The sequence below is a fragment of the Capricornis sumatraensis genome, chromosome 9, assembly GCF_032405125.1.
Source record: "Capricornis sumatraensis isolate serow.1 chromosome 9, serow.2, whole genome shotgun sequence".
NCBI lineage: Eukaryota > Metazoa > Chordata > Mammalia > Artiodactyla > Bovidae > Capricornis > Capricornis sumatraensis.
The window spans coordinates 44,246,232-44,317,973 of NC_091077.1; the positions used below are offsets into that span (position 1 = coordinate 44,246,232).

Here is a 71,742-nt window from a genome sequence, read left to right on the forward strand (position 1 = left end):
CCTCATGCATTCCAAGAGTTGACTCATTGGAAAAGACTGATGCTGGGAGGAATTGGGAGCAGAAGGAAAAGGGGACGACAGAGGATGAGATGGCTGGATGGCGTCATCAACTCGATGGATCTGAGTTTGAGTGAACTCCGGGAGTTGGTGATGGACAGGGAGGCTTATTCAGTGTCAGCGGCCCTTAAAAAAATCAGAGTAAATACTTATAACAAGGTGCTGTGCTTAGTCAGTCGTGTCCGACTTGTAACAAGACATCACAACAAATCAGTGGAGACATGGAGATTCAGACTCCTTGTTTTCTGAGCTATCTTTCAGCAATTCATCAGAAATGCTGAATACTTAGAATTGCTTCCTGATTGCCAGGTGGCTTCCCCTCCACACCTTGAAGCCACTTTCAGAAGCTTCTCTCTTCCAGATGCCCAAGCAAGTAAGGGGCCCTGAAGATTCAGTCCAGTTCAGTTCAGTCGCTCAGTCGTGTCCGACTCTTTGCGACCCCATGAATCACAGCACGCCAGGCCTCCCTGTTCATCATCTCCCGGAGTTCACTCAGACTCAAGTCCATCGAGTTAGTGATGCCATCCAGCCATCTCATCCTCGATCGTCCCCTTCTCCTCCTGCCCCCAATCCTTCCCAGCATCAGAGTCTTTTCCAATGAGTCAACTCTTTGCATGAGGTGGCTACCTTCAATTTCATCCTGCCACTTACCAGGAGCATATCATCTATTTCTGTGTGTCAGGAATCGAGTTCAAGACTTGTGGTTAGAATGGGTTGGGGGCTGAAAGTCTTACGTGCTGTAGGCCCCTCAATCTGACCTAACTGCAAGAGTGGTTCAGAAAAGGGTGCGACAAGGCTGACGAACAAAAAACAAGGTGGAGTCCTGGCCTCCGGTGCAGAGGGCACTGTCTTTGACAGAGCTCGATCGAACACTCTGCTGAGGGTCGCGTTTCAAAGGAGGCCTCCTTCGCCCAGTAACCTTCCCCAAGCAGAGTAGATGAGAAGTCCCTCTGGACTTTGAAAATCATTTTGCGATCCCACTTCCCTACACAAGGTGGGGCGTAGGAGGTGCCACAACCAGAACTTCCTTTGAGATAAATAAAAAAGACGGAAGTAGGCCAGAAGCACTTCCTCAGTTTTTGCCTCAAAACTGCTCTCCCTCCTACTTTCTACTGGAAAGGAGGTGCTCCACTGCTCTTTACCGCTGCAGGGAGTGCTGCGGCGCGTTCTGTGCGCAGGCTCAGTGACCAGCTCCGCCTCCCAACTATCTTTCGGCTTCTCTGTCGCTCCTCTGTATCTTGGGCCTGGGCTTGACGCACTCTTGTACGTAACTGGGGGGCGGAGCCTCAGGAAGAAAGGCAGCTGAGACAGGGTCTCGCGAGAACATTCCCTCTCAGTTCTCGCGCTGCAGCTTTACTCTCGTCGCAACGAGATCTTTCGAGATCTTCTCCGCCCCCGCTACCGGCGCCCACTGTGCGGCCGCTGAGCCGGAGCCGGCCTGAGCAGTGCCCTCAGCGCTGCCCTCTTTCCGAGACCCTAGGCGCTCGCGCGGATCTTCGCACGTCCCCCACTATCCCAGGTCCCCCTGTCCCACGCGGCCAGCTTTCTGCGCGCCAGCCCCGCCGGGGTCCGTGTCTTCTCTTGCCGGCCGGACCTGGGCTGGAGCCTGAGCTGTAGCCGGCGCCATGTCGGTGGTGGGCATAGACCTGGGGTTCCAGAGCTGCTACGTCGCTGTAGCCCGCGCCGGCGGCATCGAAACGATCGCTAATGAGTACAGCGACCGCTGCACGCCGTGAGTGTGGGCCAGGCTAGCCGCGTGCACTGGGGGTGGGGAGGTAGCGCTTGTCCGGGCTGTGACCCTCGCGGTTTGGGGAACGCGGACCGGCCAGTCACCTCCGTTCCGAGCCGAGGCTCCGGTTGGTAGGGAACCCCATTGGGTTTTAGGTCATTAGGGGCTGCGACCCTTCTTGTGGGTCTGCGCTAAGGGCGACGCCTTTTTTCTGTGACCGGCCGGCCGAACAAGGGCTGTGAGTGGTTCCTTGGACTATTGGAGGCCATGGGTAGGAACTGGAGGGAAGGCAGGCTTGGGATGTGGGATGGACCGAGACCCTCTTTGAGAAGGCACATTGTAGGCGCCGAGTGTACTAACGTTTCTTCAGGCCAGCACAGAGTTCGGGGCTTTGCACACAGCAAGCGCTTAATAAAAGTTTAATTGAACCGCTTCTGGCATCTGCCGGCAGGCGTAAGACCATGCAGCGGCCAGAGTCCCACGTGAGTGGGGGTGGGGTGGCGCCCGGAAGAGAGGGAGTCGGAGCACCGGAGATCTCAAGATTGGCTTGGCACGGAAAGATTCAGAAAAAGATATAATAAAATCGATGCCTTTTGGATACCTTTGCATTCACTTTGGTTTTTCACGTCGCTTCAGTAGTGTATTGAACTGTGTTTTGTCATTTTCTGCTATCCTGTGCGCATCCACCCCAACAGCGTTCCACTTTTACGGTAATATACATTCCAGCCAGGGTGTTGGTCCCAATTGTTAATGAATGACACAGGGGCTCACTTTGACTTTTAGAAGAACCTATAGTAAGTTATGGGACCAATAAAGAGACAGCACTAAAAAAAATAATGACTCACCCACGTTTTTCCTTGCATAGGGTAAGTAAGAATCTGCTTGTATACTTAGAGGTACCTTTCAATCATTGTCTTCCTTTTGGACAAAATCTTTTAAGAAGTTTCGTATTATTTGTTTGGTTCTCATTGTGTCTCATTAAGGGCCTCTGTTCTAAGGCTCCTTTTTTGCCCTGGTTTTTGTTAAGCTTCAGCGATAGATTTCTGGCCAACTCGATTGCTCCGTTTACCAAACTGACAATATTTTCCTTAAACGTATCAGATTTCTACCTCTTATTTTAGACTTAACCCAAGTGCTTCCCCGAAAACCCATCCCAGATTCAAAATCTCAGTTTGATGTTCCTTTCTCAATTTTGTAGTTTTTAACAGCATTAATGAGATATAATTCACATACAGTACAGTTAATTAACTCTTTAAAAGTGTACAATTGATTTTTAGTGTAGTCACAGTTGTGCAATTATCAACACAATTTTAACAGTTTCTTTTCCCCACAAGAGAAACCCTGTACTCATTAACAGCCACAACCCAATCCCCCACCCTCCCATCTTCATAGTTTGTAATAGTGCATCTAATTTGTATTTCCAGGCAAGTGTATTGTACACTGAAGTTTTTAAAGTATTTAAGCATTAATTTCCTGTTTGTTACTGTCTTTCTGGATCCTGTTGTGCTTCATCTGTAGAGATAGTTTTCCTCAAGAAGTTAAAAGGACTAGAGCACTGAGTTAATCCTGTAACTTTTGGGTCTTTTTACCACCTAGAAGTGAGCATATTTTATTTAGCTCCAAAGGTAAGAATATCAGGTATTAGAATGAAATGTTCCTGACCTTTCTTTTTAGACTATTATGATGCCCCATCCTTCTCCTTTAGACAGATAGGAACTGTAACAGAATTACCGTGAATCTCATCATTTGGAACTGAAAGAGTTGTTTCAGGAAAGGATAGATAAACCATGTAATTGTGACAAAGAATGTCTGTTTAAAAATAGTTTTCCTTATATCTCTTGGAAACTTAGATGCCATACGTTCAAGTAATTTTTGAACTATGATCTTGATTAGCTTCGATTTCTGCCTTGGAGTCTTTGGTTAAGTAGAACATGGGGGCAGAAAGGATTTTTTTTTTTAAATTTTTGAATTATGATCTTGATTTGCTTCGATTTTAGTCTTGGAGTCTTTGGTTAAGTAGAACATGGGGTCAGAAAGGTTGATTTTTTTTTTTTTTTTAAGTAATTACCAAAGCATGGATTTATACCTCAAACATACACAGGGACTGATGTAGGTTTGCTTGAGTGTGAGAGTGGAATGAAATGGAGGATTGAGTATTATGAAAGTAACGCATTTCAGATGAGATCGGGAGCGTTCAGAGTGGTATGGCAGTAGACGTAACTCATTTCAGTATGTGGGTACGACAGGATTTGATTTCCATTTTTGAGGGGCTAGTTGAATTTTACCTGAAAGAGATCCTTGCTTTCTCAGCAAATAAGATCCTTCCATCATGGACACATGCCTGGTGGGCAGAGCCAAATGTTAAATGTATAATTACTGACTGCGGTAAGGACCCTGATGGGAAAGTATGGAAAACAGTGATGGGGGACCTAATTTAAGTGGATATGAGGGCTGGTGGAAAGCATTCTTAAAAAAGTGTCATTTAAGATGTAACCTGGAGGATGAATAGGGTTTTACCATGGAGATCTGTGGTGGGAGTGAGCAAGAGTTGTTTAGGCAAAAGAAATAGCAGGTGAGGAAGACCAGAACTTGGCACATTTGACACTACTGAGGGGATTTTGGCCATTTGAAGGAATGTTGAACTGAATCTAGAGAGAGGTTAGGCAGGGTGGATTAGATCATGGTAAGGCATTGCAAATCTTAGATTTTTATCTAGGTGCTGTGGGAGGTGATTCAATTGATACTTTAAAAATGTGATTGGCTTTTTTTGTGGAGAGTGGATTTATTTGAGAAGGGCGAGAGAAGCCTGTTGCACCCGAGGATACTTAGGAGGCTACTGCAATATTTGGTCCACGTGGGAGTTGCTGTTGCTCTCCACTGGTATGGAACCGGGAGGAAAGTGTGGGCGGCTTAGAGATAAACTGTGGAGTTCTAAATTATGAGTGTTGACATTTTATGACCATAGGCTTTGGTATAAGATGGAAAGCCTATTTTTATGTTTAGTTGGATTATTATAATAGAAAGAGTACAACCTTAAAGCTTTGGAATTGAAATGTTAACGGACTGCCAAACTTTAGAGGAGAGTTGGACTGCATTATGCAGAGTTTACAGGGTAGAGATGAGTTACCTAAGAAAAGCATTCTGTATATGAATAATTTATATTATTTTCATGGACTTAGTTCCTAATAGAACAATATATTAGGAATTTGAAGAGATGAAATTGTCAATACCTACCTTTGAGAGGGAAAGCTGAAAATAAGTATAGGTTCTGGTTAACTGGCAGATTAACTTCTGATACGTTATTTGTGCAAGAAAAGCGTTCCTCTCTAGAATAAATGTCTTTAATAAATGTTGTAGATCTGTGTAGAGCTGCAAGATGACTTGGATCTTTTGGGTTCAATGAAAAGGAAAGTTGATTTGTTAACCAAAGCTTTAGACTACTTACACTTCCCATATATAATTGTGAAGGTTATCAAAGTAGTTTAAAAAAAGACTCGAACTAAAAAGCTTGTATACAGAATTGGTGGGCATAGTCTACAGAAACTTTGTCATCAGGTTCTAAATTGGATTTCCGATATAACTTTTTTCCTGACTTAACAAAATACTTGTTTGCCACAACAACAACAAAATAAAGTACTAAGTAAAATTGTTTCTTACCTAATTATTTGCTGTTATATACATATATATCATTTCATGACTTTTCTAGATTTATACAAATATACATATAAATATATGTATATATTCATATTTGTAAATATACAGATATACCCGTATAAACAAATAAGATCATACAGTATTTTGTAACTATTTCACTTATGTTTTAGACATCTTTCAGAGTCAGTAAATACGAAGTCACCTCAAGTATATGAGTCCATATTATGACTTGAACATGCTTTACTCAAATGTTGGGGTGGTTTCTAAATTTTTGCAATTAGAAATAATCTTCAACAAATAGTCTTTTATATTTATGTTTGCATGTTAATACTTTTATTTTTGTTGGATAGATTTCCAGATGTGGTTGGACAAAGGATATATATATGCCTAGAATTTCAGTGCATATTGCCTGAATACTTTACAAAAATTTAAGAGATTAATTCACACCAGGAACATAAGTGATTTCTCTGTTTCACTGGAGTTTGTGAGGATTATGAGTTAAAATTACATAAAGTATTTAGAATACTCCCTAAGTGTTTAATACTGCTTTTATTACCTTTTTGTATTTTTTATTATTTCTCTTTATTAACAGACTACATTGGGACAGTAAGAGGAAATCTATGGAACTTTGCCTTTAGCACTTACCAGATATGTAGCTTTTAATGTTCAAATCTTATTGACTCAGGAGTTCAGTTCTTTAGAAACTGCACAGCCTGCAAGTATGAGTTCTGTTTGATACTGTTTGGGGTATTCCTAGCTCAGGGCTAAGGCAGTGATCATGGGATACACTAATTAATGTAACCATTTTCATGCCAGTTTCACCATTATCTCTTATTTAATAGTCTAAATACTCTTGTAGGTTCTCTGTAAAACTCATTTTCTTATATTGTTTAAAACATTGAATTAGAGCAACAGCTGTCTTCATATCCTGAGAACAGTTCTACACACACATATAAACATGAAGCTACCTTTTAAGGATCTGTGCTGGTTGCAGCTGTTGGTAATATCCTATTAGAATGTGCATAAATGTTTGGTCAGTGGTATCTCATACCCAGGAAGGAGAACAACATTGTTACCTAGTTTAAATGGATTATTTTTTCTAGGACTTAAAGATTAGAACAGAGATGTCTTGAACTTGATTTAAATTAACTTTTTGATGTCAACCTGTAATTTGGAATGGAGGGAAAGTAGTATCAGTCAAGTAGCAAGTGTCTTGAGTACTACTGTTCTTAGCAGCGTTGTTAGCCTTGTGTGGAATATAGGGGAAGTGTAAGATAAAGAGCCCTACTGTGGAGGGCTCTTGGAATCAGTCTAGTTGGAAGTATGAAAGCAACAGTAAATAGAATAAGGGTAGAGTATAATTACAGGTGAAGTTATTAAGTACATACCTTAATTAAGTACAAGTTGAATGGAGAGGGAGCATTAGTGGGGGATGGGTGATATGGAAAGGCAGGACTGGGACTTGCAAATAGGGTTAGAATAACGGAGCCTGGATTGGGACAGTCTCAGTGAAGGCATAGAAGTAGGGATAAATCTAGAGGGTTTTGTAAGCATTACAAAAGTATGTTTATGGATAGGATTTGGAGTTTGAGAGTCCTGATTTTGAATGCTGGACTCTAGTTATGTTTCTAGGCACATAACGACTTTATTCAATTCTTCATTTACAAAGTAGGGTCAGTAATAGTTCTTTTCTCAGAGTGTGTGGGAGAAGCAAATGTAGAATGCTTAGTGCACTGCCTGGCATAGAAAGGTTCAACAATGAAAGCTGTAGAACAAGAGAACTTGACCTGCTTGGATGAAGGGCTTCCTGCCATACGTGGGGATTCCATATAGGCTGTGTGCAAATTTTGAATATCCTGGTGAGTGGTAAGTGGTACATGTTTACTTTAAATATCTGGTTTGCTATCAAAACTCGGACAGAATTATTCAGTTACTGAAGATTTTAGAGCATGTTTGTTGAGAAACAAATTTACTGGGGGTATGTAGCTTCTGTTTTTAAAATAATTATTTATTAGGATTGGATAGAAATACTTACCTAAATGGTAGTGGTGGCCATTTATGGGGGGAGGGTTTTGGTTGTGGAGTTGCTGATAATACTTACTTTCTTCTTTACACTTTGCTAATTTTCTGCAATGAGATTGTTCTAGTGGTGGCCCCAGTATCTGATGTAATCTTTTCGGACCCTTTTCATATTTAAATATTTGTAAGCTTGTAGTTGAAAAACCTCTGCGGTTAGTGCTGTTTAACATACTGATCTCATTCAGTTGTCCTGTTGAGAAGGAAATGGTAGAATTTTTATTTCTTATGATTTAAAGATGACTGAGTGGGTTTTAGTAAATAGTTTGAGAAGGTGAAGTAGAACTTTCAGGGCAAACTATTTGGTATATTTTCATCTTGTTTTGGCCATCTGCTCAGCTTGTGGAATCTCAGTTCCTTGACTAGTGATTAAACCCAGGCCACTGCAGTGAAAGCCCTGAATCCTAACCACTAAGCCATTGGGGAACTCCTTAGTTGGTATGTTTTTTGTATAAAACTTGAAACTGTTGGAGGATTAATAATAGCTAATATTATTGATGTGCCAGTCTCTGATAATAAAGCCCTTTAAAAGTGGATCTCTGATAGCTCAGTTGGTACAGAATCGGCTTGCAATGCAGGATCTGATTCGATTAGGATCAGTTCCTGGGTCGGGAAGATCCGCTGGAGAAGGGAAAGGCTATCCACTCCAGTATTCTGGCCTGGAGAGTTCCAATGGACTGTACAGTCCATGGGGTCCCACAGAGTTGGACACGACTGAGCGACTTTCACTTTCAAAAGTGGATCAACAGATTTAGTCCTTAGAGCAACCATATGTAATCCTCCCTATTTTAGAGATGAGCAAATTGAATTTCAGAGACGTTAAATACCACAGGTCACACAGCTTGAAAGCTAGAGAAGGGATTCAGACAGACTCATATTGTCTAATTCTAGAGCCTGAGCCCTTTTTTTCCCCTTCAAACTGTACATACGTTGTACTCAGTCAAGTTGATAGAGTGGAAAAGCCAAGGATTTCTTTCTGTAGTGTAATAGTTGGCTTGTTACAGAACTTGTTTTAGAATGTAAACGTTATATAATAATATATTAGTGATTTTCTACAATATGACAAGAGTGTGAACTCTGCCAGTACTTTACAAGAGCTATGCTTTGTTTGAGGTGTGTGCTATATTATGTGGTAAAGATTGATGTTCCATTAGTAAGATTTGATTGCTTTGTAGCAGAAGTGGGGAACTGTTTGTAGCATGTGCATGCATAGACAAATAAGAGGATGAATAATTTGAACTGAGACAAACTTGTATTCGGCCTTTCAAAATCTATGAGACACTTGCAAACTATTACTGTTAAGGATATGTCGTTTTTAAGGATAGGTGAAAATGTTAACTGACTTCACACAGAACATTGCTTGGAGCAGCTCTGCACAGTAGAACATTGCGTGATGGTGGACGTGTTCTACATTTGCATTGCCCAAAGTCCAGTAAGTTGTAAGAGGTTGAAGTGATTAACTTCTACTTGAGAGGAATTGGGAATGCATCACAAACATCACAAAGTGTGTGCTGTTTCTGGGAAATGAGTGAGATTTAGAAGGACCAGGGCATTTCAGGTGGTGAGAGTGATAGAGCAAAGCAGGAAGATTGGAAGACTGCCTGACTTGTGTTGAGGCACAGTGTGCATGAGATGCAGCTGGAAAATGGGAGTGGGGTTGGAATTATGAGAGGCCTTAAGTTCTACATTAAGGAATCTGGACCCTATTTGTTGGTAATTCGTTTTGTTTGGAAGATAAGTAGAAGCAAAACAGTTACCAAGGTAGAAAATTAAACCTTATAAAAGTAAAGTTGGGGACATTAATTTTTTCATGCTTAGAGCTTGTCCTGTTTTGAGGAGATGAAGATTTGAAAACGGCTGCAGGAAACAAAGATGAATAATATGGGCTTTTAGTTTTGTTGGGATACATCTTAGAAATTCAGATCTGATGGCTTTTGGAAAGATGTATGTTTGCATGTATAGGCTAGAAGCAGTGGAGAGGGTGAGTGGAGTGGATGAGATTACAGTGGGCAGTTTCCTAAAGGGCTTTATGGGCTGTGATATGCATGTGTGTTCAGTCACTCCGTCATGTTTGACTCTTTGCGACCCTATGGACTGGAGCTCTCCAGGCTCTTTTGTCCATGGGATTCTCTAGGCAAGAATACTGGAGTGGGTTGCTGTGCCCTCCTCCAGGGGATCTTCATGACCCAGGGATCGAACCCATGTCTGTTATCTGCCACATTGACAGGCAGGTTCTAGCACCACTATAGGAGAGACAGGTAAGTGTAAGTACTCAGGAAATTTTTTTTTTAAGTGATAGGTCGTCTATTTGCAGGAAGGCTGATCTTGACACCTGTGCTTCTTGAAGGGCTCTCCCAGCATGTTCCTGGCCTGTAGAGCTTAGAGTTCTTAGGAAATCTCATGAGATCCCAGACTATACTGTATGGATACAGGGCATAGCTGCCTATAACTGCTCTGGGACTTGGAAAGGGCTGTTGAGGCACAGAGTAAGTTTATCTAAGTGAAATGGTTCTATTTAACTGTGTCAGATTTGGACCAAGGCAGTATGGCGCCAGAGCTTCATTCCTCCTCATTCCACTAAATTAGAAAAATTAGGGGTCCAGGGAGGCTAGGGAGATGAAAGCTAGCTAGTGGAGAAATGATCTATAGTCCTGACTCCTGTTGTTTTCAGATTTTATGACTTGGGATGCATTTACCTATAATACCTTTTTATGGACTCAGTTTCCTCTTCTATACGGTAGAAATAAGATAGGGTGCTTATGAGGATTAAATAAGATAGTGCACATAAGCAATTTATTACTTTAGTAATAATGTAGGAGTAGAAGGGTTTACTAACCTGAGGGGGAAATGGACTCTGGGAAGAACTTTGTCTTTTAGAATTTTTTGGGTGGCATGGGTGAATTTGATCTTAGTTTGAGAGAAATCTGCCCCTGGAAAGGGAGGCAACGTAAGAATATGAGAGTAAAGGGAACACAGGCAAGGTTCCAGAGTGAAACACAGGGAGAAGCATAGAGGCCGTGATAACAGAGGCATCAACTCCCAAGTATAACTGACTTTCTAAGCTTAAACACGGTATTTTAAAGTATTTATACCTTTAAGCAGGTATAAATTTTGCTTTCTAAAATAAGTGTCATATAGGTGAAACCAGCAGGCAGTATATGAATTGATTTGGAGGAATGTGTTCAGAAGTGGGAATGAAGTTCCTTGTCAGAAATTGTCTTTTTTTTAAAAAAAGAAAAATTGAGTCCTTGAAAACTAGTAGAAAAATAACTTTCCATATATTTACAATAAGATAAGAGTTGTTTTCAGGGCTTGTAGACTACTTTCTTGGCGAAGTTATGAGCTGTTTATAAAACACAAAGAACATTTAATTGATGTGTTAATATGACAGCATATTATTTTCTGTTGGAATTTTGAACACCAGACTTGAAGAATTAGAGGATAGTGGAGACTGGTTTAGTCCACCTTTCTCTAGTCTTTTAGACAGATGGTCATATCAGACTTGTGCTTCAACATCTCAGTGACAGAATTCCCATTATTCTAAGAAGCAGTGCATTCCGTGGACAGTTTTACTCAGTAGAAAGGTCAAAATCATAGACTTATTGTGTGCAGTTAAAAAAACAGGGCTTTTTGGCTGAGACTCAGAAATCTTGTCTGCTCTGGTTTTGGATCTAATGTTGCAGTAAGGTTTAATGCTTAAATGTTTGTTTTATCTTTTAGGGCTTGCATTTCTTTTGGACCTAAGAATCGCTCAATTGGAGCAGCAGCTAAAAGCCAGGTAGAGTTCTGTTTTTTTTCTTATTTCTGTGGTTGGTCCATCCTTCACATGCAGCAGCTCTTTCAGTGCCCATTGTGTGTGGAGCACTGGGAGCCCCTACGTGTACAACTGAGAGACAAACCTATTCTCATGTACCTGAGTGAGAAGCAAACAGCTTTTTAAAATAGCACGAACAGTGGTCTGTTTAATGCAAACTACCAGGATGTGTTTTACCTGGACACTGTTAATGCAAGGTTTTACTTGTTCCTGAGTTGTTGTTAACAATTTTTCCCCCCTGGATATTTAAAATAATCGGTAAAATCTGTCTTGTTGAATTTCCATCTTACTCATATTTAGGGTCAGTGTTGTCTCTAGATTTGACCTTGTTGATCAGGGTTCTCAAGGAAGGAAAGCATACTTGGAGAAGCACACTTACCGTTAGTTTACTTTTAAACCAGGAGCCTGACTTATTTGCTTGTTTCTCAGTAAGCAGAGCAGCAGAACTTGAAGAGTTGTATTTTTCTCAGTGCCTGAGGTTGCTATAAAGTTAAGGAGTTCCATGTTAGATCTTTCTATAGTTCAGTCTGGAGCAACATAATAGAATGATAACTGTCTTTCTGGACCAGTCTGGGCCTAAGATTTATAAGCCCCCACCAAATGGTGCTTGACCAATTGATTTTTAATTAAATTGGGTGTTTTATAAGTTGCAGAAAGTTCAAGATGTTTTAGGAGACAGCAGGTAGCAAATACAGAGCTGTTTTGGTTTTAAACTTGCTTTCATTATTGAGAATAGTTGTTATACTAAACTGGCTGCCTAGTTCTAGGTTGACATAGTTATTGTGGTGTTGAATTTCTTGGCAGCTTACTGAAGCAGAGCCTGACTTTGGAGGCTTCATATTGTTTTTACAAAAGAACTTCTGTTTGTGCCTTTGACATATTGGATTCAGAGGAGCTCTGTTGTTGTTTTTCCTTGGGACTTGTTGCACTCCTGCATTGGGAAGAAGAGTCCATAAGTCTTGAGCAGAAATTCATTTTCAGTTTTCGAATATCTTTGCCAGCATTTTTTTCATAAAGTACAGTAGTTTTTGTTAGAGATACATTAGGAAATGCAGGTGTACGAGTATAAGGCATTTAGAAGTTAGCATCCTACCATTGTCCAAAAATCACTGTTACTGTCTTAATGTGTAACCTTTTATATTATAAGCATATAAGTGTTTTTCTCCCCCACTCTAAGAAGGTGACATCATATCATAGAGATACTTGTCTCCAGACTTCTAAAATAATTTGTCCATTGTATGGATAGACTATAATTTGTTTACTCATTTCCCTGTCGTTGACCCTCTAGGCTCTTTTCCAATTTTCTGTTGTGATAAATAATACTGTGTTAGTTTATCTGCATTTGTCTTCGTGGGCTTAGTGTCATCTGTTTTTTCTTTATGGTAAGTTTCATTCACTAGAATAACTGGATTAATATATACTGTTGGATTGACTCCTGGAAAGTTTGAATCACAAACTACAGGTAATTTTTAAAAGATAAAAATTATTTAATATAAAGGTTCATTAGAAGTATGAAGGGTAATGATCTGTCTTACTGAGGAAGTAAGACAAACTGGGCCCTGGTCCTAGCCTGCCACTATGTGACCTGTATAGGTTCATCACTCCTCACTTCAGAAGGCATCATTTAGAAAGGTTTAGTGCTGGAGGAAACAAACTAGGAAGGAAAGGTTGTGGCATGAAAAGGATTCTAATTTAATCCTGAGATTTTTGAATCTCCCCCCCAATTTAATTGCTGTTGTAATAGTCTTTCTACTCTTTAACTCTGATATCCTTTCTCTTAGGTAATTTCCAATGCAAAGAACACAGTCCAAGGATTTAAAAGATTCCATGGCCGAGCATTCTCTGATCCATTTGTGGAGGCAGAAAAATCCAAACTTGCATATGATATTGTGCAGTTGGCCACTGGGTTAACAGGTATAAAGGTAAGGTTCTGAAGATAATGCCTTATGATTGAAATACAGTATTTTATGTTATCAGATCAGTGTATAGAAGTGAGTAGCCATTCCCTCCTCTAGGGGATCTTCCCAACCTAGGGGTCAAACCCAGGTCTTCCATACTGCAAGTGGATTCTTTACCAGCTGAGCCACAAGGGAAGTCCAAGAATACTAAAGCGGATAGCCTAACCCTTCGCCAGCAGATCTTCCTGATCCTGGATTCGAACTGGAGTCTCCTGCATTGCAGGTGGATTCTTTACCAACTGGGCTATCAGGGAAGCCCTTGAGAGTGTTATCAGATCAATATATCATACCATTCTAGATTTAAGTTGTAATGAAAATTGTTACAAATGCTTTGGAAAGTCTTGCTGGTGAAGACCATTTGGCAATGGTTTTTTAAATGATCTGGCTTTTATTTGGGAGCCATAGGTGGCACTGTTAATAGGGGTTGGACAGACAGGTGGTGATAATGTGAAGTTAACTTCTTGTCTTGTTTTCTAATGCAGCAGTCTTCCCAGTAGTCTTTCTGTTATGATTTTAGTGAGTGATCACTGGAAGAGCAAGAAAAGAAATCAACACTTTAAAGTTACTCCCAGATATGTAGTCATACTCTTGACAGTAGGATTGGAAAGCGGTGGTGTTTTTTTGGAGAAAAGGGAGTTTAGTCTTTGCTATCTCTGGAACATCTAGGAGAATCTCTTTGTGAAGCATGATGTGAGCTGATCATTCGAAAAAGATGAGAGGCTGAGCAGTGGGTATGGTGAACACATCTGTCTCTTGCACTCAGGTGGTAAGAGGAATCCAGAAGTATGTTTGAGCTTTCCAGACAACTGAGTTTAGAGAAAGGAGATTTGATGTGTGAGACACCCCATTTGGAGAACTAAGGATCATGGGAACAGGTTCAAGTCCAAGAGATGTTGAAAATAGTGGGAAAAAGATAGTCAGTTTTGCGGTTGTAACTGAGAACTCAGTTGAATTTGAAAGTAAAGAATTCTGATAACTGAAAAATGATCACTGGGTTTACTTAGGGTATTTTCAGCAGTAATTTTTTAAAACAGTTTTAAAGGGCCTAATGATGGATAAGAAGTGCAGAGGAGGAAAAGAAACGGAGATGAGGAAATGAGGATTACTTAATAGTTATGAAAGAAATAGGGTGCGCATTGGCAGATTTAGTCCGAAGAGCCAAGGGAGGAAGAGACTAGGGAGAACACCTGTGGATCCAAGTATGAGGCTGGAGGAATTTTGGAACACTTAAATGAGAAAAGAAGAGGTAGCCTTGAAAGAGGCTCACCGGGAGGATTATTTTCCCATCTATATTCAGTAAGGTGAGAAACTGTTCTAAACCAGAATAAATTATGGTTGGGTTTGGGAGGGAGAAGGTGAGAAGATGGTGTTCAAGTTGGAGCAGGAGCTAAAAGTATAGAGTTGACATTTTTGGTCTGAATTGTAGTTGGGAAGTATGGACATGGAATAGGACCTTACCTCAGGCAGTCTTTTCTGCATTTACAGTTTGAAACTTGTCAGAATTTCATACCTTTATGCAGGGTGTAGGTTATCTTGAAGGTGTCAACAGTTACTTATTTTGTCAGGTTTGTCCTTGATGTTGGGGCTAAGACAGTGAATGGTCAGTTCAGTCGCTCAGTCGTGTCCGACTCTCTGTGATCTCACGGACTGCAGCACGCCAGGCTTCCCTGTCCATCACCAACTCTTGGAGCTTGCTCAAACTCATGTCCATCGAGTCAACAGTGAACAGATCTGACAAAAACCGTTGCCTTAGATTGGATCCTAATTGAGGTGATGATTATAAAGTCAACACAGTGAGCAAAGTAAAATATACATAGTATGTCAGATGGTAAAATAGTTTCCACCACCAGGCCCTTTAATGGAGGGGCAGTGTGGGTTATGGGGAGCTATACACCAGTTCGCTTCTTCCCAGGTAGTTGTCTTAAGTTTTGTTGGTGGTCAGAACATACCATTTACTAGTGGTCTTCATGGACGAAGATGAAAGGAGTAGTGACCCTACAAGAGACTGACTCAGACTTGCCTGTGAATGTCCAGGAGTCTCTGGAGGAGGTGTGGGTTGGCGGTGGCCTGCTGCAGGGTTGGGGACACTGAGTGTGGCAGGCGTGGGACCTTTTGAAGGAGGTCACCATTACCTTCATTACTTCCGCCACAGTTTGGTCTCCCAGTTTGGTCAAACAACAGGGAGGGAACACAGCCCTGCTCATCAACAGAAAAGTGGATTAAAGATTTACTGAGCATGGCCCCACCCATCAGAACAAGACCCAGTTTACCCCACAGTCATTGTCTCCCATCAGAAGCTTCCCTAAGCCTCTTACCCTTACCTGTCAGAGGGCAGACAGAATGAAAACCACAATCACAGAAAACTGATCAAACCGATCCCATGGACCACAGCCTTGTCTATCTCAGTGAAACTATGAGCCATGCCGTGTAGGGCCACCCAAGACAGACGGGTCATGGTGGAGAGGTCTGACAAAACGTGGTCCACTGGAGAAGGGAATGGCAAACCACTTCAGTATTCTTGCCTTGAGAACCCCATGAAAATATGAAAAGGCAAAAAGATATGACACTGAAAGATGAACTCCCCAGGCCAGTAGGTACTCAATATGCTACTGGGAAAGAGCGGAGAAATAACTCCAGAAAGAATGAAGAGATGGAGCCAAAACAAAAACAACGCTCAGTTGTGGATGTGAATGGTGATGGAAGTTAAGTCCGATGCTGAAAAGAACAACGCTAGCAAGGTAATGCTCAAAATTCTCCAAGCTAGGCTTCAATAGTATGTGAGCTGAGAACTTCCAGATGTTCAAGCTAGGTTTTGAAAAGGCAGAGGAACCACAGATCAAATTGCCAACATCCCTTCAATCACAGAAAAAGCAAGAGAGTTCCAGAAAAACATCTACTTCTGCTTTATTGACTATGCCAAAGCCTTTTGACTGTGTGTATTACAGCATACTGTGAAAAATTCTTCAAAAGATGGGAATACCAGACTACCTACCTGCCTCCTGAGAAATCTGTGTGCAGGTCAAGAAGCAACAGTTAGAACTGGACATGGAACAATAGACTGGTTTCACATCAGGAAAGGAGTATGTCAAGACTATATTGTCATCCTGCTTATTTAACTTGTATGCAGAGTACATCATGTGAAATGCTGGGCTGGATAAAGCACAAGCTGGCATCAAGATTGCTGGGAGAAATATCAATAGCTTCAGATACGCAGATGACACCACCCTTACGGCAGAAAGTGAGGAGGAACTCAAGAGCCTCTTGGTAAAAGTGATAAGAGGAGAGTGGAAAAGTTGGCTTAAAGCTCAACATTCAGAAAACTAAGATCATGGTATCTGGTCCCATCACTTCATGGCAAATAGATGGGGAAATAGTGGAAACAGAGGCTGACTTTATTTTTCTGGGCTCCAAAATCACTGCAGATGGTGATTGCAGCGATGAAATTAAAAGACGCTTACTCCTTGGAAAGTTATGACCAACCTTGACAACATATTAAAAAGCAGAGACATCATTTTGTCAACAAAGGTCTGTCTAGTCAAGGCTATGATGTTTCCAGTGGTCATGTATGGATGTGAGAGTTGGACTATAAAGAAAGCTGAGCACAGAAGAATTGATCCTTTTGAACTGTGGTGTTGGAGAAGACTCTTGAGAGTCCCTTGGACTGCAAGGAGATCCAGCCAGTCCATCCTAAAGGAGATCAGTCCTGGGTGTTCATTGGAAGGACTGATGCTGAAACTCCAATACTTGGATGTGAAGAACTGACTCATTTGAAAAGACCCTAATGCTGGGAAAGATTGAAGGCAGGAAGAGAAGGGGACGACAGAGGATGAGATGGTTGGATGGCATCACCGACTTGATGGACATGAGTTTGAGCAAGCTTTGGGAGTTGGTGATGGATAGGGAAGCCTGGCATGCTGCAGTCCATGGGGTCTCAAACAGTCAGATATGACTGAGCTTCTGAATTGAACTGAATCTCATCTCCAGGTATCCTGGTTGGTAAGCACATTTAACAAGCTAAAAGTGACCTTTAAATTATTTTTGCTTCCAAAACTAACTCTTGATTTCCTCTTGAGATAATGTTCCACTGATGATTTAGAAATTATTCATTAGGTTTTTAGGACATGAAGAAATACAATAAGTTTAGATCCTTTTGTTTTTTATTGCAGGTGAAATACATGGAGGAGGAACGTAGTTTTACCATGGAGCAGGTGACTGCCATGCTTTTATCCAAACTGAAGGAGACAGCAGAAAGTGTTCTTAAGAAGCCTGTTGTGGACTGTGTTGTTTCGGTAAGTTTCATCCCTTTATTAGGGTCTATGAAGAAGCAGGAAGAAGAAAGCTGTTAATTGAAAATAAAATTGCTTTTTGTCTTAGGCGGTAACCATTATTTTAAAAACTTTTCAGACTGGTTCTCATATTGAATTTTTCTTTCCTCTTTAGTTTTTGCTCTTGCTTCTATTCTGTCTGTTTAAAGGCTTATCTCTGACTAAGCCCGCTTTTTCCTGGATTCCTTCCAGCACCCCGCATAGTGCCTGGCACATGGTAGCCTCTTGTTTGTTGAATTAGTTGAATACTCTCAATAAGAAATGCTTTTTCTCTATTCCTGTCTGTATCTTTGCTGTTTTTATATCCGGCACTAAAGGCAAGACAGCAGTAGACTTCATCTTGTATTTTCCACTTGCCTATTTAGATGGAAGCCTGGCTGTTTATAGCTTTGTGCTTGTAGTATGGTGGCGTCCTTAGGTACTGTTGAAATTTAGGTGGTTGAATTTGCTTTTCCAGTGAATCTCCTCATTCTGCAGTTGTTATCTGATATTTTAGCTCTTTGGCTTCTTTTGTCTTTGAAAATTTTTATTAAAATTTTTTTTTTGACATATAGCTGATTTACAGTGTATAATTTCCCTGTATAGCAGAGTGACTTTGTTATATTAAATACATTTATATATGTATAGATGTAATGTGTTAGTCACTAAGTTGTATCTGACTCATTTGTGACCCCATGGACTGTAGCCTGCCAGGCCCCTCTGTCCATGGAATTCTCTAGGCAGGAAGACTGGAGTGGGTTGCTGTTCCCTTCTCTGGGAGATCTTCCCCACTCAGAGATAGAACCCAGGTCTTTTGCATTGCAGGCAGATTCTTTCATCATCTGAACCACCAGGGAAGCCCCATATATGTGTGTGTGTATGTGCGTATATATGTATTCCTTTCCATTATGAATTGTGACAGGATATTGAACATAGTTCCCTGTGCTGTACAGTAGAACTTTGTTGTTTATTGGCCTATTTTGTCTTAATTTTGGTGCACTGATTGGCAAAGCAAGTGGGCTTATTTCACCTCATAGTTTTTGTCTGATGGCGTTCTTGTTTCTTGGCTATCTAGTAAAATTGTACTGACTTTTGTCAGGAAGAACTGGATTATGGCCCATAATCCACATTTGGAGGACACACAGAAGAAGAATGCTACTTTCTTTAAAGAACTCAAATTCAGTACAGGCACTGTGTTTCTTAGATGGTTTCTGCTTTCCCCCAAATCTGTAGTGGACTTTCAGGTTTCAGTGGACATTTCCCCCACCTACTGTCCTAACTTGGATTCTGAATTTTGCTCTGTATTCAGTTCAGTTCAGTCGCTCAGTTGTGTCCGACTCTTTGCGACCCCATGAACCACAGCACGCCAGGCCTCCCTGCCCATCACCAACTCCGGAGTCCACCCAGACCCATGTCCATTGAGTCGGTGATGCCATCCAACCATCTCATCCTCTTTTGTCCCCTTCTCCTCCTGCCCTCAATCTTTCCCAGCATTAGGGTCTTTTCCAGTGAGTCAGCTCTTCACATCAGTGGGCCAAAGTATTGGAGTTTCAGTTTCAGCATCAGTCCTTCCAATGAACACCCAGGACTGATCTCCTTTAGGATGGACTGGTTGGATCTCCTTGTAGTCCAAGGGACTCTCAAGAGTCTTCTCCAACACCGCAGTTCAAAAACATCAATCCTTCGGCACTCAGCTTTCTTTATAGTCCAGCTCTCACATCCATGCATGACCACTGGAAAAACCGCAGCCTTGACTAGATAGACCTTTGTTGGCAAAGTAATATCTCTGCTTTTGAATATGCTATCTAGGTTGGTCATAACTTTCCTTCCAAAGAGTAAGCATCTTTTAATTTCATGGCTGCAATCACCATCTGCAGTGATTTTGGAGCCCAGAAAAATAAAGTCAGCCACTGTTTTCACTGTTTGCCCATCTATCTGCCATGAAGTGATGGGACCAGATGCCATGATCTTAGTTTTCTGAATGTTGAGTTTTAAGCCAACTTTTTCACTCTCCTCTTTCACTTTCATCAAAAGGCTCTTGAGTTCCTCTTTACTTTCTGCCATAAGGGTGGTGTCATCTGCATATCTGAGGTTATTGATATTTCTCCTGGCAATCTTGATTCCAGCTTGTGCTTCCTCCAGCCCCACGTTTCTTGTGATGTACTCTGCATATAAGGTAAATAAGCAGGGTGACAAAATTTGCTCTGTATAGAGGTAAATTTTATGTAAAATGGCAAGACTGCCTGAGATGCTTTTCCAGCTTTTGGGATCAAGTTAAAAGGTGATGGATTAAGTAATGTTTTGCGGGTCCTTGAGAATTTTGGTGATTTGCTTGGAGAGTTTACAAGACTCAGAATAAAGCCATATTCATGGCTAAGATTTATCATAGTGAAAGGATGCAAAGCGGAATCAGTAAAGGGAAATGGTATGGGGAGAAGATCTGGAGGAAACCAGCTAAAAGATTCCAAGAGTCCCCATCTATTGGAGTTAGACCAGAAGTGCTTAATTCCTCCAACAACAAGTTGTAACAACACATGTGAAATACTATACACCAGCGAAGTTCTGCCTGAGGCTCAGTCCAGGATTTCTGTTGGAGGTCATTCACAAAGACATGCTATACCTTGGATGTACCAAAATGCGAGAATTCCAGAAGGAAATTTAAGTATAAAAACATAAGCTACGTAGTATAAGCAGTTTAGGCACAGTGAAGCACTGCAATGATTCAGGGAAATCTTTCTGTCGCTTTAGGGGACTACTTACTCAGCTTCTGGATTCAGGAAGGGCCGGCCTTGCCATCGGGCCTGTCTCAGGATAGTGGCTTCTGACCTCTGTGTGAGCTTTCTTCTGTGCAGCCGCTGCTCTAGATGTTGGTGCTGTTTTGTTCTATTTGTAAACTGATGATTGTTTAATATAAGCTTTATATTTTGGGAAACATGGTAATAGCCCTCGTGTTCGAATCAAATCACACATATAAAAGGGTGTATGGGAAGCTTTAACACCTCTGCTACCTAGTAAGTAGATTTTCTTTGCCAGAGATGACTAGTTTTACCGTTTTGTTACAGATCTTTTCAGAGGTTTTTATTTACCCAATCAAGTAAGTACAGGTCCTTCTTTACTTTTATTTTTCTTTTAATAAATTTTCGACGGTTTACCTTATTTGTTCCATAGCATTAGAGAGGTGCTTCGTTCCATGTAGTGGAGCAGAATGTCCCAGTTTATGCATGTACCATAATCTATTAATACTTAAGTATAGTCTCTTTTTTTGGGGGGATTTCCCTGGTGGCTCAGCTGGTAATGAATTCTCCTACAACAGAGGAAACCCTGGTTCGGTTCCTGGGTCAGGAAGATCCCCTGGAGAAGGGATAGGCTACCTACTCCAGTATTCACGGGCTTTCCTGGTGGCTCAGATGGTAAAGAATCTGCCTGCAATGCAGGGGACCTGGCTTTGATCCCTGGGTTGGGAAAATCCCTTGGAGAAGGGCATGGCAACCCACTCCAGTATTCTTGCCTAGACAGTTCCCATGGACAGAGGAGCCTGGTGGGCCAGAGTCCATGGAGTTGAAAAGTCGGATAGGACTGAGCGACTAAACACACAACACAGCACAGTCTCTTTTTGTTGGACATCTCGGTTACTTCCAGATTTTGTCTCTTTAATTGCAAAGAATACTACAGTGAGTAAAAGTTGGACAAATATATTTTGCTCTTACATGATCAGTTTGTAGGTTATAGGCTAACTTCCTAGAAGTGCAGTTGCTGGGCCTGAGGATACATGTTTTAAAATTTAACAACTATTGTTTAATTGCCCTTGAGAGAACTTGTACTAATTTATATTTAGGTCAGCAATGCATAAGAGGGCTTGTTTGACCACAGCCTCATCAGCTCAGCTTATTGGCATGTCAAATAATTCTGATCGATGAATAATGGTAGCAAAGTATGTGCGATTTTGATATTTTACTTTTTAGGTAAACTTGAATGTTTTAGAATTTATAAACCATTTTGTATTTCACTTTTTGTGAAATATTCCTATCCTTTCCTCATCTTATTTTGAATTTATGGTCTTCAGTTTTTTAGAAAACATTTTTTAAAATCCTTTTCTCCACTGCATTTTTAAAACTTAACTAAAAAAAAAATTGTTTATTTTTGGCCGTGCTAGGTCTTTGTTGCTGCACAAGCTTTTCTCTAGTTGCTGCAAGAGGGGCTGCTGTCTAGTTGTAGTGTGTGGGCTTCTCATTGTGGGTTCCTCTTCTGTGACAGAGCACGTGGGCTTCATTGGTTACAACTCCAGGGCTCTAGAGCACAGGCTGAATAGCTGTGGCCCACAGGCTTAGTTGCTCGGTGGCATGTGTGATCCTCCCGGATCAGGCATCGAACCTGCGTCTCCTGTGTTGGCAGGCAGATTCTTTATTACGGAGCTACCAGGGAAGCGTGGTCTTCATTTTGATTTGTAGTTCTTCAAATATTAGAGAGATTAGCTCATTTTGCTATTTTATAATGTGAGTTGCAAATATTTTCCCTCATTAGGTTATTAGAATTTTTTAATGAATCAAATGTTTCAGTTCTGCTCTCCCTTTTCCTTCCCTAGCAAAACATTCTCTTTATCTTAGCAAATGTTCTCATTTGGCACCTGATTGACATCAAACCAAAGACATCAGTCCAACAGACGTGGGCTGTGATCCCTTGTAAACTTAACATTTGTAGGTCTCAGTGCCTATGAGCATTAGAACACCTGCCCCTCCTTCTGATCCCTTGTGTGTGAGCTCAGTCACGCCCGACTCTAGCCTGCCAGGCCTCTCTGTCCATGGAATTTTCCAGGGAAGAATACTGGAGTGGGTTGCAGTTTCCCCCTTCAGGGGACCTTCCTGACCCAGGGATCAAACCTGCATCTCCTGTGTTGGAAGGCAAATACCTAACCACTATGCCACCTGGAAAGCCCTTCTTCTTATCCCTTTGTTGTTCAGTCACTAAGTTGTGTCTGTCTCTTTGCAAGCCCATGGACTGCAGCACACAAGGCTTCCCTGTCCTTCAGCATCTCCCCGAGCTTGCTCAAACTCATGTCCATTGAGTCAGTGACACCATCCAGCCATCTCATCCTCTGTCACTGCCTTCTGCTCCTGCCCTCAATCTTTCCGAGCATCAAGGTCTTTTCCAGTGGGTTGGCTCTTTCCACTAGGTGGCCAAAGTATTGGAGTTTCATCATCAGTCTTTCCAATGACTTTTCTTTAAGATTGACTGGTTTGATCTCCTTGCTGTCCAAGGGACTCTCAAGAGTCTTCTCTAGTACCACCATTGGAAAGCATCAATCCTTCAGCACTCAGCCTTCTTTATAGTTCAACTCTCACATCCATACATGACTACTGGAAAAACCATAGCTTTGACTGTATGGACCTTTGTTGGCAGAGTTATGTCCCTGCTTCTTATTACGCTGTCTAAGTTTGTCAGTAGCTTTTCTTCCCAAGGAGCAAGTGTCTTTTAATTTCATGATTGCAGTCACCATCTGTAGTGATTTTGGAGGCCAAGAAAATAAAATCTGCAACTATTTCTACTTTTTACCCATTTGTTTGCCATGAAGTGATAGGACTAGATGCCATGATCTTATTTTTTTGAATGTTGAGTTTTTAAGCCAGCTTTTTCATTCTCTTCTTTGACCACTCATCAAGAAGCTGTTTAGTTCCTCTTCGCTTTCTGTCGTTAAAGTGGTATCATCTGCATAACTGAGGTTGTTTATATTTCTCCTGGGAATCTTGATTCCAGGTTGTGATTCATCCAACCTGACATGTCACATAATGTACTCCGCATGTAAGTTAAATAAGCAGAGAGACAATATACAGCCTTGATGTACTTCTTTCTCAGTTTTGAACCAGTCTATTGTTCCATGTCTGGTTCTAACTATTGCTTCTTGACGTGCATACAGATTTCTCAGGAGACAGGTAAGGTGGTCTAGTATTTCCATCTCTTTTTTTTGACAGTTTGTTGTGATCCACACAGTCCAAGGCTTTAGTGTAATCAATGAAGCAGCAGTAGATGTTTTTCTGAAATTCCATTGCTTTATCTGTGATCCAACGGATACTGGCAATTTGATCTCTGGTTCCTGTGTCTTTTCTAAATCCTGGTTGTACCTCTGGAAGTTCTTGGTTCATGTATTGTTGAAGCCTAGTTTGAAGGATTTTGAGCATGACCTTGCTAGCATGTGAAATGAGCACAATTGTATGGTGGTTTAAAGATTCTTTGGCATTGCCCTTCTTTGGGATTGGAATGAAAACTGACCTTTTTCAGTCCTGTGGCCACTGCTGAGTTTTCCAAATTTGCTGGCGTATTGAGTGCAGCACTTTTAACAGCATCCTGTTGTGGAATTAGAAATAGCTTAACTGGAATTCCATCACTCCACTAGCTTTGTTCATCATAATGCTTCCTAAGGTTCACTTAACTTCATATTCCAGGCTGTCTGGCTCTAGGTGAGTGATCATGCCATCGTGGTTATCCAGGTCATTAAGACCTTTTCTGTACACTTCTGTGTATTCTTGCCACCTCCTCTTAATCTCTTCTACTTTTGTTAGGTCCTTGCCGTTTCTGTCCTTTATTGTGCCCATCTTTGCATCAAATGTTCTCTTGGTGTCTCCAGTTTTCTTGAAAAGATCTGTCTGGTCCTAAATCTGTCTTAGGTGTGCTAACAGTGCTGGCCACAAGGTGGTGGAAGAGTCATGGCACTGCAGTCTCCTGAGATTGGAAGCCAAGTAGTGCCTTGAAAGCAAGTGAAAAGTTCTTTTTTCTTAGGCGACAGGACTCCAGATAGGGTCCCAATCACGGTTACTCAACATACTGTGGCTGGGTTGGAATGACGATAAGGGCCATCCTCCCCAGTAGCACAAGGGAGGATTCACAAGCTAGTTTATACTTTTTTAAAAAGAGATCGAGTGTCAAGGAAGTCTCGTCTCAGGGGATGGGACAGAGAACTCACAGGTTGGCTCTGCTGGCCAGGGGAAACACTAATTCCAGCTTAGCAGCCTTTGTACGACGAGTCCTTTCCCAGATCCATGAAAATACTCAGAGATCATCAGACCATTTTACTTACGTGCAGTTTTCAACTGTCAGAGGAGGTCAGGACTGTCTGGCCTGGGGCTTTTACTAGGATCTGAATTCAGGACTAGCTATTCAAAGCGTGAAATAAGAGGGAATGCATTTTAAGGATCAAGGCTGCTCTTTGTATCCCTGCTGAGGGAATAATTTTAGACATGATAGGTATAGAGAAAAGTGGGCACTGGGCAGGGTACAAGCCAACTTTGAGGCCCAGGCTTCTTCAGTGGTATGGTGGAAGTGGGACCTCAGCCTGGGGTCCGGCTTATCCTCTGCAAGGCTGGTTGCCTCAGCAGGTGCAGCTCATGAGCAACTTCAGGAGAATGAAGATGTGAGACATGATCAGGTCAAATCAGAGCTCTTAAGTCTGCTCTACCAGCTTCTGGCACAATATCATCTTGAACTTGAATTGTGTATACCCAGAAAAGGCTGAGGAGAAGGCAATGGCAAGCCACACCAGTACTCTTGCCTAGAAAATCCCATGGATTGGAGGAGCCTGGTAGGCCGCAGTCCATGGGGTCGCTCCGAGTCAGACACGACTGAGCGACTTGACTTTCACTTTTCACTTTCATGCATTGGAGAAGGAAATGGCAACCCACTCCAGTGTTCTTGTCTGGAGAATCCCAGGGACGGGGTCGCACAGAGTCGGACACGACTGAAGCAACTTAGCAGCAGCAGCAGAAAAGGCTGAGCACAGCCAGCCACTTCTCTCTGTCCTGAAAGAGGTGCATGGAGATGATAGTGGGGAAGTAGGTGCCAAGCTTGTGAGCAGTGAAGAAGGGCACAAACATGTTTAGCCAGGAGAAGCTTGGAGCCTGGCTGTAATCACACAGGGCCAGTAGCGCACAAAACACCCAGCAAGTGCACAAAGGTCTCAGCTTCCAGAGCAAGAAAAGCATCATGCAGGTTGAGTGAACTAGGGTCCAGCTGAGTGTCCCACACACTGGGCTGTGCCCCGACTCCCATGGGCCTCGCTGATGCCCGGTGTTGTTGCTGCCAGGCGAGTGAGAGGTAGTGAGCCGTCCTGCTTGCTGTTGCCCTTGGCCCCAGTGCCACTGATTTCCCAGCCACATCTTGGGACCCAGCACTGGCCACCAGAGGATGCTCATCTTGACCTGCTGGTTCTTTTGGGTTTTGTGTTATATTTAGAAAATCCCTTCTTTTTTTCCCCCTTCTTTCTTTGACAGTAAAGATTCCCTTTTATTCTGATACTCATGATTTTTAAAAAACATTTACATCTTTGGTTTGAGATATATTTTGGTATTTGGTGTTTAGTAGGGATACAAGTTTACTTTATTTTCTAGATGGCTGTGCATTTGTCCCAAGACTATAGAGTAGCCCCGATAAGCTGTACTGGTTTGAAAGATTTCCTTGATCATATACAGAGTAAATAGCTGTAGCTATTTGAGGGCATTTCTGGATTTTACTGTTTTTTTGACAGGTATATTTTAAATCAGGAATCTCCATAATGGTAAATTTAAAAATTCTTTCATAGGTTCCTTGTTTCTATACTGATGCAGAAAGACGATCAGTGATGGATGCAACACAGATTGCTGGTCTCAATTGTCTGCGGTTAATGAATGAAACTACTGCAGGTGAGTGTTAACTGAAATTTTTTTTTACTTGCTCAATCTCAAAGGTTGTGAAATCTTAAAACCCTAGGGTTTCTTATTCCATATTTTACTTGGAGCCCTTACCAGTATTTTTGGGTACTCTGTCACATATGAAGAGTTTACTTGACAAGTACTTTTTCTGTATCTTCATAGCACTTCGATATGTAATTGCATGCTTTTTTGGAAAGGAAGTGCATTTATTACATGTTTGGAGCATTGCTTTGGTTTAAATATTAGGTTTTTCTCCCAACTTGTGGGCTGATAGAGTCAGAGGGCTGGGGTTTATAAAGCAAGATCTCAGGAGGCAGAATATATGGGAATGTTGAGAAATGGAACAAGGGAATATGGGGGAAAATGTTTGGGAAAGTGGGAGAAAGTGGTTTTGGAAAAAATTGCCACAGTTGCTAGAACTGGAAATTGGAAACATTAAGGAAGCCAAAGTGAAATGGATGTCAACGTATATCTCTTTGAAGTCAGTGTTATTCTTGAATAAACCATGCAGAGCTTATAAGGATTTTGAATCTTTTTTTGTAGCTGTAAATATATTTTTCCTATGTAAATGAATTTTAATTTTACTACAAAAATGATAACGTTATGTTTATTTTTGTATTATTGTGTAGTTGCTCTTGCATATGGAATCTATAAACAAGATCTTCCTGCCTTAGAAGAGAAACCAAGAAATGTAGTTTTTGTAGACATGGGGCATTCTTCTTATCAAGTTTCTGTATGTGCATTTAATAGAGGAAAACTTAAAGTAAGTATGTTTTTCCCAGGAGACTGCATTACAGATGTATGATAATTAGGAATTCATGAGAGGCAACTTAAAGTAGTTGGTTATGGAGTTGTGTTTCGGGGCTTCCCTGGTGGTCCGGTGGGTAAGAATCGTCCTGCCAATGCAGGGGATATGGGTTTGCTCTCTGGTCCAGGAATATGGCACGTGCTGCTGAGCAGTGAAGCCTGTGTGCCACAACTTTTGACCCTGTGCTCTGGAGCCCTTGGGCTGCGACTGTCGAGCCTGTGTGCCACAAGTACTGCATCTCGTATACCTGGAGCCTGTGCTCTGCAGCACGAGAAGCCCCTGTAGCTAAAGGAAGCCCGCTAGAGAGAGCGGTGATGGCCTGCCTCAGCCATAAATAAGTATATCTCAAAGAAGTTTGTTTCACTAGTGGAAACTTGGTATGAGCCATCTGAACTAGAAATTAGTTGTGTAGGGGTGGGGTGGAAGTTGGAGGCCCAAAGTAATTTTTGAGGTGTTGACAAGATAATGAAGCAAAGAGCATAGAACTTGAGGAAAAAGTCCTTAGATTCCTGAGCCTGTTTTTTTTTGTCTGTAATGTGGGGAAAATAATGCTTGCTTTGCAGGGTTACTAGGGGGAGTCTTTTAACGTATAGTCCCTTCAGATGTCTTACAGCGAGGATTAAGGGATGATAAAGGTATTCTCTTAAGGTTTTGAATGTTCTGGGAACAGGGTGGAGTGACTAGAACGTGTCTGGTCAAAAGAAACCAGCCTAGGAGTTCTACTCTAGATGTCTAGAGATGATAGAGCTCTGGAGAAAGCAGTTTTGTACACAGAGAAGTCTAGTAATGTTAATGGCAAAGAGGGACCGGAGGGTGATGCTGGTCACAGTTTAAAAAAGCTTTTTTAGTATGTATATACACTTCCTTTATTAGTCTCTTTATTAAAATAAAATTTATGTAGAGTGAAAGGTACAGATTTTAGGTGTTCAGTGAGTTAAAAAAATTTTAATTGAAGTGTAGTTGATTTATTTATTACAATGTTGTGTTAATTTCAGGTATTACAGCATAGTGATTCACTTGTACATATATTGATAAATTCTTTTTCAGATTCTTTTTTCCTTATAGGGAAAATTACAGAATTGCAGAATACTGAGTGTAGTTCCCTGTGCTATACAGTAGGTCCTTATTGGTTCTCTAGTTTATTTATAGTAGTGTTAATCCCATCTTCCTAATTTATCACTCCCCCTCACCTTCCTGTGGTTAACCTTGGTAACCATAAGTTTGTTTCCTATGTCTGTGGGTCACAGTCAGATTTGATAGTATTTGCTAGTTCCTCAGTACATAAAATCAATTTTCTAGCTTGGTGATTTTATCTAGAATGTACTTAAAAACCAAGGATAATCTGCATATTTCCTTTAATACTTTGGTTCTGTATCAGGGTTTTTGCTGCCGGCTCTAAATTGGCTTTCTGCTCCCCCAACTTGGGGGTTGGTCCAATGGAACTACCTATCCCAGAATAAATATTTGTTAGATTTGAAGGGTATTTTGAGTTTCTCTTTGTTACAGTCCTTTGTTTCTTTGAAAAATGGACTTGCTTCTGCTTTATATTCTGATTTGTTCCCTTTTTTTTTTTTTTTTAATATAAAGCAGCTCTTGGGGATGGTTGGGAAATAAGAGGATCATGATTTTTATAGATACAAATGATGGACCAAGTGTTATTCTCAGAGTTTAAGCTTTACTTTTATCCATAATAGGATTATTTCTAAATCCCAGTTTAGACTCTCACCTTTTTAGACAGCAGGTATTGGCTATAATTTAGCCTTGTCTTTGAGTCAGAGTGATGTGTGTTAGTATTTGCTTCACTATCAGCTGTCACTTGTCACTTTTCCAATTACAGTTTAAATTTTAACTATCAAAATACTTACTCTAGAATCATGCCAAATTTGGAAACATATATATATGAAGGAAAGACATTCATGATCTTACTGCAGTTTGATATATTTCATTCTAGTCATTTATGAAAACAAAATTGGAATTACACAGAACTGTACTCAGTTCTGTGTTTTTCTCTTTTCTTTCTTTCATGAGATCACTCACTAAGAAAAAGTTCCTGAGGCTATTTAACATTCTTTGAAGAAATGGTTTTGAGGATGTTGGACATTACTTACTTAGCCAGTTTTCTATTATTGAATCTGATTAGATCTAGTTTGCTTCTGCTTTCCTTTAGAAATTTAGAAAAGGATAACCCAACCTAATTGTAGTCTTCTATGTTGAATAGAAACAGATTACTGTGAGTTAAGGCTTTAGCATATTTTCTGGTGGTAAATTGCGTGGATCTAAATAAGCCTTTGGTGTTATTTGCAGTTTTGTGGTAGAGATAAGACTAGAACTGTATATGACATGTTAGTGTATTGGCTCTTGGATTATAATTATTGTTTGGAGCCAGATTGGTATAGTGGGAAAGGCATAGGTTTTGAAATTGAGATTGGGTTTCGAATTCTACTTCTACCACTTAATATCTTTGTGACCTAATAGATTGTCTGATCTGTCTAGATCTGTAAATTGAGGGTTATGATGTCTCATTTCATAGTGGTTGTAACCTTAAGTGACATATGCACGTTGTCTTGTTTCGACCTTAATGTCCCTTACCACCTTTTTATTACAGTTTACCAGTTAAATATATGTCATGATAAAATTTTAAATTGGTTAGTTTTTTAACTAATTATCATCTTTTCCCAAAGGTTCTGGCCACTGCATTTGACACAACACTGGGAGGCAGAAAATTTGATGAGGTGCTAGTAAATCATTTTTGTGAAGAGTTTGGAAAGAAATACAAGCTAGACATAAAGTCCAAAATCCGTGCATTATTACGACTGTCTCAGGAGTGTGAGAAACTCAAGAAATTGATGAGCGCAAATGCTTCAGACCTTCCTTTGAGCATCGAATGTTTTATGAATGATGTTGATGTTTCTGGAACTATGAATAGGTAACCATATTAATATTTTGCCAGTAAACTGAACTGTGGGTGTTTCTGTATATTAGCCTTAATTATCTAATTGTTGAAGTTATCATGACTGTTACAACTTCAGATTTTGTTGGTAAAAATTAGAGGCCATTCAGGATCTTGCCTTTAATGTGAAGGTTGGGTTTGATTATTCAAATAAATTCAACTAATTGGTTTGTTCTGGTTAATTGGATGTTCCAAGAAATCGGCAGTTCTTTGACATGTGCCTGTGTTAAACGTGAGTCACTAGTTTTCATAAATTCAGGACAGAGTGCTTTAATGCAGAATTATATGGAATTTGCTTTAGTCATTGATTCAGAAATTGTGTTTTTGAGTAATTCAGTATCACTTGAGACAACAGGTCTCTTTGTATAACATGATAAGGATTCTGGGTAATTTGATGTTTCAGGATTATCCTCAGAAACACCCAGAATGTTTCTGTTGCCAGGTCAGGTTGCTTGGATGTTTTTCAGGATGTGAACTCTACTTACTGGTAGAATTGAAAGAAGACTAACGGAGTGTTTGGGAAAGTGTGGCCTGAGCCATGCTCAGAATATTGAGATGGGCATCAGAATTGCTTCCAGTCTACCAGAATTAGATTACTGTGCCTAGTAACCAGATTGTAGTCACCTTTTTCTTCTACTTGAAGTGATGGTTTTCATTTTTTTTTTCATTAAACTGTAGCTTTCTTGTGTTTGTATAATGTATTAGGTGGAATCCTACACTATATGTTTGGCTTCTTTTGTGTCTGGGTTCTTTAACTTAATGTTTTTAAGTTCATCCATGTTGTATATGTTTGTACCTCGTTGCTTTCTATGGCAAGCAATATTCCATTTGTGTGGGAATATTACATTTTATTTATCCATTTGTCAGTTACTGGACATCTGTGTTTCCACCTTTTAGCTTTTGTGATGAGCGCTTTATAAAAATTCACCGCAAGTTGTTTGAGTATCTTGTTTTCAGTTCTTTTGGGTATGTAACCAGGAGTGGAATTGTTTGGTCATGTGGTAATTATATACTTAGATTTTTGTGGAATCACCAAACTATTTTCAGTGTGTCCAGTGCATCTCTAGTGGAAGTGCTCACTTCCCTCCTAAAAGCTCAGAAATACTTATTTCACGTAAGAATGAGTAAAATACTGAGTTACCATATGATTCAGCATTTCCACTCTTAGGTTTATATCCAAGAGAACTGAAAACATATTTACACAAAAATTTATACACAAATGTTCATAACAGCACTATTTATAATACCCCCCAAATGGAAACAGCCCAGATTCCCATCAACTGATAAACTAGATAAACAAAATGCAACTGATAAACAAAATATGATACGTCCATATAATAGAATATTCTTTGGCAATTAAAAAACTGTTGTATAGATGTGTAGTATAGCATGAATGAACCTTGAAAAGTTTATGCTAGAGGAAAGAAATAAGTTAAAATTACTACATTTTGTCTAATTCTATTTATATGAAATGTCCAAAATGAGTGGTTGCCTAAGGCTAGGGTTTTGGTGGAGTTGGAAGAATAATGTTAATAGTGGTAAAAATACTCTTTTAGGGTCATGATAATGTTTTAAAATTGATAGTGGTGATGCTTGCACAGTTCTGAAGCCATTGAATTGTGCACTTTAAATATGACACTTTTTGTGTCATTTCTATTGTATATGAATTTAAATTTCAGTAAAACTTTATAAAAAGGAACGACCTCTGCCACTGCCACTGCTGTCTTTCTAGAATGCTCTGTGTACTTCACTTTCTATGTTTTTATACGGACATTTTCAAATATGCAGCAAAGGTGGAAGAATTTCACAGTGAACACTCTTCGCCTCCGCTTCGGCTCTACCGATAGTGTTAACTGCTTGGTTTTTCACCTACCCATTGGTCTGTCCGTCCTTCTGCCTACCCATCAGTTTTATCTTTTGATGCATCTCAAAGCCATCTTTCTAGACACTTTTAAGTAGGCGTATTAACCAGAGTTTAATGTTTGTAGTTTCTGGTATACTTTACATAAAGACATGCTCAAGTTTTAAGTGTCATTTGGTGAGTTTTGACGGTTGCGTGCATCCTGCAAACCACTACTCCATCATTTTAGAAGTTTTCTCAGGCCTCCATCCTCCAGGGCAGCCACTGATAAGGTCTTTTATTCTGAGGGGCATAGATTACGCTTACCTTTTCTAGAAGGATGAGTGAAATCATACAATATTTTGTCTTTTGTGTGAGACTTCTTTGGTCAGCATGAGACTGAGATTCATTTAGTTCAGCAGTGCCCAGCTGTTTCAGCAACAGGGCCTGGTTTTGTGGAAGACCATTTTTCCACAGATGTTGGGGGTAGGGAAGATGGGAATGTCCTGGATGATTCAAGAGCATTACATTTATTATGCTGCTGCTGATCTGACAGGAGGTGGAGCTCAGGTAGTAATGCGTGTGATGGGGAACGACTGCAAATACAGATGAAGCTTGCCCTCCAGTCACTTCTGGTTGTGTGGCCTGGTTCCTAACAGGCCAAGGACCAGTGCTGGTCTATGGCCCGGGCTTTGGACCTCTGACTTAGCTGTTGCATATATCATCTGTTCTTGTGTATTGCTGCCTAGTATGACACTGTAGACTTAACATTTTCTCCTATTGCTGGACTCTTTTAACTCTTTCACTTTTTTGATATTAGGAGCAAAACTGTCATTTTAAACTTGATTTTGGTTGCTACACATCCTCATCAATATTGGTATTAGTGATCTTGAATTTTTGCCATTCTGGTGGGTGCATTCTATACCTCTACTGTTTTTCTTTTTTTGAGATGTAATTCGTAAAAGTTAACACATTTATAATTCAGTGGGTTTTAATGTATTCACAGAATTGTGCAACCATTACCATGACCGAGTTTTAGAATATTTTCATCACCTCATAAAGAAACTCTAGATGAACTATCATTCTGTGAAAAGACATGGGAAAATCTTAAATGTATATTTCTAATCAGTAGTAGTCAGTCTAAAAAGGCTGTATGATTCCAACTATATGACATTCTAGAAATATTTGACATTGTATATGACATTCTATATGATAATGATATGACATTCTAGAAGAGAGAAAACTGGAGACAATAAAAAGATCAGTGGTTAGAGGGTCAGTGGAAGGGAGGGATGAATAGAGTATGAAAGATTTTTAGAGTAGTGAAACTATTCAGTACAGTACGGTAATGGTGAATACTTGCACCATTTGTCAAATTATGTAGAACCTTAATTTATACTACCATGTATCCGTATTGGCTCATCAGTTGTTAGAGATGCTAATAGGGAAACTGAGTTGGGAGTAAGAGGTGTATGGGAATTCTCTACTTTCTGTTTATTTCTTTGTAAACCTAAAACCAGTCTAAAAAATAAAGCATTAATTAAAGGGAAAAATATCTCCTTACCCAGTAACTTGTCTTTCCCCATTTGTTCTTCTTGTCCTTAGCCCTAGGCAGTCATTAATCTTTGTCTCTTTGGTTTTAGTTCTGATAGTTTCATATAAATGGGGTCAGTCATATAATACGTCTTCTTTGTGATTGGCTTTATTTTACCTAGCATAATGTTTTCAAAGTTCATTGACGTTTCAGCGTGTTATCAGTCATTTTTATTATTTTCATCTCTTTTTGCTGAATACAGTTAATGGATATTAGGGTTTTTCACACTTTTTTGCCTCTTGTGAATGATATTGGTGTGACCATTCATGTGTGGAGTTTCGTGTAGTCGCATGTTTTCAGTTGTGGAGAAACACCTAGAGTGGCATCGCTGGGTCATATGGGAGCACCATGTTTGATATGTTGAGGAATTGCTAAAGTCTTCCAAAGTGGCTGTAACATTTTATATTCCTGCCAAGAATGTATATGAGGTCCAGTTTCTCTGCATCTTTGCCAGCGCTTGTTATGTCTGATTATAGGTATTTATTCTATATAAGAGTGGACTGTGACTTGACCTGTTTTTTTTTTTTTTTAATAGAGGCAAATTTCTGGAGATGTGTGATGATCTCTTAGCTAGAGTGGAGCCACCACTTCGTAGTGTTTTGGAACAGGCCAGTAAGTATTTTTGTGATTAAATTGTTCATCTTGGGCTGTTTGGAGAATGTTAACTCTCCCCACCCCCCCATCCCCAGTTCTACCAGTGTTTGTTGTATGAACTACTTCAATGCTATATTAAACTTCTTTTTACCAATATCTCCCCCCTGCAGTGCCTCCAGTAGTGTCTGGGAAAGTCTTAATAGTTTTCCCTGGAAACATAATTCAGACAGATTCAAAGATGGGTTTAATGTCTCAGGTATTTCATGGTGGTAAAAATTATCTTAAGCAATGTTGCTGTGGTAGTTTTGTAGGACTTTCTGTCAGTGAATCTCGTTGACTAAGAAGGGGGAGGATACGATAACCACATACTTAATCTCAGGGTAAAAGGTAGAAGTTTGATTTAGGAATATATTACCGTTGTTTCCCAAATTTTTGACAGACCTTTTCCTAGAGTCCACTCTCGTACTCTGATCTTGACATAAGGCTCAGATATGAAAATGGAGGGATTTTGACAGATGCATGTTCCTTTCATACTGGTACAGCCCATTTCTTTAAATAGCCCTTCTCAACAGATTGTCACTCAGCAGATTGTTGTATAAAATGTGAGCAGGAAACCAAGTGGTGTTAAGAGGTATTTTATGAATGACAGCAGAGCCTTGGGTAGTAGCCTCTTTCCTTCTGTTATGAGGAGACTGAACCTGTGTTATAATCTGAGCCAGCAGAGCCCTGAGGTCCCTCGGCTGATACTCTCAGACTGCGTCCTGAAGTCTATTTAGTCTTAGTCCACACAGGCCTGTCAGGCTGGGTCAGACAGAACTTCCTTACCACTTTGTGTCAGCCCTTTTATTTTCTTTATGGCTAGCTTAACTGTTGGTATTTTAACACTTATTTGTGTGAGTCTGTCTGAGATTGCAGGACTTAGGCACTATAGGACTTTAGATATTCTTCACCCTCACCTCTTAAATCTCAGTACTGTTGTGCCACCCTGCCCTCATTATTTTGAGCATTAAAATATAACTACTTGTTTCCAAATGGCACACACTTTTGTGTGTGTATATATGTTACTGTGGAGGGGATGAAGAGTGGTGGTGGGTTTTCTTACATATTTGTGAATTATTTTGTGGTGATACGATGTTATATTGCTCTTTTATTTCATTGTAAAACATGAATTGAAAGATTCTTTTAATCTAAATGTCTATTCTAATTGTTTTTAAATAGAGTTAAAGAAAGAAGATATTTATGCAGTGGAGATAGTTGGTGGTGCAACACGAATCCCTGCAGTGAAAGAGAAGATCAGCAAATTTTTTGGTAAAGAAATTAGTACGACACTAAATGCCGATGAAGCTGTTACTCGAGGCTGTGCATTGCAGGTGAGCTTGCTTTCTTTCACAGGTAGCCACTGACAGATCATTGAAGCAGTACAGCAGTGGTTAATGTATCCAGCTAGTCTGAGACTAGCTGCTTGATTTTAAGGTCTAAGATTCTGAAACATTTGTTTTAAAATTGGTACTAGAGGTGGCATTCATAAATGGAATTGTTTGTACTATATAACGTGTAATAAGATGAAAGAATTAACTAGAAACATAAGTAGGCCTGAAATACTACTAGAATTTGGCATATTTGTTACATGAAGTAGTGTTATACATCAGTTAAATAAAGGTTGAGATTAATGGAAAAATAATAGGGAATAGCTAGATTAATAGGTGATTTGACAAATGATAGACACTTGTAAAACCACTTATTTAGATACTGCTAAGTTATTAATGTAAGTAGATGCTCTTCTGAAGTCATTTTTCTTATAGGTCTTATAATAGTTCATAATGCCTGTTTGCCAAATGGAATTTTTAAAAATTCTTATTCTAGTGTGCAATCTTATCGCCTGCTTTCAAAGTCAGAGAATTTTCTATCACTGATGTAGTTCCATATCCAATATCTCTGAGATGGAATTCTCCAGCTGAAGAAGGGTCAAGGTAATGTTTTTTAATGATTTTTGTACTTAACAAGTTAAGTCTTGGTAAATACTCTGTTTCAGCTTACACAAATCTCTTATGTTATAGTGCATGAAGCAAAGTGATTATTTATTTTACTCATCAGAATAAGTTTGTGTCCTTACTAGTTTTGTTTCTTTGATCCTGCTGAAATAATTGGTGCCTTTTATGTGCCGTGGTGGCTCAGACGGTGAAGAGTCTGTCTGCAGTGCGAGAGACCTGTGTTCGATCCCTGGGTCAGGAAGATCCTCTGGAGAAGGAAATGGCAACCCACTCCAGTATTCTTTCCTGGAGAATCCCATGGACGAAGGAGCCTGACAGGCTACAGTCCATTGGCTGCAAAGAGTTGGACACGACTTCACTTTCACTTTTACCTTAGTGTGTCGAATTGTGTATGTGTGTTTAAAACTGATACTGTATATACATACACTTACATTTTTTGTTTTTCTTGGGAACTCTTACGAACTGGAAATGCCAGTTGAGAGGAGTAACTGGAGTTGTACAATAATTACAAAACTAGAATACCTGGGTAAAAGTGTTAGAAATGTCCTAAATTTGTTGTTTGTCTTTTTTCCTCCATTCAGTGACTGTGAAGTCTTTTCAAAAAATCATGCTGCTCCTTTCTCTAAAGTACTCACATTTTATAGAAAGGAACCTTTCACTCTTGAGGCTTATTATAGCTCTCCTCAAGATTTGCCTTATCCAGATCCTGCTATAGGTAAGTAAAGAGTTGGGAATTTAAAAAAATTGTGTACTTGGGAGAATGGGAATAGCGAAACAAGTATAATATGCTGAAATTTGAGTATTTTAAATCACATGCACAAAAAGCTTTTCAGAATGGGAACGGCAAAGTGAGTATAATATACTGAAATTTGAGTACTTTAAATCACATGCACAAAGAAACCTTTCAGTCTTATTATCAGGTTCAGAACCAGCAGGATGGTCATTATTTAATTGGATCTCCTACTGTGGACTGAAGTTCTTTTTTTTTTTTTTTTAAGATTTTTAAAATTAATTTTAATCAGTTAAAAAATGTTTTGGCTGCACCATGTGGCTTATGAGATCTTAGTTCCCTGACCAGGAATCAAACCTGTGCCCTTGGCAGTGAAAGCATGGAGTCCTGACCATTGGACCACCAAGGAATTCCCCTAGGCTGCAGTTCTTGGTTAATGCACATTATTGTTATACTTTGTGCATAATGTGATGCTGGTTACTGAAAGTATTCAGTTCTGACCCTAACATAGAGTTAGGTGTACACAGAAAAATTATTAGCAGGTTGTGATAATCAGTATCATAGGCTATGGAACCATGTTGTCTTCATTCTTCATTGGCTATGAGAAACTTAGTATCTGGAAATAATACCAGTTGAGGAGAGAGAATCTAGAGTTAATGATAGTTACAGAACTAGAGTACATGCGTAAAGTATTAGGAGTATCCTGAATGGCATTTAGAAGCTTAGAAAGTTAACCTACTGTGTTTTCCTCACTTGTAAAACAGAAATAAACATGATAATTAATAGTTTACAGAGTTTTATGAAATTAAAAACATGAGCAAAATGCTAGTATAGTAACTGAATCTAGAAATGGCAGTTTCTTAATAAGTGACAAAGAATATGGAATCTTTGGGGTTTTCAGTAGATGAAAATGTGACAGATCTGTCTTAGGAATTTACTCTGCAGTAGCATATAAAGATGAATTGGGATAAGGGACTGGAGGGAAGGACATGTTTAAAGAGTTAGGCGATAACTTGAGTTCTTAATTGGGAGAAGATGATTAAAAGTTTTGTTATATGGGAAAGAAGGAGGAGAAATCTGATGACGTATTAAGATTCTAAGAGTGCCCGCCTTGCTTATTTGAAGTATCATGCTACGACCTTTCACTGAGAAATGGACATAACCTGGCAGTATGTGCATATATTTGTGTTTGAATTCATCCTCTTAGGTTATGTGTTCTTTTTTGTCTCTCATATGTCCTTAGCTCAGTTCTCAGTTCAGAAAGTCACTCCTCAGTCTGATGGCTCCAGTTCAAAAGTGAAAGTCAAGGTTCGAGTAAATGTCCATGGCATTTTCAGTGTGTCCAGTGCATCTCTAGTGGAAGTGCACAAGTTTGAGGAAAATGAGGAACCGATGGAAACAGATCAGAATGCAAAGGAGGAAGAGGTAATCTAGACAATTTTATACCATTTTAGGCCATTTATAATGGCTCAGAGGTGACACTTGTCTAGAAATTCTAGCAAATAGGGTGACAGCTGCTGAGAGTAGGTTTGCATGCATACCTCGTCATGTGTGAACTAGAACAAAGTCTTTATACGGAATTTGTATAGAAATGGGACATAGTTGGTTTCCTCCTTGAGACCATGCACTTGTCAATTTGAGTTATTCTTGATTCTTTTGTGATTACTGGAGAATGCTGAGTCTCAGTTGATTATTTCCATAGGTAGCATAGAATTCACACTCATTTATTGGAGTCATGCACTGGGCCTTGTCCTTATTGTGTTTAAAAGTCAAGGCTTTATAATATAAACTGCGCATGTTTAGGTCTCATCCCCACAAATTTTGTTCAAGTTGGTCTAGGCTACGGCCCAGGTGTTTGTTTTAAAAACCTCCAAGGCTATTATAATATGCCGAAGGCATTGAAAGCTAGTGTGATTCAAGGTCTCTACAAACGTCTTTATTATTGGCAGGCATTGTTCTTTAATCACTTCTAACAGAATTTTCAAGGTGTCTACTTTCCCTACTGCATACAATGGTTGTACTTTTGAGGATGAAATGTCTGATTTTAAAAGCTACAATAAGAAGTTTAGACTTTTGAGAGAAATGTGTTCATGAGGAAGCAAGGACAAACTCATGCTCTCTTCAAGTTTTATTGTGTTAGATATTGCCACACTATGTACTTTGGGCAAGTACATATTGCCACACTGAGTACTGCTATGGCTTTATAATATAGTTCTGTAACCACTCTTGTTTATATGAGGGCAGGCAAATGTTATCTCCATTGTACAGATGTAACAGATCCAGAGAGGAAAACTTTTGTGTTCTAAGTATAACACATATGTCATAGCTGGAATTAGAGTCTGGTTTGTCTGATTGCTGGTAATTAGCAGGAATTTCATATCCTGTGATTTTTGCCAATGTGTCGTGAAAGTTGCTTTAGTCTTTTGCTAGTATTTCCTCGTTTCAGAATTCGATATGACCTATTTTTCAGAAGATGCAAGTGGACCAGGAGGAGCCACATGTTGAAGAGCAACAGCAGCAGACACCAGCAGAAAATAGGGTGGAGTCTGAAGAAATGGAGGTATAAATTGTATTTTACAGTGTGATTTGCTGTCTTTTTACACTCATGGTTTTGACCTGACATATTATGTCTTGGAAGGGGATTATATTAGAAATCTTCATTGCTTTGAACAGTCCATTTTTTTTGGTGTTGAAATAGAATTTATTTAGAATAGTTTTTGTTTAAAAAATTCCCCAAATTTAAAAGTGGCGTTCAGCACATATCCAGACTGCCTTAACAGCCTTTAGAAATATTAAAATTGTAAACATTAATGAACACTCTGAGTCTTCCTTAAATAATATATGACAAGTTCCAGTCTAGTACTCTTAAAGGCAAAGTTATATCAGTTCTCATAATTTTGACATGTTGTAGTTTTTATAATTTAAGAGATCAATGTAACATTCCCCTAAGGAGCTGTTTATAACACTGTGTACCAGGAAGAGAGAGAATACAGAGGTCTTTCAGTTCTGCCTTGCGTAGAGATAAAACTCAATAATAACTCCACAATACTTAAAAGCCTTTCATAAAAAAATGTAACAACTTTCTGCTTTAGTTTGCGCAAAGCCAGAAAACTGATCTCTAAATTTGAAGCTTTACGCCCCTGTGCCTCAAATTCTGAGATGCTCTTTTGATTTACACCAGTTTTACATGAGGCTGATTGTCCCATTTAAGAATGGTCTGAGTATTGTGATTTTCTTTTTTAAGATAAATACTCAACTGGAAAATCCCTGGGCAAGGCCTTACCAATCAGTATTTTAATATTGAAAACAAGCGTTTCAGTTCAGTTCAGTCGCTCAGTCATGTCTGACTCTTTGCGACCCCATAAATCACAGCACGCCAGGCCTCCCTGTTCAGTTTAACACAATATAAATTCGCTTAGGCCTTGAAGCTTTTAAGTTCCTTTCAGACCAAAAGCTCTCAGTGCAGTGGGGTGAGATTGAGAGCTGTGTGGTGGACCTTATTTCCTACCGTGATAAAACTAGATTTCTTCAGATCTTGTGGCTCTGTCCTGTCAGTGTAGTTTCAGTCTTACTACTTACTGTTGCAGTTTTCCAGCTAATTTATAACAGACTTAACTATTGACAAGTTAACCTAATACAAAAGAAATCGAAAGGAGAAAATTTCAAATCATTTGCTTGAGATTACAGGACTGTATTATTGTTGAAATGTCTGTCTCAAGCAGTGTGACTGTTAGCAGTGAGCCTTGGGGTCCTCAGGAAGTCTGTGGGAAATAAAAGACCTTGTAAACTTGGCTAAGGTTGTACAGTCCCACTCATGAGACTGTGCTGCTATCCCCTCTCTGCCTGCGTATTTGAAGTCTTAAAGCAAGATTTTGTAGTGTGTTTGGCAAGATGGTCTTTGTTTTTTTTTTTGTTTTTTTAAATTTTACTTTACAGTGCAAGATGGTCTTTGAACTTTAGTCTGGATGGCATGTGGGAGGAAAGCACTCAGAAGCCCTAGTTTGACTAGCTTAGTGATTGGTTCATGCTGATTTCTGAATGGCTGTTACTAATAGTCATCTTACCCATAACTTACTCTTTACTAGTAGTGAAACATGATTTTTTCAAATTTTGTCAACTCTTCTGAAACTTATGTTTACGTTGAAATACTGTTCTAAATAATAATATATTGAAATGAATGTGTAACATTTTTGGGTCTGTTACAACCTGTTCTTTAACTTTTGAGTTTTCATGTTTAAATTTTGTCATCAGCATTGAAAACAGCTTTTCTTACAAATTATTTATGACATTGCAGGGTATAATCTCACCTTCTAAGGTATTTCTGATTGTGGCGTTTAAAAAAGTTTGGCCGAGCCTTTAGGAGGCTCAAGGCTGGTACCCATTTTCATGTCGGTAACTTTGCAAATAATTGTAAAAAGAGAAAATAATGGACAGAGGAAGTAATGCTCACAGATGCTTTAGTGTTTTGTAGGCCTTTTTGGAGGTAAACCTGTTGCCTAGGTTGAGGGCAGCAGTGGGGAAGGGAAATACCTATTTTTCTTTGTTCTTGAAGGTGGGGGAGGAGAAGGGAATGAGGTGGGCCTGACCTTTCCCTCTCCCCCAATCAGGCCTTAGAGGTGTGGGAAGTTTCATGGAGTTATTTAGGTTCCTTTCGTGAGGTGGCTTGGGAACTGACACCTTTTATAGTATTGTTTCTAAAGGAAATAAAATGATAACATAAATTTCAGCTCTGATGTAAGATTTGGACAGGAGGTGGGGAAATGACTTTGAAATCTTGCCTTATGTCATAGAGAAGATTATATTCCAGATTATTTGAAAGTTACAGATGAAGAATTAAAAACAGCTGGAATGGGACTTCCCTGATGGTCCAGTGGTTAAAAATTTATCTGCCAGTGCAGACATGGGTTTGATCTCTGGTTCAGGAGGATTCGATATGCCACAGATCACACAGCTAAGCTTGTGCCCCACAACTACTGAGCTTGCTGCTCTGTAGTAAGAGAACCACCTCAGTGAGAAGCCTTGCACCACAGCTAGAGAAAGCCTGTGTGTAGCAGCAGTGAAGGCCCAGCCCAGCCAAAAATAAATAAATATTAAAAAAAAATCTCAAATGAATATTTTTCTAATCTGTGAATCATCAGGGACTTTGAAAATGTGAAAGCAGTGAAAGTAATCACAAAGGGAAAGATGGATGGGTTAAAAAAGCTCGTGTAGACTAATAAAAGATTAGAAAAAATCTAGAAGAGTCAATCACTGGGGTAAAAACCCACGAAGATCCCAAGAGCATGGTGAATGGAATATGACTAGGCAATTTGGAGGAGTAAATAAGCCTTATAAATGTGTAAGAAAAGGTTATTGCCCCAATGAAAATAATAGATCACGGCAAATGAATTCCTTTTTGTGGCCAGGGTACAGCCAAATGGACTCCCTTACTCCTTGTGAGAATCGAAATAGCTACGGATACTCTGGAAGTCATCTTATTGCTGTATTTCTGAGCCTTAAAAATTTCATTACCCTCTCCCTACTAATTTCTTACGCACGTTTGTATGTTTAGATAAGAGTGGAAGAAAATTAGAGAATATTTAATTGTAATGGTATGTTGATGGTGGGGTGATGGGAGTTTGTTTCTGTGTGTGTGTGTGTGTATATATATATGTATGTATATAAGTGTATATGTGTGTACAGATGAGTAGTATTAAGTATAATCACACTGTGGTACGGTCAGTCTCCAGAACTTCTTTCATCTGTCCAACCAAAATTACCTGTGAAATAATAATTCCCATTTCCTCTATTCGTTCTTCCCCCATCCTCTGGGAACCACCATTACTTTTTATCTCTATGGATTTGACTATTCATATATTTCTAACTTTCCAGATATTATAAGAGAACAAACTTAAGTTAGTAAAAAAGCAAAACCAGCCTTTGAAACGTGACCCATTTGGAAGCTGGAGTCTGTATGTGTGTACTTAATGATTTCTCTTATTTTAGACCTCTCAAGCTGGATCAAAAGACAAAAAGATGGACCAACCACCTCAAGCCAAGAAGGCAAAAGTGAAGACCAGTACTGTGGACCTGCCAATTGAGAATCAGCTCTTATGGCAGATAGACAGAGAGATGCTCAACTTATACATTGAAAATGAGGTGGTTATTTTAAGTCTGCTAGAGCAATAAGCTACAACATTAATGTGACCATAGTGTTCGAATGCTGTGTCTAGTGACCTTTATGCATTGTGTGGGGTTTGGGAACAATTGAACGTTTTGGGGTATTGGAGGACAAGTTTAATAGATCCCAAGATATATCATCAAAATTGTTTTATGGTGATACGTCTATTGCTAAAAACTCTCTTATGAAACCTTTTGACATTTCGGGGAGGTATCATTCATGTTTTTGGGTATGTGAGTTTGGTTGTTCACTAGAGATTGGGATGTTTGAGGCCAGGGTCAGGGAAGTTGATCAGTGGGAGAACTCAGAGTAGCTTTAATGTTTTGTTTATTAGTTTCTTTCCCTGTTACCAGTCAGTATGTAACTCTGCTTATGGTGAGTGATGCATTGTTTGGGACCTTGGGGCACAATTATTCAATTAATTGTTGTCTGTGAGGTTTCTTATGATAGGTACATTGGGTCTTAGAATAGTTTTATCGAACCTTTAGCATCTATACTATATGAATAATTTTTATTTTTCCTGGGTATGTAATACAAGCAGGTTATACCCACCTTGTGACAGTGAGCTAATAGTTTCTTTCAGTTCTTGTCCTAGCATTTTCCTTATTTTTACTTTTGAGTTTCAACATCTTGCTATTTATTCTGTTGCTCTGTTTCCCTAAGCATACCTACGAAACTGTCACTTGATCGTCATAATTTACTGAAGACTAATGCTTCCAGCTCTTTTCTCGGATGATTTGCAGAACTAAGGATTTTGGGAAGAAGGCTTCTCTTAACCTTTATTACTATATTGCTTAACAGTTAAGAGGAAATTGTCTCAGTTTTTTGAATGTCTGACTACTGTTCACAGGGTAAGATGATCATGCAGGATAAACTAGAGAAAGAGAGGAATGATGCTAAGAATGCAGTAGAAGAATATGTGTACGAAATGAGAGACAAGCTGAGTGGTGAATATGAGAAGTTTGTGAGTGAAGATGTAAGTATGTGCCGCAGTGTGTCTGCTCATTTTGTGTCTTCTGGGAGGATCCTTAAATGTACTTACAAGTGATGTTTTGCATCTGTAGGTATACAGTAAAATGATTAAAAATATTTTTGGGGGGCAGTTTTATATATATATATATATATATATATATAAATATAGAATTGGTGGAGTGTTTCCTAAAGGTTAGTCTTTGTGCATCACTTTTTTTCGGTGTGTCACTTTTTGATACACTTGCATGCTATTATTTACCTAGTATTTTTCTTTACGAAAAAGCTCACTTTTCTGCTGATGCTGATTTTAACTCACTTGTTAGAAAAAGATTTAGGTATAATTGACATATCATTTTAGTTGTTTCAGATGTACAGCATAGTGATTAGATGTTTCTATACGTTGTGAAATGATTTCCATCATAAGTCTAAACATCTATCACTACACATACTTAATTTTTGAACTTTTAAGATTTATTCTCTCAGTAGCTTTCAACACAGTGTTATTTACTATTAACTCACTTATTTTTAAACGTAATTTTTAATTCTGAAATTTTCAAACATATCCAAATGTCTCCTACAGTGGAGAAAACACTGTAATAAACCCCCTTGTACCTATAAAGCAAAATAAGATTGTGTCAGTCTTGTTTCCTATATCCCCATCTACCCACTACCTCATGTTTTAAAGAAAATCCAGATGTATCATTGTCTGTGACTGTTTTCTTTATTCTTGAATCGACTAATTTTTGATGGACTTAATTGCATTGTTTCCTTCATCTCTAGGACCGTAACAATTTTACCTTGAAACTAGAAGATACTGAAAATTGGTTGTATGAGGATGGAGAAGACCAGCCAAAGCAAGTTTACGTTGATAAATTGGCTGAATTAAAAGTAAGTGATTCTTGAAAGCAAAATGTTGTACTTTGCATGGAGAATACCTCAAAATTGTAATTCTCATGTTAAATGAAGGCAGGCTGAAAGTGATTGAAAAGCTATACTTTTTATCATTTAGTTTCACTATCTTTTTTTTTTTTAACTTGATAATAACAAAACAATTTTTCTGAAAATTGAGTTCAGACTTAAAATGTTTTACTGAATTGGAGCTTGAGTGTGTTCTTAATGTCAAGAAATTAAAAGACTAACAAGATGTATTCTGTCCTCTAACAGGCAGTGGCAATGTAGTTGGAGCAGGGCTGTGTATATACAGCTTCAATTCTCAATAGAGTAGAAGTGACTGGTTTTTTATGTAAAGAAGTGATAGTTACACTTTAGAGTTAAAAAGTCCAAAGAATTATTTAAAAAGTTGAGGCCTCTTGTTTGGAAAAAGATGCAAGTACACAAGAACTTTTTCCATTTCTCTGGTTACTTAGTTTCTTGTTAAACTGTTCCATTGCTGACTAACCTTTGGAATGAAATTGCTCAAGGACAGTAAGTACATGCAGTTTCCTGTCATTCTGGCAAGAATGTTGAGAGTCTCCAGTGAGCTCCTGCTCATTGAGTTTTTTAATTTACTTTTTTTTTTTTTTATGGGACCTGTCTAACACATGGAAGGAGACAGAATAATAGCTTCAACTATTATCAGCTTACGTCCAGTTTTGTTCCATTTCTGGTCCTTTCCACTTCCAGTTATTTTTAAGCAAGTCTCTTAGGTTATATTTAACCCCAGAATACATCAATGTGTATTTAAAATAAAATATAACCTTATGCTGTACCATTATCACATGTATAAAAATTCCTTAACATCACTATTAATATCACCATATGTTCAGTCAGTTTTGAGGTTCCAGTTGTTTCATAAATTATTTTTTAGCTTCTTTGACTCAGGATCCAAATAGAGCCCATACATTGTGTTGATGCTTCTCTTAAATCTGTATCCATAGTTCTCCTTCCGTCAGTTTCTCTTCCTTTACTTAGTTGATGAAAAAACTGAATCATCTGTCCTGGAGAATTTATTCCCAGTCTATATTTTACTCCTTTTCACCCCTGTGGTGTTTTATCTTATTGGCAAATTTATGGTTAGAGCTGGAGGCTTTGTAAGATACAGATTTAAACATTTTTGGCACGTGTACATCATATACAGTGTTGTATATCACTGTCAGGCATCTAATTTTTGGTTGTCTCTCCAATGTATTTTGAGAACTAGGGTTCAGGTGACAAGTTGCAGTGGCTCCACATGGAACAGTATTGATGTATATTCTAATGAAGCCTGAGGGTAATATTTCAACAGTCTGGGGAAAAATATTCAACTTCTTATATATAGAACACAGATTAAATGTATTTTAATTCATAATCATTCTTAGTATAAAAATACTGCTCTGTTAGTTTAAACTCCCCTGTGAAGAATTTGTATATTCTCTCTTCTAATAAGAATCTAGGTCAGCCTATTAAGATGCGATTCCAGGAATCTGAAGAAAGACCAAAATTATTTGACGAACTAGGGAAACAAATCCAACAGTATATGAAAGTAATCAGCTCTTTCAAAAACAAGGTATCTTTTCTTTTTTTTCCTCTTCCCTACTAATGTTTTGGTAGAGTTCTCAGACATTTTCATAGCAGTTTTTTCTGTTATTTAATAACATTGTTTTCTTTTTGGATGTTAATGACATGTATATTTTATTTAACCTTATTAAGAACCCTGGGATTTGCTGCTTCTCTTAAGTAAGGAGACTCAGTAATTGAGCAGTATTACTGTTTCCTTTTCTTGTTATGAAATGTTTCATTAGTGACTTAACTTGCTCTAGTCTGTAGGACTGTTTCAACAATACACCATGGGTGTATCATTTTCTTGAGCACTATATGATAACTCCAAAATATATCATTAAATCTACACAGTACATTTATGAAATAGGTGGTTTAATCCTTACTCAGGTTACTCTTGGGGGAGCTGGGAATTGGCCTGTGGTCTGGGTTGCTCCCAGACTTTGGTCAATAGTTCGGTTAATTCTACTTTTATACTCTAGGTTCTTGATGTATTGTCAGTGTTAGTTCAGTTCAGTTGCTCAGTCGTGTCCAACTCTTTGCGACTCCGTGAACTGCCGCACGCCAGACTTCCCTGTCCATCACCAGCTCCCGGAGCCTACCCAAACTCATGTCCATTGAGTCGGTGATGCCATCCCATCTCATCCTCTGTTGTCCCCTTCTCCTCCTGCCCTCAGTCTTTCCCAGCATCAGGGTCTTTTCCAGTGAGTCAGCTCTTTGCATCAGGTGGCCAAAGTATTGGAGTTTCAGCTTCAACATCAGTCCTTCCAGTGAACACCCAGGACTGATCTCCTTTAGGATGGACTGGTTGGATCTCCTTGCAGTCCAAGGAACTCTCAAGAGTCTTCTCCAACACCACAGTTGAAAAGCATCAATTCTTTGGCACTCAGCTTTCTTTATAGTCCAACTCTCACATCCATACATGACCACTGGAAAAACCATAGCCTTGACTAGATGGACTTTTGTTGGCAAAGTAATGTCTCTGCTTTTGAATATGCTGTCTAGATTGGTCATAACTTTCCTTCCAAGGAGTAAATGTCTTTTTAATTTCATGGCTGCAATCACCATCTGCAGTGATTTTGGAGGCCCCCCCCCCCCCAAATAAAGTCAACCACTGTTTCTCCATCTATTTCCCATGAAGTGATGGGACCAGATGCCATGATCTTCATTTTCTGAATGTTGAGCTTTAAGCCAACTTTTTCACTCTCCTCTTTGACTTTCATCAAGAGGCTCTTGATTTCTTCTTCACTTTCTGCCATAAGGGTGGTGTTATTTGCATGTAAGAAACTTAAATATAATAAACTAAGCTTTCTAAAAAGATTAATTTTAAAATTTTACTTCTGAAAGGATTCTTTTAAAAAACTGTATTCATAATTATTTTGTTTCTTAACTTTGATGCCTAAACCTCCAGTCTCATATCTAATGATATGGCCTTTTTTTTTTGCATTGTAAAATTATATTTATTTATTTGCAGAATTATATTTATAAGATTTGTATAAAGCATGTGTTGTTTATACTGCTGAAACCTTTTAATTGCCACCATGTGTATTCCTTTTGACCTTGAAATGTATTTCCTCTGTTTTAAAAATTGAGGTTACTTTCCTTTATTGAATTTTTAGGGAATTGAATGTATAGCTTGTGAGGCTAGATGGGCTTCATTTTGGGAAAGATTGTAACTTCTTGGAAGATGCTGAAGAACTAGGCAGTATTTGAGTAGGGACCGTAGCATTCTTTGACGCTTGTCTGGTTGGCTTCTGGTTATAGGAGGACCAGTATGATCATTTGGATGCTGCTGACATGCTGAAAGTGGAAAAAAACACGAATGAGGCCATGGAGTGGATGAATAACAAGCTGAATCTGCAGAACAAGCAGAGTCTGACCATGGATCCAGTTGTCAAGGCAAAAGAGATTGAAGCTAAAATTAAAGTAATTCATGATTTTAAAGATTTAATAGTTTTTTCTAGTCAGTATTGGTATTATTAATAGAGAATTTCATTACTCCATCTTTGCTTACATCTTGGGGATAGGAGAGGATGGACTTGGATTTTAGTACGCTATGTAAAATTACAAAAACCACTGTTTTCTCTCCTTTTATTCTAGGAGCTGACGAGTATCTGCAGCCCTATAATTTCAAAGCCCAAACCCAAAGTGGAACCTCCAAAAGAGGAGCAAAAAAATGCAGAGCAGAATGGACCAGTGGATGGACAAGGAGACAACCCGGGCCCTCAGGCTGCTGAGCAGGGTACAGACACAGCTGTGCCTTTGGATTCAGACAAGAAGCTTCCTGAAATGGACATTGATTGATTCCAACAATTGTTTATATTAAAACAGACTATTATAAAGCTTTAAGTTGTCAACTTTGTTCTAAATATCAACTAGAGCAATTAAATACTGGAGATTTCTTAGTCAGTTTTTAGGGAACTTGAAGGGGAGGGGATATCGGTAATGTATGGAGCATTTTGACTTCTAAATAGTTAGATACATAAATGAAGTGCATTGTATCTTTTTCATAATGGTACTATTTAGAAGCCCAGTTAGTCTTACTGAGCTTATGCTTCACTCCTTTTATGTTTAATCATGCTTATACGAAGAGAAGTTTGTTTTAGAAAGTTGAGCTATAGCACAGGCTATACTTAGCTATCAAGCAAACTTTTTGTTAGGACATAAATGACAGGAACTCTTAGTTGTGCTTAAAAATTCTGCTGTGGAGGTTGCCACAAAGGCTCCCCGCCTGGTGTGGGGATGGGGGAGGGATCTCCCTTTGTTTCTGAGGGCTAGAGCATGGCACAGATTAACGTAGAACAACAAAGGTGTGCTCTGAGCTTCATGTGTCACTCTGCTCCCCTGGGACTCCCCCCACCATCTTCCCATCTTTTCCAGAGGAAAGGGGTTCCCATTACAAATGCCGTGTGTTGCTCTTGGGAAAATAGACCCTTTCACCTGGAGCAGGTTGTTAACTGAGAATTTTAAACCTGGAGGTTCTTCCTGAGAATGTATATTTCTGAAAGTATGTTCATTAATATCCCAAGCATCAAAGTCTAAATAATTTTCTCTTCAGAAGGTTAGAATTGGGTAGATGTATTGTTGGATATAGGCATGGTAAATTTAACTGAGGGATTGATTCTTGTTAATTATGGTATAAAGATTTGTATCCTGGCCTGCTTGTTCAGGTGAGAGAGATTCTGTGTAAATTTGAGGTATAGCGTGAAGTCTTAGGACGAGAATTAAGTTCTTTTTTGGCTCATTCACAGTCACTTATGTGTTAAGCATTAACATCTGTCATGAATCTGCCAATGTGTATGTGTTAAACGGCTGACAGACTGTACAAAAAACTAAGATGCACTGGATTGTACTGGATGAGTCTGAAGTTAGTGTTAAAAAAGCATGGTGCCTGACTTTAGCAGTGCCTCATTCTTACTCTGCAGTCACTGTCAGGAGCACCAGAGCATTCCCTGTGACAGCGCTTTGGGCTGTGTTGATAGGAGTAAGGCATTTTGGGAACTCTAAGGGAAACTTGTAGTATTAGAGCCCAGAGCCGGTCCTTGCCCTAGAAACTGGTACAAGCTTTGTTGGTTACATTTTGGACCTTTGTAATAATTGTTAATCTGTATAACAGAGTGCTTCTCTGTTACTTTTGACTTATGTTGTTAGAAATAAGAGTATACCTTGCATATTTAGAATGAGTTTCTGTCCATCTCTGCACTAAAAAACTCAGACTGTTATAAGCGCTAAAGTGCTGTACAGAAACGTCGCTTAGAGGAGGAAGGTGGAAGTGTATTTATGTTGGCGTGTAAGCATGCATGGAAGCCTCGCAGCACCAGGACTTGGCCCTGTTCTTAGAACATCCTTTGTCCATTCTCTACCTGTCCAGCTTCAAGAGTTCAGCTGGCCTGCTGTGAGGCCAGGAGCTACTTTGGAGTGCTGGCTGCAGGATTAAGCCAATGCTTATGCAACTTGACTCAGTCCTTAATGGCCATTTCTCCTAGAAATTTTCTTTTGTGTGTGGGGAGGGTGTGGGACTTGGGATGGGGTTGAATTTGAGGTTTAAACTAGAATTAAGATGATGTGGTCTTCTTGCTCTCTGTTTAGACAGGCTTGCAGACCAATTGAATTTACATGGAGACCAGACCAGAGAGTAACAGTTGATGACTTGTGTGCAGACAAGCATTTATCCAGGTTGCATTATCTAAATTGGTTTGTTAAAGCTCCAGGTTACATTCTTACACAAAGAAAAACATTCAGTAAACATGAGACTAGTTTAGGAAAACTTAATAAAAAGAAACCTGTCTTACACTCTTAAGGAATGGTTTTCTTAATTTCATAATTGTGTGTGTGTTTCTGTGTTTTCAATAAAAAATTTTCTCTGGAGGTAAGAGTCCTCTTAGCTAAATTCCAAGTTGTTAACTTTTGTCAGTGATCTCCATTCTGAAGAACATTCAAAGTTCAGCACATTGGGTGGTAGGAAGTCGTCGTCTTACCATACTCAACTCTCCCATGCTGAGTCTCAGCCCAGTTCTCTGGTTTAGGAATCCTTACCTTGCTCCTGTAACTGGGCCTTATTTTGAGGGTTTTTACAATAGCAGGAAGTGAGTTACGGCCCCACGGCCAGTGCCAGGACTGATGCCTGCCCTTTCAGATAATAGGACATGGCCCAGAATGTGCTTTTAACAGTGGCTACCATAATAGTTGGAGTAGTGTGCGCATGCCTCTGTGTGTTGGTGTGTATGTGGGGTGGTGGTGAGTGCTGAAAGGGGATGAAGCTGTCATGAGAGACCATAGGTGCACAAAGCATGGGGCCGAGATGTGGAGGGGCACAGGGCCTTCCTGTAGTCCTGCCACTTAATAGTCCCAGTGCTAGGCCTACCGAGAGAGCCGGTACTCGCCACCTTGAAGAAGTGTCTGGAGTGAAGTTTTTCTCTGGGCCTCTGGGAGAAGACTGGACACCTGGTATTGTGAGTGGGAAGCCTGGGCCCAGCTAGGAAGCTACTGATTATCCAGAGAGTAGCCATTTCATAGGGATGTTGCGAGTTGTGTGGAGAGTATAGCAGACTTATCTGGGAGAGGTGCCAGCATTCTGTGTCACTGGGGAATAGGGTGTTGGAGGCAGAGCTAGGGCTGGTGTTGAAGGTTTTGCAACGGGGCAGCTTCAGATTAATGTGAAGAACTTTCACAGCTCCCATGGGGTTGGTGAGGATTCACACAGGCTTTAGACCAGTGACGGCATCTTAAGGGGTTTTTGTACGGGAACTGTCAGAGGTGAAAGAGGTGGTAGGGCTTGCTAGGGCTGAAAGACGAGTCCTGGTGTGGAGCACTGGGCTTCTAGCCTGAGGGTGACAGTGTTTTAGGGATGCTTGTGATATGTGCAGAGTGAGTTGGACCTGGGGGAAGTTGGAGGTAGTAGAACTTTTAAAATCCATGTTTTAGGGTTGTGAACCAGGAGAAGGGGGTAAATGGTAAGTCTTGGTACTGGAGGGAAAGGGAAGATGGAAAAGTGATTTAAGAAACCGTGCTGTTAGAAGCAGGGGGAGTAGCCAGTTTTTATGGGTTAATGACAAGGGCACACAGGCCAGCCTTCAAGGACCAATTGGCATATTATTGATCTGGCTTTTGGTAATAACACTTCTGTATACTTGGTTGATTTTAATCATTTTCCTTTAAGTGGCTTTAACAGGTCATTTCTTATGTAAAATTTGTCAGTTATGTACAATTTCTCATTTGGAAAGAACATGGAATGTGTTTGCATAAAAGTAAAATCTGGCTAGATGTTTCAAAATGAAATGGGTTTTTCTCAAGGTGGGATTGGAGTGGTTTTTTGTTAGGAAATTTTTGCTTGTTTGTGTTTTTTAAGATTTCTGTAATAAGCATTTTGGAGTTTTCTAATGTTAAGCAAACTAGAAGTGTATTTGACTTATTTTTAGACTTTTTGGTTTGCTTTATTTTTGTACTTACCTGATTGCACCAGGTCTTAGTTGTGGCTCATGGGATCTTTGATCTTTGTGGTGGCATGCAGGATCTTTTCAGGTGTAGCAGGCATGTGAACTCTTCGTTGCGGCATGTGGGATCTGGCTCCCTGACCAGGGATCGAATCGGCTTTGGGAGCGTGGAGTCCTAGCCACTGAACCATGAGAGAAGGTCCCTAGAAGTATATCTTGAGAAGAATGGCTCCAAGGTTTCAAAGCTGGAATAAAGGATGTACTAGACAGATGGAGCTCCTGGTCTATGAGTCGGTGCAGATACTCCTGGGAGTCTGGATAAGATTAGGAAGTTGTAGAATGTGGAATTGAGGGATCCTGTAGCTACAGCTGCTGTGGAAGGAAGCTTCGGAGGTCAGGGTGTGTTCCTGCCTTAGGGAGTAAAGGATGGTTTTTCTGGCTGTGTCAGGAAGTGGGGGCTTTGAAGGAAACAAGGAGCTGCCAGGGGGAATGACCATGCCTCAGGCATGTTAGGGAGGAGGGAGTTGGAGAAGGGAGAGGTGGCAGTGGTGTTAGTGGCTGTGGGGTTACTTCAGGAGCATGCAGTGAGGCCTAAGGTGGAGGAGAGCATTTGGTCAGGAAGGTTGGCCTAGTTAAGAGAGCAACTTGGGGAGGAAGGAAGTTAGGCAGCATCCTAGGCCCACTGTCCTGTGTGCAAATGCGGAGAATTTCCACCAGTTACCTGGAAACTGGCATTCTTTCCCTGGGTAATGCTCCCTTGCCTCTGGCTGGAGCAGCCCTGGGATATGACCCTCACTGCCCTGGTCATAGGAGCTGGATACCGCATTTGGGGCAGGTGTCAATGTAGAAAAGAAGGAGGGGACCTCTTACGCAGCAGGCTAGAGGCAAAATGGGAAAATTGCCATGTTGAGGTAGACGCATCAGGAAGATAAAGAAGGGAGTGCATTTCTGGTGGATCAGAGAAGGGAGGACCTCAGAGGATGTGAGCCAAATACAGAATGCTTTCCAGATGTGTCCAATATACACAATCAACTGCCAGGCTAATCCTGACTTTGTCATTCTGGTTTTGATACAGTGGTAAGGGCAGGGAGGGAGAGTAGGGGAAATATTTACTTCTAACCCAGGATTTGCTGGTTTCAAAAACAACAGAAAAAAAAAACAGCTGTGTTTGGGGCCCTTTTCTATTAGTTGGGTCTGTGTTTACATCCTTCAAAGGTCAGGTGAACTTGTAAGATTTGGAGTCCTGGATTACGGAGGACCAAAATTCGTATCACAAGTAAGCAGGCCCTTACACGTACATTGTTTTTTCTACGTGCATTTAAAAATAGACGACTATGCAGTCAAGCCGGGTAAATGCTTGGGGGAGAGAAAACTGAAAACACTTGGAAAACAGTCTCAGTGTCTCAGCAAAGGATTGTAAATCCCGGTAAAGCATTTCTGAGGATGAGCTGAATTTAGTAGATGTTCCAGAAAAGGATGGCCCAAATGATAGTGTGCCTTTCAGCAATGCTGGTGGACAGGCCTCGAACTCACATGAGACTGCCATGAGGACCAGGAGGGTTGTGTGGGGTAGAACTCAGAAAATTGAGAGCATACGTGCAGCCCTAAATGAGGCTGGGTGAGGGGTCTTTCCTCTTTGAGTCTCGTCCTTATCTATATTTTCCAACTGAAGAATGGATCTTTCCTTGTTCGCCACTGCCCTGGGCAGCCAGCGTGAAGCACGAAATACTTGAATCCACACGTACAATATTTTCAGTGAATAAAAAGGAGAACTATATTTGAAAACATTAAACTCTTACTTTGTGGATGAGGAAAGGGTCAAAGCAGGCAAAGCTCACAGAGCAGGTGGATGGTGGAGCCAGGAATCGCTACTATAGTTTTTCCAGTAGTCATGTACAGGTATGAGATTTGGACCATAAAAAATGGCTGAGCACTGAAGAATTGATGCATTCAAACTGTGGGGCTGGAGAAGACTTGCAGAAGGATCAAACCAGTTAATCCTAAAGGAAAACAGTCCTGAATATTTACTAGAAGGATTGATGCTGAAGCTAAAACTCCAATACTTTGGTCATCTGATGGGAAGAGCCAACTCATTGGAAAAGACCCTGATGCTGGGAAAGATTTACGGCAGGAGGAGAAGGGGGTAGCAGAAGATACAATGGTTAGACAGCATCATTGACTCAATGGACATGGATTTGAACAAACTGGGAGATAGTGAAAGGAGTATGTCAAGGTTGTATATTGTCACCCTGCTTATTTAACTTACATGTAAGAGTACATCATGAGAAACGCTGGGCTGGATGAAGCACAAGTTGGAATCAAGATTGCCAGGAGAAATATTAACCTCAGATATGCAGATGACACCAACCTTATGGCAGAAAGCAAAGAATTAAAGAGCCTCTTGAAAGTGAAAGACGAGAATAGAAAAGTTGGCTTAAAACTCAATATTCAGAAAACTAAGATCATGGCATCCGGTCCCATTTCATGGCAAATAGATGGGGAAACAATGGAAACAGTAACAGACTTTATTTTTTGGGGCTCCAAAATCACTGCAGATGTTGACTGCAGCCATGAAATTAAAAGACGCTTGCTCCTTGGAAGAAAAGCTATGGCCAACCTAGATAGCATATTAAAAAGCAGAGACATTACTTTGCCAACACAGGTCCCTCTAGTCAGTAGTCATGTGTGGATGTGAGAGTTGGACTATAAAGAAAGCTGCTGCTGCTGCTAAGTTGCTTCAGTCATGTCCGACTCTGTGCGGCCCCATAGATGGCAGCCCACCAGGCTTCACCGTCCCTGGGATTCTCCAGGCAAGAACACTGGAGTGGGTTGCCATTTCCTTCTCCAATGCATGAAAGTGAAAAGTGAACATGAAGTCGCTCAGTCGTGTCCAACTCTTCATGACCCCATGGACTGCAGCCTACCAGGCTCCTCTGTCCATGGGATTTTCCAGGCAAGAGTACTGGAGTGGGGTGCCATTGCCTTCTCCAAAAGAAAGCTGAATGCCGAAGAACTGATGCTTTTGAAGAAAGCTGAGTGCCAAAGAATTGATGCTTTTGAACTGTGGTGTTGAAGAAGACTCTTAGAGTCCCTTGGACTGCAAGGAGATCCAACCAGTCCATCCTAAAGGAGATCAGTCCTGAATATTCATTGGAAGGACTGATACTGAAGTTGAAACTCCAATTCTTTGGCCACCCTATGTGAAGGACCGACTCATTGGAAAAGACCCTGATGCTGGGAAAAGATTGAAGGCAGGAGCAGAAGGGGATGACAGAGGATGAGATGGTTGGATGACATCACTGATGCGATGGACATGAGTATGAGTAGGCTCCGCGAGTTGGTGATGCACAGGGAAGCCTAGTGTGCTGCAGTCCATGGGGTCACAAAGAGTCAGACATGACTGAGCAACTGAGCTGACTGAGGGAAGCCTGTCGTGCTGCTGTCCATGGTTTCACAAGGATTTGAACATGACTGAGTGACTGAACAATAACAATCTTCTGGAAAAGTGTGTGCCTGGAATATGGGGCTTTTACCTCCATCAAAACAATAACGCTGCATACTGCTTTATCTGGAGTAGCACTGGCTTCCTGAGAATCCGATCCCCCTCCTCCAGTCAGTTCTGATCTGGTGTGGTGTGAGCGGCAGGGTTGAAGTGGCCACTTGAGGGAGACATCGCTCTTCCTTTGCTTGGTGTCAGACTAAGTAGCAGCTTCGCGCCTTAGGAGTCCTGAAGTTGAGGAGAATGCAGACATTCAATTCCTCTCCTTTGGGGTAGCTGAGAGCAAAAACAAACATGGTTTAACAGAAGCCTCAGGCTAGAAGGCAAGGAACTTTTATGAACTTTTGCTTGTAAGATGTCCTTATCATTCAAAGTGTGGTATTGCTTGTTATAAAAGAATATTGGGAAAAAAAAAAAAAAAAGAATATTGGACTAACTGCAGATCTTAAGCACCCAGCCCAGTGCTTCTCAGACTAGGTTGGTGCTCTTGCTAAAAGGCAGATACTTATCTGGTAGGGGCTTGGGAGATTACAGTTCTAACAAGCTCCCAGGTGATGCTCACAATGAACCATATTTTGACTTTGATAAACTTAACCTTTAGAAGCCTTAGTTTCTCCATTGGTGAAGTTGTGGTCACACCAGTTCTGCTCATTACATGAAATGATGGATGTGGAAGACATTCTAGACAAACGAAAAAGATAAAGATCCTGCAAGCTCTAGGCATGTAATTTTCCTTTTTAAGCCCTATTAGCAGCACAAGGAGCAGCTGACCCAGGTATAAGCAGCTTCAGGGCTGTGGAAGAAATTTCTTTCTTGCCCTTATCCTGACACTTGGCTGGCATCACCGACTCAATGGACATGAGTTTGAGCAAATTCCAGGAGATGGTGAAGGACAGGGAAGCCTGGTGTGCTGCAGTCCATGGGGTCACAAACAGTCGAACATGACTGAGCAACTGAACAACAACAATCCTTCCAGTAGCCCAGATTCTGAGGAACATTGTTGATGGGCAGGCTAGGGAGCCTACAGGCACTGACCTCCTAGTGGGTATGGTCACTAGTGCCCCTCTTCCCGCCCCCCGCCCCTCCACCTCCACTGCCAGGCTGGGGAAGGAGTGTTGCTTCCTGCCCCTGGGCTGTACATCTTACCGAGCGCCAGAGGCCCCAACACGCCTTTTGACCTAAGCCTCTCCTGTTGACTTGGTGTGACCCCATTGGTAGCCCCAGAAGGGGGGAGGTTGCTCCTGACCTCTGTAGAGGGTCGGGTCTCTAGCTGGGCATAGAGACTCCCAGGAATCAGCATTGTGCCTCTCTGAATCCTGGACTTTGCTGCAGAGGATTATGACCAGCTTCAGAAGGACTGGGGGAAATGGGAGCCTTCAGACACCTAGTTTCGTGTTCTCTCCTTGCCTCGTGGTAGGTACCCCGTTCTGAGTGGTATGAAAGACACAGCTTTCCTCGTGCAGCAGGGTCCCTGTTCTTCCCCTCCACTCCCATTCACTTAAGAGGATTATCTCCTGCCACAGCCCACCCTGTGGGAGTTCTGTCTTGGCCACTTGTTTTCCAGATTTCTTTCATACCAGATCAGGAGGATGAACTGAAGTGGCAGGGCAGACAGTGGTAGGGAGGCTCCTCCCTGTGGATCAGCTCCTGGACTCCCCTCCCAGGGAAGCAGTGACCCCACTGTGCCTCACAGACTTGGGGAGCTTGTTAAAATCTGACCCCACCCCAGCCCCTTTGGGTTTTTGAGTCAGAAAGTCTGCAGTGGGGTCTGAAGATTTGTACATATAACAAGTTTCAGGTGAGGTTGATGCCTTTGTTCTGGGTGTAGAGAACCTGGGGAATGGGTAAAGAGGGAACAAATGAGGCTGTTGATTGATATAACCAACAGCTGAGGGTGAAGGTGGTTGTGGGCTGGAGGTGGAAAGAGAAAGTAGAGTTGTGGGGAGCAGAGGGAGAGGAAGATGCAGCCTTATTTTTGGAAATGCCAGGTCAAGTTTGGAACTTCTTTGAGACTACCTGTGACGGCAGGATGACGTGTCTCTTTGACACAATATCTAGTTTACACGAGTCCCGGCGTGACCAAGGCCTCAGGAACTGGCCCTGACTTGCGGTCTCTAGCATGTGGGGGCTTCTCTCCTCTTGGGCCCCCGGCCTTCAGCTCCTCTCCACAGGGCAGCTCGCTTCCCCCAGGGTAGGTAAGTCTGTGATTTCCTTTTCTCAGTGTGTGTCTTTTTCCTGACTGTGCTGAGAGCTTCTCCAGAGTGGAGAAGCACTTGCTGGGCTGGGTTCCCTTCTTGAATTGGGCCCACATGCTCCAGAGCACACCCCTGTCTATTCCCTTCCTCAAACTGGAGGAGACTTCTGTGGCGTGGAAGGGCCCTAACAGTTCAAGAGAAAAGCTTCAGGGTTTCGATGTTCCCAGGTGAGGCATAATGTCATGCACTTTCCATTATATCAGACTCCGCTCTTCAGCCTGCTACACATAGTGTTTAAGGACAGTTTAAAAATAAGCTGGTGCACTGGGATGACCCTGAGAGATGGTATGGGGAGGGAGGTGGGAGGGGGGTTCAGGATTGGGAACACGTGTACACCTGTGGCGGATTCATGTTGATGTATGGCGAAACCAATACAGTATTGTAAAGTAAAATAAAAAATAAAAGTAAAAAAAAAAAAAAAGCCCTGAATCGGAACGAACTCATCAAGCAGTACTGTTAATGAAATTGCTTCCTGTTAATTTGAGTTTACAAAATAAATGGTTTCCGATAATCCGGCATTGCTGTTCATGGCACCCACCTCCCAGAGTGAGCTGCTGGCAGTGGCCTGGGAGGATGGCCCCTGGCAGCCATGGCAACTGCCCCAGAAAACCTGGAGGATGCAACTAATGGGAGCCTGGGCTTCATTTGTTGGCTCCTTGGTCCTTTCTGCAAACATTTTCTTGAGTAACCATGGGGCTCTGCCCTGTCCCGAGGATGCAAATATCACCTGGACCCAGAGCTATCTCCCTACAGCGCTTTGCTGGGGCCTAGAAATCAACAGGTAATTGAGAGTCAACTTGCAGGGTAGGATTGGAACTGAGATGTGATGGGTGAGCGGGCAGTGGCCGCATAGGCAAGTAAAGAGAGAAGGGTTGGTGCAGGAGCTGCAGAGGGAAGAGCGTGACCAAAGGTGGGCAGGGATGGGCACACAGCTCTGGATGGAAAGTAAGGGCAGGGAATGCCCAGAGATAAGGGGGTCAGGGGATCAGTGGGTGGAGTCACAAAATGCCCCTCCCAGGATGCCTTTTTGCAGCCATTATTTTACATGGGAGTTCAAGGTCTTTCAAAATTGAGGATGGTAAAACACCACCAGACAAGGGTGCTGGGAGAAAGGTCAGATTCTAGGAAAGGCCACAGAGCTCCATGAGAGGGTCTATAAAGCGAGCTGGAATCTGGCCTGGTGATGGAGGAGTGGGGAACGGCACGCCCTCACCCTGTTCCCCGGCAGCTCAAGGGTACCTCAGTGTGTGCATGGTGACAGCCGGCGCCCAGGCACCTTTGCCCGAGTGTGGCTCTCCTGAACAGGCAGGACAAAGGGGTGGGTGATTCAGTGGGTGTCATCTATGTGGGGGCTATGCTGATGCCTGGCACTCGTTACAGGATGTGGTGGGTAAGTCATCCATGCACGCAGCTTCCTGGGGGAGGTCCCAAGCACTTGGGAAGGGACTTCCTGGAGCTTGGGGCCTTGTATCTTTCTTAAGAGACAAAAACGGCCTTGATTCTCTCCTGAGGGTGTTGAGAAGCCCTGGTAAGTTTCTAAGCAAAGACACAGTTTGTCTGATTTGCACTATAGAGAGGTCTGGCAGTTTGTGGGGAGAAAGGAGGAGGGGACGGACTGGCAGCAAGGGGGCTGGTGAGGGTCTGGGGTGAGGCCCAGTGGGTGGGCTGCGGGGTCAGGGCAGAGGGCCATTATCTCTGGGAAATAGCAATCCTGGGGCTGGGTGCTTCACTGAAGGTGGGTGGCCGGAGATCTGGCCAGTTTCTGTGGTTAGGTGGGGGCTCACATGTGCTATGAGTAGAATCAGAAGGAATCAATCTGCCTTTTAGGAAATGCACAGTGTCATATGTTAAGAAAACACAGTACGTGTTCAGAGTGGGGATCCTGTGAGCCACAAGCGGGACAATCTGTTTGGGATGTGTCTTCTTTTCAGACCACCTCCTCCAAGTCCTGGCCCTTTGGCAGAGGGAGTTGAGGATAAAAGATGAGGCCTGGGGGATTCTGTGGGAGGAGACACCTTGATAAGGATGCTGGTGGCTTGCCAAAGATGGCCATGGAGAGGGGTTCAGGCCCCGGGGTCTCTGGAAGGGCCAAGGACGTGGTGGCTATTTGCTCTCCTAGTTCAACTCCCCAGTTTCCAACATTGAGTATAAAATGGGTTTGGCTGAGGTTTCTCCCCCATGCATAATTGCAATTATGCAATTGAGTACTGACAACTGGGTGACCTCATCTTTTCTCTGAAGGGAGCAGGGAAGAGGAACACCTGCCCTGGGTCTTGGAGAGACCAGTCCAGCGCAAGGGTGTCAGGCATCCCAGTTGTTGTTCCTGGTTGGAAAATACGGGTAAGTCATCTTTGGGGACAGTTATTTCTATTTTCATGCCAGTTTTGAGCCTTTCTTTTCTTTTAAAAAATTTATTTTATTTTTGGCTGTTCTGGGTCTTCGTTGCTGGGGGGGCTTTCCTCTAGCTGCGGTGAGAGAAGGCTATTCTTTGTTGTGGGGTGCAGGCTTCTCATTGCAGTGGCTTCTCATGTTGCAAATCACAGGGCTCCAGGGCACATGGGCTGAGCGTTGTGGCCCCCGGACTCTAGAGCATAGGCTAGTAGTTGTGGCACTTGGGCTTAGTTGCTCCACAGCATGTGGGATCTTCCCGGGCCAGGGATCGAACCATGTTCCCTGCTTTGGCAGGCAGATTCTTAACCACTCGACCGCTAGGGAAGCCCCTTGAGTCTTTCTCTTCTTATTTCATAGGTCCTCCTGGTGGTGATTAAATTTCCTTTGTTTTCAGCCATATTTGTGTTAGAATGTCTCAGTTAACAACTTCACCAAAAACAGGGGACCATGTTAACAACTCAGGAGGACCTTTTACCAGGACTGGAGGAGGCTCATGTTGGGGGGCGGCCCTGCCTCTGCCCAGCTATAGTCCCAGTGACAATGGGGTATTGATTTCCTGGGGCTGCTGTCACAAAGTCCCCCATGCTGGGAACTTACATGACTGAGGAACGATTCTCTCACAGTTCTGAGGGCCAGAAGTCTGAAATCAAGGCATGGACAGGGCTGGTTCCTTCCGAGGCTGTGGTGGAGAATCTGCCTGTGATCTCTGCTGGCTTCTGATGGCCTCAGGTGTTCCTTACCTGCGGATGGTGTTCTTCTGTGTCTACACTGTTTTCCCTCCATGTAGGTCTGCCTCTGTGCCCACATTTCCCCTTTTTATAAGGATGCCAAGTCATACAGGATTAGGGTTCACTCTGATGAACTCATTTCACTTTGTAAGGGCTCTGTTAGATCCTAATACTGGGAAAGATTGATGGCAAAAGGAGAAGGGGGCAGCAGAGGATGAGGTGGTTAGATAGCACCACTGACTCAATGGACATGAATTTGAGCAAACTCTGGAATAGTGGAGGACAGAGGAGTCTGGTGTGCTACAGTCCATGGGGTCGCAAAGAGTGGGACATAATTTAGCAATTAAACAACAACCACAGATTTCCTTGGAGCAAACTCTGGAAGATAGTAGAAGACAGAGGAGCCTGGTGTGCTACAGTCCATGGGGTCGCAAAGAGTTGGACATAATTTAGTAAGTGAACAACAACACATTTCCAAATAAGGTGCCAATCTGAGGTATTGGGTTTAGGACTTCACACTATCCTTTTGTGAAGGACACAATCAAACCACAAGTGGCCCCTTTATGTGTGAATTTCTCAGAGACGAGGGTGGGTTGACTGAGTTTCTGGGATTGCCCTATGAGAAGGTCCAGGGGCTGGTCCCTTAGCAAGGGTCTCCAGGTTTGAGCAGAATGTCAAACTTTGTTATTGAGAATTCTGGCCTGGGGGCACCACTTTCCCAGACTCTCTTTTCTGTGTCCATCCTACCGCCACACCCCCGACTTGCTCTGTGGGCAGTTGTATGAGGAGGCACATGTGAGCAGGGCTAGCTTCCTAGAGACCCTGCTGTGAGTGGCCCAGGAAACTTCCAGAGAACCAGGAATAACTCTAAATGTAAGTCACACCCAAATGTGCAAGAATCCACCTTCCTAGTTGGCCGGTATATATGTGCCAAGAATCAGGCCGATTTGGGTTCTGGAAGGGTGGTCTACTGGTCCAGGTTTGGGTCATCTCAAGTATCAACACTAGAGGGCAGAGGCTGTTGACCCCTATGACCTGTGCTCTGGGGGCATCAGAGGTGGGCCCTGGGGGCCTGTCCTCTGCTTCACTTTGTGTCAGTTTGTTTTCATATGTTGTTCCTGGGGTTTCAGAGTGATCGCCAGGACCCCAGCCCCAAAAGTAGCCTTGGCTTCAGAAACCTGGGACCTAAAGGCAACAACTGAATTTCAGATGTAGATCTTGCTGCATTTAACATTTATGAGTGGCAATAAAAGGGAAGGTTGGAATGTATCTGCAGTTCTCGACCACAAGCCATAATTTTACACACTCAAACATCTGTTTTAAGATCATAGCAGTGAGTGTTGGGTAATTGGCTCTCTTTGGTCCTGGACCCATCAGTTAGGCATCATCAACTTTATCATAAATTCTCAGGGACTTGTTAGTAAACAACATTTGGAGAGTCTGATACTGCCACACTGCAGCCAGGGAGTCTGAAGCATCTGCCTGTCAGTGAGCTAGTCCAGGAGCTGCCAACATGGGGCGCCTGGGGCAGGAGGTGGGGAGAGAAGTTCCCTCTGCCTGGGAAGGAGTCAGTGGAAGGGGAGGTGAGGGTGGTGGGGGTTCCCAATACCTCATGCACTTGGGGATCTGATGCACTGCAGATTTGGGTGCAGAAATTTTTGATAGGGCCTGGAGGATGAGGGAAAATGTGGGATGGTCTTGAAGCTAGACAGACCTGCCTCAGTCCTGACTCTACCATGAACCAGCTGGGTGACCCTGGCAAGGCTCTGTGAAATGGAGGTGATGAGGAGTAACAAGACTGTGTGTGAGGCTCACCATTCTGGCCACATAGAGAGACCCCACAAAATGGAATATTAGTACTGGGAAGTGAAGGGAGGGGGCTGAATCAAAGAGCGGGGAGTTGGGCGGATGGTTGTCCACAGGAGCAGTTGAGGGCGCTGGGTTTGGTGGGTGGCTGCCTCCTTGTGGCAGGTGCGGGCCTGCACAGGAGACGGACTAGGCGCTGGCCGTGCACTGCCGTCTGGCTGGGAGAGTGGGCAGTGTTCCCCCTGTATTGCAGCGTCCTTCCTGGCTCATCTGGGCCTCCATGCTAGCAGTCACATTGCTCTTCTCGTCATTTGGCCAGACCCTTCATCCTGTGACTGGTCCACCCACCCTGACTCAACTCCTGCGGGGCCAGAGGTGCCGGGAAAGGCCCAGTAGGAGTTGTGGTCAGGGGTGGGGGCCCTGAGATGGGTGGTACCCAATGTCCTTTATCTGGGGGTGGGCTCTGGCTGTGCCTCCTCTTTGTGTCCACATGGTGGGGCATTCCCAGGATGCAGGAATGATGGGGATCCAACAGTTCTGCACTCCAGGGTGTGAGGTGCTGTGGGGCAGAGGGACTGGCCAGTGTGGGGCCTCTCTTTTGGCCCATTGACCTTGGCACAACTCATTTGGTGTGGACCTGCCTGGAAGAACTGGAGCTGGGGATGTTCCTCTGGGGAGTGCACGGCCCAAGACAGCTCAGCATTCCCTCATCATAATGGCAAGCTTTAGTCTGGCCTCCTTCATGGGTTGGTGGGGAGTGATGAGAAATCCCTGATGCCAGTTTGCTCCAGAGCACCCCTGTGACTGGTCAGACAGCATTGAGCCCAAAGGCTGGTTCCCCTGTGACTCAGCCCTGGAAACTGCAATTAGCTTACTGATTTGTGAAATGGGATAAGCACAGAATCTACCTGTGGAGACTAAACAAGATAGTGTGTGTCAGTGCTTACTGCCACACCTGGCCCCTGCTGCTGCTGCTGAGTCACTTCAGTCGTGTCTGACTCTGTGCGACCCCATCCCTGGGATTCTCCAGGCAAGAACACTGGAGTGGGTTGCCATTTCCTTCTCCAATGCATGAAAGTGAAAACTGAAAGTGAAGTCGCTCAGTCGTGTCCGACTCCTAGCGACCCCATGGACTGCAGCCTACCAGGCTCCTCCGTCCATGGGATTTTCCAGGCAAGAGTACTGGAGTGGGGTGCCATTGACTTCTAGAGTTACACTATTGCGATCATTGATCATATATCGAGCTATACATTTGATCAACTGCTTCATCATTTCTGTTGAAGGCTCAGTCATATACTTGAAAATACAAAAATAATAATTTTGTGAAACAAGCAAAATACAAATGGTATAGTTAATAACATTAGTGGAATTAAAAGTAAATATTTCAGCCATGAGCCTCCCACACCAGTTTTTTTTAAAGATTGTCAAGACTAGGGAATGGGTCACTTAGAGCAGAAATCTGATTTTTTCATGTGGTTCAAATGTGTTACATTAAAGGATTTATCAGGAACAAAAATACAGCATTCAGTTTGGATTATAGCACAGATATCTCCCTGAGATGCGGTAAGGTGTCAAGGGTCTTGCAGTTGGGTAGCACTGCCTTTCTCATCATAGAGATCTCAGAATTCAATAGGCTAATAGCCTGGTTACTATCATTTAAATCTTATGAAAGTTGTCAAGGCTTCAGTTCAGTTCAGTCACTCAGTCATGTCCGACTCTTTGTGACCCCATGAATCGCAGCACGCCAGGCCTCCCTGTCCATCACCAACTCCCGGAGTTTACTCAAACTCATGTCCATCGAGCCGGTGATGCCATCCAGCCATCTCATCCTCTGTCGTCCCCTTCTCCTCCTGCCCTCAATCTTCCCCAGCATCAGGGTCTTTTCCAATGAGTCAACTCTTTGCATGAGGTGGCCAAAGTATTGGAGCTTTAGCATCAGGCCTTCCAATGAACACCCAGAACTGATCTCCTTTAGGATGGACTGGGTGAACCTCCTTGCAGTCCAAGGGACTCTCAAGAGTCTTCTCCAACACCACAGTTCAAAAGCATCCATTCTTTGGTGCTCAGCTTTCTTCACAGTCCAACTCTCGCATCCATACATAACCACTGGAGAAACCATAGCCTTGACTAGATGGACCTTTGTTGGCAAAGTGATATCTCTGCTTTTTAATATGCTATCTAGGTTGGTCATAACTTTCCTTCCAAGAAGTAAGCATCTTTTAATTCCATGGCTGCAATCACCATCTGCAGTGATTTTGGAGCCCAAAAAAATAAAGTCTGACACTGTTTCTACTGTTTCCCCATCTATTTCCCATGGAACCAGATGCCGTGATCTTAGTTTTCTGAATGTTGAGCTTTAAGCCAACTTTCTCACTCTCCTCTTTCACTTTCATCAAGAGGCTTTTTAGTTCCTCTTCACTTTCTGCCATAAAGGTGGTGTCATCTGCATATCTGAGGTTATTGATATTTCTCCTGGCAATCTTAGATATGTCAAGGCTTAGATATGATCAATTTCATCCTCCAACCCCAGTGAAGGCACACACACACACAAGCTGCTAAATGGTCATACCAGTAAAATACAGATCTTTGTCCCATTGTGATCATACTGAGGTAGATTGGTTGGGGCTACCTGTAATTTGTTAATATGTATAACCTTAAATTCATGGGAATCCCAGGCTACAGCTTCATATCATCCCTGTAGTCCTAAATAAAAGTTAACTCATCTTACTTCTCAGGTTACATGAGGCAGATTGGCATTCAGTGTGAGATCAAACCCACCTGGGTCTTGATTGTGAAAAAATTCTCTTGGTGAGGCTTAAGCATACAGACTCTGGTGTGGGGCAGGGCCCAGTTCAAATCCTGTCCCTGTCACCTGTGTAACCTTGGGACCGTGACTGACCTCTCTGAGGCTTCACTTACTCATCCACAAAATGGGCACAGGAACACTGCCTATCTCATAGGCTTGTTGTGAGGAGTAGATGAAATAGACTAAGTGTCTGGCTCAGTGAATGTCGGTTTCATTGTTAGAAACTTGTTTATTCACATCAAGGGAACAGTTTTTTTCTGAACCCTGCCCCTCCCCCTCAATCTCCCTGGTCCATGGAGAGGAGGTGAATGTATATGACCGAGGAGATGAACCTTGTCGGCACGTGGCACAGACAGGGGGATGGACTGAGGCCAAAATAATCTTGGAGAAAGGCCCTCCCTTTCTCCATGATTAGCATACATCTGTATTTATATCACCCTAACTCTAAACTACCACAGAAAACCTTAGATCTTGCGGCATAGGACTGTGGTTGTAATTAGTTTTTAGGTATTTACAGATCTGAGAGGGGGAAAAAAGATGGCTTTTGCCCTAAGTGGGAAGTGAGTGGCAGGAGAGACCAGCTTGGCACAGAACTCAGGCCACATTGTCTGCCAGCTGGATTCCAAGGCACCCTCACAGGCAGCTGGGGCTCTGAGCCTACCCTTCCCAGGCCTCCCTCTGGGGCGGCTCCGTGCTGCTCTCTGGAAGTCTGGCTCCCCAGGGGAGTGTGTAAGATCTCTGCTTTCCATCAATAATATGGGTTTATCTTATGTGATCTCCCCAAAGGTCCCAGAAGGTGCCAGGGTCCCCCTGGCAGATGAGGAAATGGGACTCAGTCTCTGGGCCCTGCCCTGCCCCCTCCCCTGAGTGGGGATGACTGAGAATCACCCAGGGGAGCTGTCACTCTCCCTGGCTCAGTGTGTGCTCATCACCCATCAAGTGGCTTTTTTTTAAAAAAAAAAATTAAAATATTTAAAAAATATTTAAAGAAAAAAATTATTTGTTTGGCTGCACCAAGTCTTAGTTGCACCCCAACTCTCCCATCAGAGGTTCCTTTGTTCACTCTGACTTTACTGGTTTGCTCAGTCTTACTGGGACTTGATGTTCACTGTAACGGCAACCCTCTCAACTCCCATAATCTCTAGTGTGGCATGTGGGATCTAGTTCCCTGTCCAGGGATTGAACCCGGGTGCCCTGCATTGGGAGCACAGAGTCTCAGCCACTGGACCACCAGAGAAATCCCTCTACACTTCGTTTTGCATCTGGGGTTTGTGATGCAGTTTCTGTGGCCAGCAGCCTGTTCTGCAGGGGCCCATATGTTTCCTGGCTCGCTTCCTCAGGGTTCTGGGCGTCCTGGGTTCCTCTAAGTGAAACTGACTCCCCACAGTTGCTCTTTCCCATCACCCTGTTTGTCTCTTCCGTGGTTTTATCACAAGAGATGCAGAGTGAGGGGGCTGAGAGAGAGAGAGGGCTTAGAACCAGACACATCTGTGTGTGTTGTTCCTGACCCTCCATGGACTGAGTGACCTTGGATGAGTTATTTAATCCCTCCGTGCCTCCTGTGTAAAATGGAGATAATAGAACTGTCCTCATAGGATCAGATGAGTTAATACACTTAAAATACTGAGAACAGTGCCTGCCATTAGCGTCAATGCTCAGGGAGTGTAAGCTATCATGATTATTATCACAGTCTTTACTCATCTTACTTGCTAGTATCACAGCCACTAGACTGTAAGCTCCCGGAAGGCAGGTACCACAGTCTCACCTAATCTCTGCTGTACTCCAGTGCCTATGACACACCCAGGATGACATGGGTGGTCCACAGGAGCTCAGTGAATAAAGCAGCAGTACCAAGGTCATCTCAGTGGATGGCAGAGGTCAGGCCTCAAGTGACAGAGGCCCATTTCAGGGCCTGGACTTTGTTCACTCCCCACTGACATTCCTAGGTAAAAACATCCTAAACTATTTAAACTCAACAGTTCCTGTTCAATTTTATGCCTTTCCTCGGGAAAGTAATTTATAGAGGAAAATAAAAGGGCGTCCTTCCTTGCTGAATCAAGCTTGGCATCAGCTCTGCTGTAGCAGGAGAGTGGCTTGGTCACCGGCATTGAGGGTGGGATGGGAACAGTGGCAGGCTTGTCCTTTCCTTTCCCTTTGTTCATCACAAAGCTTATCTGTGCCAACAAAAGACCCTCAGTGATGCTGGTGCCATCGGCCTTGTCCTGGTACTCTGCAGCTAGTATTCCCATGAGGGTCTGAAAAAGGGCTGGCTTTTTTCCAGGGGTCCATTCTAGCCCAGCCTGGTGCTTGGATCTTGGAAGTGCAATGGGGAGGGGACACTTGGGCAAGGAAGGGGGGGATTTGGAATGTGGTCCCATGGCCAGGTGGCCTCAGGGTGTGACTGGTCCAGTCCACGTAGGGGGGACATTAGGAGATGTTGGCATCTGCCCACCTAGGCAGGAGGAGAGACAGGCAATGGTGCCCGGCTACCTCGTCTTGGATAGGTCATGTAACCTCTGTGAGTCTCAGTGTGTAAAGAGGATACACGAGTTCTGTCTTCTCCCCTTCCCCACACCACACTTCTAGAGCTCTAGAGACACCAGGGCCTGCCATTCCACAGTTCAGGGACCATCTGGGGGATGAACCGGGGTCTCCCTCCTGGCAGCAACCCTGAAGTTTCCGCATAGCTAGGGGGCTGAACACCCTCTCTGACCCTCCTCTGGGAGTGTTTCTGGGCAGGAGGGTGATAGGGTGAATAAGAAGGGCCTGCTTGGCCATGCCTCTTTGTTTGTTTAGTCACTCAGTGGTGTCTGACTCTTTGCGGCCCCGTGAACTGTAGCCCAGCAGGCTCCCATGTCCATGGGATCTCCCAGGCAAGAATACTGGAGTGAGTTGCCATTTCTTTCTCCTGGGGATCTCCCCGACCCACAGATCAAACCTGAGTCTCTTGCATTGGCAGGCAGATTCTTTACCACTGAGCCACCAAGGAAGCCCTCTGGCCACGTATTATTTAGTGGGCAGAGCTGTTCTGCTTGAAATGTGTCGGCCTGTCTTCACAAAGTCCTGAGCTTTGGGGCTCAGTCCCAACTCCAACCCAGGAAAATTCCATTGACATCAAGTTCTCCTCTTTCCCAAGACACCTGCCTGCTCAGGGAACAACAGTGTCTAGGGCTTGATCCTTCCTCTCTATGGGCCTGGCTGGGTGCCTTCATCAGGGCCTGAAGTCCAAGGGCAGAGAATTCGAGCTGGGTCTGGTTGGAGTGAGGGGAGTGAAACTCAGGCTTGAGCCTTCCCTCTCCCTCCCCTGCTCTGAGCCAGCGTCCCTGAGACTTAGGTGCTGCTGGCCCATGTCCACATCTCCTTGTTGCCGATGGGGCTGTAGACTCACTTGTCTGATTTATGTCTAATAGTCTCCTGGTTTTTACCTTTTCTCAGCAGTTTAATAATGATTCATAAATCTGTCTCCATGGACTTAGATTTAGAAGGTCTGAGTCTCTGAGGACCAGTTTGATTTTTACAAATTTTGAAAAGTAACTGGGGGATTTAAACTCTTCAGACTGGCCCATTTCACACTTTTTTTTTGACCCTTAGCCCATTGGGAATTGCTTCCCAGCATGATCTCCCCATGTATTTTGTGATTGACCTTTATGTCCGTGAACAGTTCAAGTCTGGGATTGTGGTGGTGTCTGGGTTGTGCTCTCATTTGCTCCAGCTGCTGGGCTCTGGTCAGTCCCTTGCGCCCTGCTGACCCTGGTTAGATCCTCCTGGTTCTGAAGGCATTGTCATCTCTCCCTGGAGTCTCTTGGGTATTTCAGGTTCATGCCTGTGGCCCTGACGTCCTGCTGCACTGCAGGGTTCGTAGGAGAGGAGGTCCTGGTTTTGCTTTATAGCCCTCTTCTCTCTTACACCCTGGTTGAATCATTGGGGACAGAGTTGATCACATCATCAGCCTTGGTCTCTGGGTTAAGTTCGTCATGCCTGATTGTTTTTCTCCCATGACAAGTCCTCTCCTGGGAGATACTTCAGTGTCTCAGCAGCTGGACACCCAGGGAGCTCATTGTACTCTGTTGTCAGGCTCGCTGGTTATGAGCCCAGCCAGGCTTAGCTTGAAGTATCTCCCCCTACCCATGGTTTTTGCTGGGGATTGTTCAGGGAGGATGTTTTTCCTCTGAGGGATGTTGACAGGCCTGAATGATGAGGGCTGCATGTAGAGTGGGCACAGACAAGGGTAGATGGAGCTACCCATGGATGAACAGGCGGTCCTGCTTAGTGGTCCCCAAATTTCTGAGAGAGAAGCCTATTGTTTCCTTTTTAAAAATTTAAATGTTAACTAATTTTTGGAAGGGCTGATGCCTTATTTTTATTTATTTTTTACTGAAATATAGTTGATTTACAGTTCTGTGTTGATAACTGCTATATGGTGAAATGGGTTCAGTTATATATATATAACAATGTATAATATATTTAATGTTATTTATATATTATATATATTATATAAATTATAGATTTAATATATCAAAATATATAATTATATATTACATATAATAAAAATAATATATATATTTCTTTTAATACTCTTTTCCAGTATGGTTTATTATAAGACACTGAATTTAGTAGGACCTAGTTGTTTATCCATTGTAGATATAAAAGCTTATATCTGCTAACACCAGCCTCCCACTCCATCGCCCCTGCAAATCCCTCTCCTTTGGCAGCCACTGGTATATTCTCTATATCTGTGATTCTGTTTGTTTCATGGATAGGTTCATTTATGTCATATTTTAAGTTACACATGTAAGTGATGTCATACGGCATTTGTCTTTCTCTTTCTGAAAGACTTAGTATGATAATCTCTAGTGAACCCATGTTGCTGCAGATGCCACTGTTTTGTTCTTTTTTATGGCTGAGTAGTATTCCATCGTATATATGTATCACCTCTTCTTTATCCATCTGTTGATGAACATTTAGCTTGTTTCCATATCTTGGCTATTGTGAACTTAGAATGTGAACATAGATTATTGCTGCTATGAACATATGGGTGCATGTATCTTTTTGAATTATAATTTTCTCTGGATATATGGCCAGGAGTGGGATTTTTGGATCACAGGGTAATTCTAGTTTATATTTTTAAGAAACCTCCATACTGTTTTCCACAGTGGTTGCACCAACTTACATTCCCAACAACAGTGCAGGAGGGTTCTTTTTTAATGTGAGAGGGTACCTCACTGTAGTTTTGATTTGCACTTCTTTTTTTTTTCCTGGCTGTGTTGGATTTTTGATGCCATGTAAGGAATTTCTTGAGTTGTACTGAGTAGGAGCTATGCTCTAGTTGTGGTGTGTGGGTTTCTTGTTGCAGTGGGTTCTCTTGTTGTGGAGCACAGGATCTCGGCACTTGCCTTCAGTAGTGGCTCGAAGGCTCCAGAGAGCAGGCTCTATAGTTGTGGCACATAGGCTTAGTTGCTCTGCCACATGTGGGATCTTCCTGGACCAGGGATCGAAGTCCCCTGCATTGCAAGGTGGGTTCTTAACCACTGGGCCACAAGGGAAGCCCCAGCATTTCTCTAATGATAGCAAGTTTGAGTATCTTTTTCATGTGCCTATTGGGTCTATTTAGGTCTTCTGTCTGTTTTTTTGGGGGGCCCATTAAAAAAAAATTTTTTTTTTTGTTGAGTTGTATGAGATGAATATTTTGGAAATTAAGCCTTTGTCAGTTGCATTATTTGCAAATATTTCTCTCATTTGTTAGATTGCCTTTTCATTTATTTTATGGTTTGCCATGCAAAAGCTTGTAAGTTTGATTAGGTCCCATTTGTTTATTTTTGTTTTTATTTCTCTTGCCTTGGGAAACTGATCTAAGAACACACTGGTACAATTTATGCCAGAGAATGATTTGCCTATGTTCTCTTCAAGCAGTTTCATGGTGTCATGTCTTACGTTTAAGTCTTT

The 71,742-nt window shown here is 41.8% G+C and overlaps 1 protein-coding gene across 2 annotated transcripts; it reads left to right on the plus strand.

Moving 5' to 3' along the window:
- Positions 1-1,484: 1,484 nt before the first annotated feature.
- Positions 1,485-50,337, plus strand: HSPA4 (heat shock protein family A (Hsp70) member 4). 2 transcript variants are annotated; one of them, XM_068981346.1, is made up of 19 exons: positions 1,485-1,789; positions 11,237-11,294; positions 13,112-13,252; positions 17,455-17,577; positions 26,159-26,258; positions 26,897-27,030; positions 29,757-30,001; positions 33,995-34,071; positions 35,272-35,423; positions 35,917-36,023; positions 36,626-36,759; positions 38,018-38,199; positions 39,245-39,334; positions 42,760-42,912; positions 43,785-43,910; positions 44,687-44,794; positions 46,272-46,391; positions 48,146-48,307; positions 48,482-50,337. In XM_068981346.1, the coding sequence occupies exons 1-19, from the start codon at positions 1,683-1,685 to the stop codon at positions 48,683-48,685; spliced, it is 2,523 nt and encodes an 840-aa protein (XP_068837447.1). In that variant the 5' UTR covers positions 1,485-1,682; the 3' UTR covers positions 48,686-50,337. The 2 variants fall into 2 exon arrangements, with proteins under 2 accessions (XP_068837447.1, XP_068837448.1); XM_068981347.1 differs by lacking the exon at positions 39,245-39,334.
- The last annotated feature ends 21,405 nt before the right edge of the window (positions 50,338-71,742 follow it).

What these genes read in the sequence shown, in the direction of transcription:
- HSPA4 (XM_068981346.1), top strand. Translation starts at nt 1,683, where the DNA reads ATGTCGGTGGTGGGCATAGACCTGGGGTTCCAGAGCTGCTACGTCGCT. An exon ending in CTGGGTTAACAGGTATAAAG is followed by an intron (nt 13,253 to 17,454) that starts GTAAGGTTCTGA and finishes TTTTTATTGCAG; the next exon opens with GTGAAATACATGGAGGAGGA. An exon ending in TTAATAGAGGAAAACTTAAA is followed by an intron (nt 27,031 to 29,756) that starts GTAAGTATGTTT and finishes CTTTTCCCAAAG; the next exon opens with GTTCTGGCCACTGCATTTGA.